This window comes from Spodoptera frugiperda, chromosome 29, assembly GCF_023101765.2.
Source record: "Spodoptera frugiperda isolate SF20-4 chromosome 29, AGI-APGP_CSIRO_Sfru_2.0, whole genome shotgun sequence".
NCBI classification, from domain to species: Eukaryota; Metazoa; Arthropoda; class Insecta; order Lepidoptera; family Noctuidae; genus Spodoptera; species Spodoptera frugiperda.
The window spans coordinates 4,962,469-5,034,215 of NC_064240.1; the positions used below are offsets into that span (position 1 = coordinate 4,962,469).

Sequence of the window (71,747 nt, forward strand, 5' to 3'; positions counted from 1 at the left end):
CATCATCAGCCGAGAGACGTCCACTGCTGAACAAAGGCCTCCCCCTTGGTCCTCCACGTAGAACGACAAGCCGCCACCTGCATCCACTGGCTCCCCGCCACTCTGACGATGTCGTCGGTCCACCTAGTGGGAGGTCTGCCCACGCTGCGTCTTCCGGTCCGCGGTCGCCACTCAGTCACCTTCCTGGCCCAGCGGCCATCAGTCCTCCGAGCGACGTGGCCTGCCCATTGCCACTTCAGCCTGCATATTTTGAGAGCTATGTCTGTAACTCTTGTTCTTTGGCGAATTTCCATATTTCGGATTTTGTCGCGCAAAGATACTCCGAGCATAGCTCTCTCCATCGCGCGCTGGGCGACTCTGAGCCTTTCTAAAAGGCCAGCAGTTAGGGACCATGTCTCGGTACCGTACGTCATCACTGGCAACACACACTGGTTGTACATCCTGGTCTTCAGACACTGCGGGATTTTTGACGAGAAGACTTCATGCAACTTCCCAAATGCTGCCCATCCGAGTTGGATTCTTCGGGCGACCTCTTTCTCGAAGTTGGACCTACCTAGCTGGATGATCTGACCCAGGTATGTGTAGTGGTCTACAACTTCGAGTATATCGTTCCCAACGACAACCGGTATAGGTGCAACATGGACATTTGACATGATTTTCGTCTTGTCCATGTTCATTTTAAGGCCCACCTGTTGGGAAACGGTATTGAGGTCGCTGAGCATGGTATTCAGCTCTTCCAGCGACTCTGCCATTACGAATATGTCATCGGCGAAACGGAGATGAGTGATGTATTCGCCATTAATGTTGATGCCGCGTCCGCTCCAGTCCAAGAGCTTAAAAACGTCCTCCAGTGCGTTCGTGAACAGTTTCGGAGATATAACGTCTCCCTGTCTCACGCCCTTCCGCAACTGGATTGGCCTCGTAGTCTCTTCCTGGAGTCGGATGCGCATGGTGGCGTTGTTATACAAACACTTCAAAACCTCGATGTATCTATAGTCGATGTGGCACCGCTGGAGAGACTGCAGCACCGCCCAGGTTTCGATTGAATCGAAGGCTTTCTCATAGTCCACAAACGCCAAGCATAGTGGCAAGTTATACTCCTCGGTCTTCTGTACAATGTGATAGGGGCGAGACTTCTAACCCGTTAAGGCTGAGTTCTACACCTAATTTTATCGACAAAAGTCGGGGGTCGAAGTGGTCGAATCCCCTCCCCCTAAAAGTTATGGCTACTTTAATATTTTTTTACTTTTTTTGATATCAAAGGTTGTATGCGTCGTAGAAACAAAAAAAAAACGACAAACGGTACCTAATAACCTTGGCTAACTAATTCATTACTTTTTTCATATGTTTGATAATGTTTTGGTGAGAAAAAAAATCATTTGTGAATTATTTTTACCGAAAAAATCACTATTTTTCAATATTTTCAATTAGGGGTTCAACCCCTCATATTATTATTTTTGTCGATAAAATTAGACGTAGTAATCAGCCTTAACAGGTTAGAAGTCCCACGCCTATCACATTGTATAACCTGCCGCAGCGTATGAATGTGGTCTATGGTACTGAAACCTTTTCGGAATCCGGCTTGTTCGGGAGGCTGGAAGTCATCAAGCCTGCGTTCGAGACGGTTCGTGATGACCCTCGAAAACAGCTTATACACATGGCTCAGAAGTGAGATAGGTCTGTAGTTCTTTAGCAGACAGTTGTCGCCTTTTTTAAAGAACAGAACCACCACACTCCGTTGCCATGCTGCCGGCGTGGTTCCCTCGAGTATGACGGAATTGAATAGCTTCTGGAGGACTAAAAGTATCGGTTTTCCACCCGCTCGCAGAAGTTCCGACGTGATTCCGTCATCGCCCGGCGCCTTGTTGTTTTTAAGCTGTTTGAGAGCCATCCTAATCTCGTACAGGCTGATGTCTGGGATATCCTCAGTGTAGTGCCGCGTCAGTTTAGCTCTTGGGTCCCGAGCTGTACCGACGATGGGTTGCCGTGTTGAGGTGTATAACTGTCCGTAAAACCTCTCGAGCTCTCCGAGGATCTCGGACTTCGACGAGATGACGCTGCCATCCTCGGTCTTCAGCCTCGTCATTTGGCTTTGCCCAACAGACGAATTCTTTGCGAAGACTTTTGAGCCCTTGTTTCGCTCAATTAAGTCTCTGACTCTTGCGGCGTTATAGGCCCGCAGGTCACGTCGCATGTATTTCGAGATTCGTCTATTGAGCTTGCCGTATTCAGACATATCGTCTGAAGACTGCAGCCTCATCTCGCTACGATCCTTAAGAAGTTTTAAGGTTCCGTCGGAGAGCTTTTGGGGCCTGTTTCGGCGGGGGTCTTGAAGAAGTCTGACCCCACTGCTCGGACAGTTTCCACCAACCCATTATTTATCTCGTCCACGTTTCCACAATCAGCTAGACACTGGAAGCGATTTTGCAGTTGGAGTTGGAACTGCTCGGGGTTTTGGATCTGGGCACGTCCAGGGCGGAGCGTGGACTTCACCAGGCGTGACCGCTCTAGTTTTACATTGATGTTCAGTGTGCCCCTGATAATACGGTGATCGCTACCGGTTTTCACCTTCGCTATCACAGAGACATCACTGAATATACGTCTTTCGGTCGCCATGATGAAGTCGATCTCATTTTTGGTAGAACCATCAGGGCTTATCCATGTCCACTTCTTGGCCGGTCGCTTCTGGAAGAAGGAGTTCATCAAATAGAGTCTCTCCCTCTCCATAAAGTCGACCAGCCGCTGGCCCCGATGGTTTCGCTGCCCATATCCAAATGGCCCTATTCTCAACTCATCGCTATTCCGTGTGCCCACCTTTGCATTGAAATCCCCCATCACAACGGTGAAGTGTGTTTCGGAGGAGTGTATGGCTTTTGAAATTTCCTCATACAGAGCCTCTACTTCGTCGTCACAATGTGTCGAGGTCGGCGCATATACCTGTATGACCTTCAGCGAATACCGGTTAGATATTCTGAGTATAAGGTACGCTACCCTGTTCGACACACTGTCGACCTCACACACGTTGTTGACGAGAGACTTGCGGACGAGAAATCCGACACCACCCTGGGATTTACGGTCTCCTTCCCGGAAGAAGAGCAAGTTGCCGGAATCTAGGATTATCGTATCCTGACCCTCTCTTCGGATTTCAGATAGTCCCAAGATGTCCCACCGCATTTTGCTCAATTCTTCCTCCAGCTCGACAATCTTCTCATCAGTCCGCAGTGTGCGGATGTTGTGCGTTGCCAGGGCCAAAGTTCGTCGGGGGTGGTAGCGCTTTCTCTGCCGGGGATTCTTAGCACCCCCTGCTCCGCCGTTACCTGATCCGCTACCTAGATCAGGAATAGCGGAGCTGCCGGGGACTGGGGGCCGTATAATTATGTTGTCGCTCATAGTGAAAGGGGGGGGGTTGCCATAATCCCCACGCTTGGCAGGCGGCTTGGGGATCGCAGTTAGGTCACCGATAAATTTTGAGAATGCTGCTGCCCATTCCTCGGTGGCTGGTCGCAGTTTTAGGACGTACCCGGGTCATAAAATAGTTTGTATGAACGACAAAGTTATATTTGCGGTTTTTGAAATTCAAACCAATTTTCATTGAAAGTTTCTATTGAAATCTCCAACATAATATATTTTTTTTAGTTGTCTCACTCTTTTATTTTAAAAATTAGAGGGGGGGGGGACACTCATTTTTTCACTTTGGAAGCGTCTAACTTTCAAACGATTGATTTTGAGGAAAAACCATTTTCTTAATGATGAATAATAGACATCTTAATGTCTTTAAAAAAGACATTAAGGCGAGTCCGACTCGCACTTGGCCGGTTTTTGGTTTTTGAATTAGTAAAATAATTATGTAAGTATGTGGAATATTACCTCTTTTGATAACTCCTTAATATCTCTTATAGTTATATTGTCAATTAGTAAGACACATACAAAACCAATTATATACAACAAAAGTAGGAACAACAGCACTCCGATTATAATTTTCATACAAAGTTTCCAGTTGCAACCTCTACGGCCGCCACTTCTACTGCTGTGGTGGCTGCCGGTACCATCGCTGGCGCTGTCGTTGCCACCGCGTGTTTTAGATTTAAATAATGTTCTTTTACTTTCAGGAACCTTATCACAGTCTGGAAAACGTGTACATGACATCTTGATTCAATCAAGACACCTAATTAATAATATAATAATGGATACAAAGTTTAAATGTTTTGTACTGTTATTGTATTTATATTGAATGTCAAAGGAGAATGCCAAAATACGGCTTGTCACGAAGCTTGTCACCGACAATGAATTCATTATAATACCTATTTATATTTTATTATACAGTAAGTATTATCTTCCTAAATTGAACCTTATTAATAACTATGGAGTAACCTCGGATTTACAATACATTCTTTACTCTGAACTTATTATTATATATATAACTTATTATATTCTTTGTTCTGGCAACACACTTATTTTAAAAGTAAAAAGAAGAACTATTGAATGTAATCGAAAAAGAAATAAATGACAGAACTATCAACCTGACATAAGCGTGTCATCACAAGACGCTGTTTGATAATACTAATTTTTATAATATTATTCAATATTCAAAATGATCCAAAAACGCGTTCGCCCCATAAACTGGGTCGAAGAATAAAAGGTAAGTCTTGTTAATTGTTTAATGTGTGGTATTTATTTATGATTACAGTGGTTGTATTATTTAAATGTCTTTTCTGTTTTAGCAGTTATTTCGTGTCTTTTACAAAGAACATGCGCAAGTTATTGAAAATAAATCGCTAGATACCAACACGAACAGGACAAAAGCATGGGAGCAAGTTCACACAACGTAAGATCTCTTTTTCGTTCATAATGAAAAAGGATTGAATTCTAATCTAGTTTTTGTGCGTCTAGTGAACTATATGTATATCAGAAGCCCACCTGTACAATTACATGATATATAGATTTTGTCTGATCTAATTGTTAATTATTATATTCAGGTGGCCAAACGAAAAATAAATTTAAATAATGTCATGTCGGCGCACCTCGTCGAGCAACTACGACGGCCACCGAAGGGAGTGCTGCGGAGGCCGGGGGGAAGGCCCCGGCTGGCGAGCCCGCGGCCGCCCTCACCGCGCACTTCACTCATCACTTCACTCATCTCATCACTTCACTCATCACCGCGCTTGAATACGGGCACTTACTTGTCTTCTTGTTTTATTCGACCATTTAAATTAATGTAATTCTTAACGGCATTAAAGCCTATGTTTATAAATACAGTCCACAAGTTTTATTTATAAGGTCCCGTTAGGGCTCCTACAGTTTGGTCCTTCGATCGTCCAAATTAACGCCAGTCGTGTCGTTAAAATTCGTCGATTTCGCATCGTCATTTTCAACGGTCAACGGTCATCGCCGATGCCGCGTGGAACTTCACCGTGGCCACCGAAAACCGAACATTGAAGACAAAGGAGTCGTCCCCGTGCAGCGTACTTGTCCTTGGAAGGAGCTGAAGTCATTTTCTGGGAGTATAACTACTTATTTGAGTGAGACGTTCCAATAAGTTACTTTTTCCCAATTTTTCTTAGTGAATAATCGTTTTTTTTTTTCACTTATTTCATTGAGCAAGTACATTTCTCCCTTCACTAGTTATTTCTTGCTAATAGTGCTTTAACGTAGTGTTTTATTTCAACACTTCTTCATTATTCCGTAATTTGTAGTAACATAATTGCGCGCACGCAAATCACCGTTACACAGGTGTTAACGCGACCTTGATCGATCTCTGCATTAGAACCGGTCCCTTTTGTTTGCGCACAGCTGCTTTGCCATTTTTTCAATAAGAAGCTCATTATTACTATCTATCGCCTTACTGCAAAACATGTGTGATTTTTTCTTTGTTAATTGCACTTCAAAATGGCGGACACTTTAAAGACTTTGCTTAGGAAACGTAGTTCGCTAAAATCAAAGCTTACAATTTACAGTAACTATCTAAGTTTAATTAAAAGTAGTGCACAGATATCTGGGTTGCAACGATTGGACCTGCAGGAACGTTTTAATAAGTTCGATTCCTTACATAGCCAATTTGATGAATTGCAGACAGAAATCGAATTGCTTGCCGACGATGCTGAGACTGCTTTCGTGGAACGTGAGGACTTCGACCGCCAGTTCTTCAATGTGGTGGCACTCACGCGCAGCCTGCTCGGTTCTTCGGTCAACGGTGCTGGTTCTGAGGCGGGCTTCAAAGATGCTGACTCAGGTGCACATGTTTCTAATAGCTTTGTTCGTTTGCCAAAGATTGATTTGCCTCATTTTGATGGGAACTACCAATGCTGGCTCGAGTTCCGTGACACGTTTACGTCATTAATTCACGATAACGCTAGTATAAATAACATCAATAAATTTCATTATTTGCGTGCTTCGTTACAGGGCACTGCAGCCTCTTTAATCAAAAATATTGAATTTAGAAGTGATCATTATATGATTGCTTGGGACTTGTTGTGCGAGCGGTACAACAATGAGTACCTGCTTGTGGCTAATCATTTGCAAGCTTTATTTTTCGATGTCAAGTCCATAATTAAGGAATCTAGTGTCTCGATTAGAAGTCTTGTTGATGTTATTAATAAAAATATTCGGGCACTAGCAAATTTAAAAAGGCCCACTCAGCATTGGGATGACATCATAATTTTTGTAATGGTTAAAAAGCTAGATTTAATTACAAGTCGTGAATGGGAGGAATACAGGAATAACAATATAGAAGGTTATCCAACAATTACTCAATTTTGTTCTTTTCTAAACAGGAAAGCAGACTGGTTGGAATCTGTGGAATGTAACGTAATTAATAATATTCAGGATAGTAATATTGTTGCCTTGAATAGTAATATTAAATTAAATAAAAATAATTCTTCTAAGCCTCAAAATTTTAATCAAATTAATAAAAATAGTAAATGTCCACTTTGCTCCCAAGTACATACTTTGTATAAATGTGAATCTTTTAGAAAGTTATCTATAGAAAATCGCATACAAAAGGCAAAAGACTTAACTGTTTGTCTTAACTGCTTACGCATTGGGCATTCTGCTAAGCATTGTAAATTTTCAAATTGCAGATATTGCAAACTTAAGCACAATACGCTTTTGCATTTAGAATCTAGCGAACCCAAACCACTTTGCCTTCTGCACTGCTTTCTGCATCGCCATCCACTTCAGATGTTGCGCTTTCAGCAAATTCTATGCAGCTTGCTACCTCTTCGCATGTTTTCCTGTCCACAGCTTTGGTGAACGTGACCAGTGCGACGGGTAAGAAGTACACTGCGCGCCTACTGCTGGACAACGGCAGTACGGCGAACTTTGTCACGCAGAGTTTAGCGGAGAAACTGGGTTTGTCACAACGCGGTATGAGCACCAAGGTAACGGGTATCAATAATCACGTATCCACCAGTACACAGTCTTGTCACCTCTCAATGGAGTCTTGATGCTGTGCCTTCTCTGTAGATATTGATTGCCACGTTCTACCTGAGATCACAAAGGTCCTGCCGTCTTCATTCGTGAACGTTAAACATTTACCTCTACCTTCAGGCCTTACATTGGCAGACCCGAACTTTAACGTTCCGTCGGCTGTCGATATCCTAGTAGGGGCTGAAGTATTTTGGAATGTCATAGGGTCAAACACGATAGACTTAGGAAAAAATCTACCTAAATTGTGCGAAACTAAATTTGGATGGCTTGTATCTGGTAGTATTTCGCATCAATCTAGTTATCTTTCCTCTGCTTCTACTAATTTTTGCCATCATTCCAGCGTCACTCCCGACTTAACTCAATTTTGGGAGCTTGACCATGTCTCATCTAAACATTCACTCTCTCTTGAAGAGAGAATGTGTGAACAACATTTTGCTGAAACCACCGTCCGTAATAGTGATGGCGCGTTTGTTGTTAAAATGCCTTTGAAAGGAGATCCAAGCTCTCTAGGACATTCTTATGTTAATGCTAGGAATCGTTTTCTATCCCTAGAGCGGCGATTTAAGCGTGATCCTTCCTTCCATAGTAAATATTGTGATTTCTTGCGAGAGTACGAGCGCTTAGGTCATATGACACTAGACTCGGACTGTTCTCCTTCACCTGAAAACTCTATGACAAAATATTTCATTCCACATCATGGAGTCATTAGGGATTCTAGCACCACTACTCAACTACGCGTAATCTTCGACGCATCAGCCCCTACAAGTACGGGAGTGTCGCTCAACGACATTCAGATGGTCGGTCCGGTAGTACAAGACGATCTATTCTCTATTTTGATACGTTTTCGTCAGCACAGGTACGTGGTCTCAGGTGACGTGGAGAAGATGTATAGAGCTATCCAGCTCAGTCCAGATCAACGCTCTCTTCAAAAAATCATTTTTCGTTTTGATCCATCAGAACCTCTTAGATCTTACACGTTAAATACAGTGACCTACGGTACTGCGTCTGCTCCCTATTTAGCCACTAAGTGTTTGGTAAGTTTGGCCGATAACATTGAGGATAGTCGGGTAGAGTCCGCCATACGGCGAGATTTCTACATCGACGATTATTTAAGTGGGGGGAGCACCATAACTGAAACTGTAGAAATAGCAAAAAAGGTAAAATCGGTTCTATCTTCGGCTAAATTTAATTTACGCAAGTGGCGATCAAATAATATAGAAATTTTAAAACAAATTAATACATATATAGTAACAGATAATGATTCTATTAATACACTACAATTTTCTGAGCATGGTCTTAGTCCAGTTCAATCTAAAACTCTAGGACTCAATTGGGTTTGTGACTCTGATTCACTCACACAATAAATATAACGTAATAAAGTCACTAAACGTCATGTCCTCTCTGTTATCAGTCAGATTTTTGAGCCACTGGGCCTCGTAGGTCCATGCGTTGTCGAAGCCAAAATTCTTATGCAGCGTCTTTGGCTGAATAAATACGACTGGGATGACGCAGTATCGCTCGAGGTGAGAGACGCTTGGTTTTTGTTTGAGAACACAATAACGGCTTTAAATTATTTAAAGATTCCTCGTTGGGTTTTGCATGAAGACTCTATTGCACACGAAGTACATGTTTTTACTGACGCGTCCGAAAAGGCATACGGCGCTTGTGTGTATATTCGGTCATGTAATAGTGTTGGAGCCACAGGTGTACAACTTCTAGTTTCTAGAAATCGTGTAGCGCCCATCAAACCTACTACCATCCCGAGGCTTGAACTTTGTGGAGCCTTGTTAGGTGCAAGGCTGTGTACTAAGGTTCAGGAATCTCTCACCATTCCCATTCACAAGTGTAGATTCTGGTGTGACTCCACTATAGTATTGGGTTGGCTCTCTACTCCTTCTAACCAGTTAAAACCCTTTGTTAGAAACAGAGTTAATGAAATACAGGAGAGCACATGTGGTCATACCTGGAGCTACGTACCGTCGAAGGACAACCCGGCTGATCTTGTTTCTCGTGGTCTACGTTGATATAGTATAGTAACATTGTTTTATTCGACCATTTAAATTAATGTAATTCTTAACGGCATTAAAGCCTATGTTTATATATACAGTCCACAAGTTTTATTTATAAGGTCCCGTTAGGGCTCCTACAGACTGACTGGCAGGTTTGTGAAAAAAAAATGTTGACTCATTATAATGGTGCGTTTACATTAGGTCGGTCACTGAAGGCGGCGGCCGCATTCGGTTTCACATACACCGAATTAATACGGCCAAACCGAATACGGCCAAACGAATACCTGTTTATATTAGTTCGTGACCGAATACGGCCTGCAGCCGAATGCGGTCTAACCGACTAATGTAAATGCGCCATAAGTCTGTAATTACCAATTCGTGTTAAGTGTCTGTAGTGATCAATGCTTATTTCTTCTTTTTATGAGAAGAAAGAAAGTAACAGACTGATAAGTAACACTATTCCAGATTTATATAACAATAGTCGTACATATTTATTATTGTGAGTATTGTATATTTTAGCCATCATTATCATTTAATATTTTGTGGCTTCCTACGACCGGAATTTGATTTTATTTCACGTCTTTCCAAGCCTCCCGGTAACAAGCCACTTTCATTCAATTACCATCACCTAAACCGTCATTAGTAACAATTTGGCGGGGAGTATGTCAAAAATGGAATTGCTTTTATATCTTGAACCTTTTTATTTTCATGGAGGGTCTTTTTCCAGCGGAGGAAATCGGACGAGGCATCATTTTCGCTTTAAAAAACACTGAAGTCTCCAGAGATGCCCGTTTTTCACTCGAAATAAACAAACCAAAGTAAAAATATTTAGGCGAGGAAGCACCATTTGATTTAATGTTTATGTTGTGAATTTTGAATGGGCAAAGCTTTATTATAATATCACATTTATTTGAAGTGTAATACAAATTGAAAAAGGTGTTGGGTATCGTGGCTTTTTGAATTCACGTTATTTTCTTTATTAGAAATAGAAAGTAACATAGAAATAATTTTAAGAAAATTTATTAAAAATACAGCTTTGATTACCTAACTAAATAGCATTCAATATCATACTACTAAATGAGAATGCCCACTTTACTATAGATAAATTTACTTTAAAATAGACGCATCCATATGCGTCTTAATGAAATCAACACTAAAGATAGATAATCATGTTTAGATTATGTAGTACAAATATTATTACACAAAAGCGTGGCAGATTGGAGAAATCTGAATTTTATGTAAGTATTTTGTGGTTATGCCTATGGTTTTGATGGCATACATTTTCAATTCTTGATACCGAACTCTTTTGTTTATTTCATTAGCTACTTTCTGTCATCCACTCCACCGTCCACGGTAAGACAAAACAGATCAAAGTAACGGTTAGTTAAAATTGCTTCGACTGTCATACCATGCTCGGGGAATAGGTGTATTAATAAATGATAGATGATATTTATTTCTGTAAATAGGTTATAAAATAACACTTTTACACGTCAATATATCAAATAGCTAGATGAGGCCTAGATGCATATACCTTGTTATTTATAAGGACTGGGTGAATACTAAGGGCGAATCCATAACACTGCTATTAGAAAAGAAACAAGGTCAGTAAATCATAAGAAGCCTTTATTGCATTAAGGTAGCATACAAACACATATAGTAAGTAAGAATTAACCGTTACATTTTCATTTTTCAATACCAAAATATCAACAATTCAGTTCCGTTAATTTGAATTTTAGAATACAATAAAATACAGTAAAATATTTAAAAAAATAATCCAAAAGTCAGGAAATAATGTTTTACAACATTATTTCTGACTACCTGTATACCAGTGTTGCTTGGGCGACGGCGCGTGGTCAAGTGAACGTCCTCAGTAGTGTGTCAAAATGGCCGCCATGGCGCTCCCCACCTAACATCTAATGACGTTCTTTTTTAAGTGCGTCATAACCGGAAGCATCAAAATAAGTGCGACAACAATCGGATGCGATGTCGCAACGCAAAAAAATCATTGGATACGACCCATACACGATACCCACTGAACGCTAGCGTGTCCCCGCGTCGCATACTCTTACGACGCGCCGTCGCATCGGAAATTTCCACGATACGCGGCGTCGTAGATTTTTGCGATGCGTCGCCGCAACACAGTGTTGTAACAAAAAACCGGCAACGCATTTGTAACGCCTCTGGTATTTCAAGTGTCCATGGGCGGCAGCGATTGCTTACCATCAAGTGATACGTCTGCTCGTTTACGCTCGCTCGTGCTTCATAAAAAATAGTAAATAAATAGGAATAAATGATAATTTAGATTTTTATAGAGTCCTTTAACTATATGAAATAAATCATACCAAGAACGATAAATCAATATTTAAAAAAATCGGTTTCTCTCGGAGCGGGTTCCCATCCTTAATGACAATAAAATTTAGATGTCATTTCAATAGTTGACTCGCTGCAATGCCGGTTTTGGAGTCATTTAAATAACTTTTAACTGACATAGTGACATAAGTACTAATAAATGCCATGCTTTTTTTCTGAATATGATTACACACATGAAATTATAATTCACGATAAGATTTTTAATGAATAAATTATTAAGAAGAAACATGGCCGAGTTTTGGTCATTCTCCTTTATAACTACGTATGGGCAAAAATACTTTATTCAAAGGTTTTTACTTTACGTACTTTAATTCAAAGTCAAAGCATTTTTAACCGACTTTCCAAAAAGGAGGAGGTTCTCAATTCGGCCGGTATGTTTTTTTTTTTATGTATGTAAACCGATTACGCCGCAGTTTATGGACCAATTTGCATGATTCTTTTTTTGGTTCGACGCAAAGTTTCTCAACTTAGGTCCCATTTCAAATTTGATTCAGATTGGTCCAGTAGTTTTATTTTATTAGCATTATAAGTACTTGACGTCATTTTCACGATAGTTCGTAGATTTGAACATCGATTACTTAAACAGTTCTGTTTCGATTTACGTGATTCTTTTTTTGTTTGGTAGAGTATACTTTTAAGTTTGTATTGTGGCCATCTGGTGAGCATCTGATGATAAGATGCCAGGGAAATCGGGGGCACCTCTCAAATTATTAGCTCTATGTATGTTGTGACAATTTCATAAAATTATTCAACCACTAGCTTTTGCCCGCGACTTCGTCCGCGTGGTTGTGTTAGTGGTTGGTGGTCAAAATTAAAACGCCTTCTACCCTTTTTATTTGCTATATAAAAAGTAGCCTATGTTATTTCGTTCCCCATTAAGTGTCTAAATACAAAGTTTTGCTGTTACGTCTTTAAAACTGACGAATTTCCATATGACCATTCATCCCCTATTTTTACCCACTCTCCCCTTTGTTACAGCTTTAAAAATGACGAATTTCCATAAGACCATTCATCCCTTATTTTTACCCATTCTCCCCTATTTTTTTGCAATAAAAAGTAGTCTATGTTGTTCTTCAGGGTCTATTCTATCTCTGTACCAAATTTCATCAAAATGTTCGGTTTACTGGTTTAGGCGTAACGGCATAAGCGTAACAGACAGACAGACAGAGTTACTTTCGCATTTATAATATGAAATATGAGCCGCGCGGGTACCTTACTCATAGATCTAAACACCCCTCTCCCGCACGCGCACCCCTGGCCTTGGCGACCGCAACGGGCCGTGCAGCAGAAATCGTAATATTTTAATTTCACCACAACTTCAAAACGAAATGTCCAATTTTAATCATTCAAAGACCAAATATTATCAACATAAACTGTACTTATTGATGAAATAATTTATCTTGATAAGGATTAATAGCATGAGTAAAATAAATGCGTTTAAATGTAGTCCAAAAAAAATTCAAGATTTTTAAATAAAAATGTGGTTGTTGTGCCTCACTCGACATAGATATACATAGTGTGTCGCGGACTTTTTTGTAGATATTTATAAGATCTACAATTAATTATAACATTTTATGGTTCTATCTTTTGTAGTTTAGGCAGCGTACGCAAAATAAGTAACTTCTTTGGTTGATTTTTTTAGTTTGTGTCCGAAAAATCAAAATATCTTACGGAACCCTATTTTTTTCCAAAATAAAATATAGCCTATGTTACTCGTGGATAATGTAGCTTTCGAATGGTGAAAGAATTTTTAAAATCGGTCCAGTAGTTTTTGAGCCTATTCATTACAACCAAACAAACAAACAAAGTTTTCCTCTTTATAATATTAGTGTAGACAAACAAACAAAGTTTTCCTCTTTATAATATTAGTGTAGATTTATGTCCGATGGTCATTATTTTAACTCAAAGAGCTGATGATGGAAGGCGAAACTCTTCAATGGTTAAGAGTTCAAAGAAATTTCTTTCAAAAATATGCTTACATATTGATCCAGAATAGTATTATTTGAGGCTATTAGGTAGATTTGCTTATAGAAAATAAATCTCATTAAGTTTAACACGTTATCTGCCACGTAGGTCACCGGTGACCTACGTTAGTGGAGGATTTGCCTTCAACAGTTTTCTAATGGCAGTTAAAGGCTTAAATTGAGGTTTAAATATATAGATGTACTAGCTAATTTTCATTCCTTACGACTTAAACCTTCAGTATTTACATATACCTTGTGGCGACACCTGACAAGTTACAGATGAAGCCGCACATAGACTATCGACATACAAATAAACCTGCATCCCACATGTGAAGTTTACATGCGAATAAACATGCATAGAAAATCCCAACGAACAACAGTTGAGCAGGAAGCCCGCCAGGCATGATCACCTCGCCTGGTCGGAGAATCCTCCTTTTCTTATGGAATTTTACTCTCTGTTCCCTAAAACCTATTCTAAACTAAAAAACAAAAAATAAAATTAAAACTACGTTTAAAAAAAACGACTTCCAAAAACTAAAAACCACAAGGTGCCACAAGTACTAAACAAAATTATATTTAAACCTAAGCAGATACATATTATTATACAATATAGGTTTAGGTAGTATCGGTAAGTTATATTTTGTTATGAGGTTGTGGCACCGACTAGTACTTCTAAACTACCAGTGGGTAGACACAGGAAGTATAATGATAGTAATTTTTTGGATTTTAGTTTAAGGTTTCTAGTTTAGGGTTTTTAGTTTTTGGAAGTCGGTTTTTTTTAAACGTAGTTTTAATTTTTATAATCATATTTGCTACTAGATGTTACCCGCGACTTCGTCCGCTTAGAATAATGACTCGGGGTAGCTATTACTAGCTGGTGGTTTCTTGGTGCGTGCAGAAAACCTCCCCGTCGCTGGTGGCTGCTATTCCCTTACGGATAGGTTTAGGAATTTTAAAAATCCCCTTGACGAGATATCGCTAAAAATGCTCAATAAAAGCTGTAAGAAACTTGCAGCTACCTGTTACGCTAATTATGTTGACAGAATTGAATACAGCATTAAGAAAGCTCCCAAGTGTTTTTATAGTTACTTAAAGGATAAGCGTTGTAACACAGTTGAGATTCCGCAAACCATGGTATTAAAAGACATAAGTGTTTCCAATGGAACAGACATATGCAACTTGTTTGCAACGTATTTCTCTTCTACTTATATTAAACCATCAGACTATAAAACAACACCTACTACTACTCCATTAAACACTAATAGTATTGGCAAAATATTCATCAGTCATGAAAATATCCTAAAATATTTAAAGGGACTCGACATTCACAAAGGTGCCGGACCCGACGCAATACCACCATACTTTGTATCAAAATGCGCCATGTCTTTAAGTCTTCCTTTGTTTATCATAATTAATAGATCCATGACAACGGGTATATTCCCGACTGCTTGGAAAATTGCTAAAGTGGTGCCCATTTACAAGAGTGGTAACAATGAAATAATTTCTAATTATAGGCCTATATCAATACTGTCAGTTTTCGCTAAGTCTTTTGAAGCTCTTATCTATCCTTATTTGAGAAGCCACTCCAATCAATTGTTTATTGACGAGCAGCACGGATTTGTTAGTTCTCGTTCTACATGCACTAATCTTGTAACATATCACAATGAGTTGGTGAATGCAGTTGATGCGGGCGCACAGGTTACTGCTGTGTATATGGATTTTTCAATAGACGAAGATAAAGTTTGCCATAGACGTTTAATAATGAAATTAGAATCATATGGTATATTTGGCTCATTATTAGAATGGTTTGAATCTTATTTATCTGATAGAACACAATATGTAGTTGTAAAGGGCTTTGAATCCATAACATACTCAGTTACATCAGGTGTGCCTCAAGGTTCTCACTTAGGCCCATGGCTATTTAATATATTCATAAATGACATTGTATCATACGTAAAGCACAGTAGTGCCTTTCTCTTTGCCGATGACCTAAAAATATGTAAAACCATCAAAGACTCTTCAGACTGCGACTTGCTTCAGAGCAATCTTGATGCTTTAACGGAATGGTGCGCTAGTAACAAAATGGTATTTAACACTGATAAGTGTTTTATATAACGTTTACTAGAAATCACAGCCTTATTGAAACTCCATATCACATAAATAACATAGTCCTCCAAAAGAAAACCGAAATAAGAGATTTAGGCGTAATACTTGACTCCAAATTAACTTTCTTACCCCATATAGATAATATTATAAATAAATCATCTAAGATGTTGGGTTTCATCATTCGGAACACCAAATCATTTCGGAAACCCGCTACAAAGATAGCTCTTTACAATAGTTATGTTCGTAGTAACCTAGAATATTGCAGTGTTGTATGGTCGCCACAATATAATGTTCACCAACTTCGAATTGAACGGATTCAGAGGAGATTCTTAAGACACCTCACCTTCTCATTCGGCTTGCAAAAACAATTAAAGTCATAGCGACTGATTACGCTAATTATGTTTGACAGAATTGAATACATTGCATTCAAGAAAGCTCCCAAGTGTTTTTATAGTTCTCTGGTGATGTGGATAAAACAAGGATAAGCGTTGTAACACAGTTGAGATTCCGCAAACCATGGTATTAAAAGACATAAGTGTTTCCAATGGAACAGACATATGCAACTTGTTTGCAACGTATTTCTCTTCTACTTATATTAAACCATCAGACTATAAAACAACACCTACTACTACTCCATTAAACACTAATAGTATTGGCAAAATATTCATCAGTCATGAAAATATCCTAAAATATTTAAAGGGACTCGACATTCACAAAGGTGCCGGACCCGACGCAATACCACCATACTTTGTATCAAAATGCGCCATGTCTTTAAGTCTTCCTTTGTTTATCATAATTAATAGATCCATGACAACGGGTATATTCCCGACTGCTTGGAAAATTGCTAAAGTGGTGCCCATTTACAAGAGTGGTAACAATGAAATAATTTCTAATTATAGGCCTATATCAATACTGTCAGTTTTCGCTAAGTCTTTTGAAGCTCTTATCTATCCTTATTTGAGAAGCCACTCCAATCAATTGTTTATTGACGAGCAGCACGGATTTGTTAGTTCTCGTTCTACATGCACTAATCTTGTAACATATCACAATGAGTTGGTGAATGCAGTTGATGCGGGCGCACAGGTTACTGCTGTGTATATGGATTTTTCAATAGACGAAGATAAAGTTTGCCATAGACGTTTAATAATGAAATTAGAATCATATGGTATATTTGGCTCATTATTAGAATGGTTTGAATCTTATTTATCTGATAGAACACAATATGTAGTTGTAAAGGGCTTTGAATCCATAACATACTCAGTTACATCAGGTGTGCCTCAAGGTTCTCACTTAGGCCCATGGCTATTTAATATATTCATAAATGACATTGTATCATACGTAAAGCACAGTAGTGCCTTTCTCTTTGCCGATGACCTAAAAATATGTAAAACCATCAAAGACTCTTCAGACTGCGACTTGCTTCAGAGCAATCTTGATGCTTTAACGGAATGGTGCGCTAGTAACAAAATGGTATTTAACACTGATAAGTGTTTTATATAACGTTTACTAGAAATCACAGCCTTATTGAAACTCCATATCACATAAATAACATAGTCCTCCAAAAGAAAACCGAAATAAGAGATTTAGGCGTAATACTTGACTCCAAATTAACTTTCTTACCCCATATAGATAATATTATAAATAAATCATCTAAGATGTTGGGTTTCATCATTCGGAACACCAAATCATTTCGGAAACCCGCTACAAAGATAGCTCTTTACAATAGTTATGTTCGTAGTAACCTAGAATATTGCAGTGTTGTATGGTCGCCACAATATAATGTTCACCAACTTCGAATTGAACGGATTCAGAGGAGATTCTTAAGACACCTCACCTTCTCATTCGGCTTGCAAAAACAATTAAAGTCATACAGCGACAGATTAAGGCATTTCAAGATGAATAGTTTGACAACTCGGAGACGGCTTCTTGATTTGACATTTCTGTACAAGGTTTTAAGATACGGGTTTCATTGTCCACCACTTCTGGGGATATTCAGTTTGCGTGTGCCAGCTCGTGTTCCTAGAAAGGTGACTCTCAAGGCCGGGTTATTGCATCGACCACCTGCCAGGACCAACTTGAAGGATTTTTCTGCCTTGTCTCGATTGTCAAGGTCCTATAATGAAATCTCTGGTGATGTGGATATTTTCGCTGATACACTACCGAAATTTAAAAAGACTGTTGTGAGATTATTAAGTGATCATACTGATCACATTGCCGATGTATAGTTTTATTTTTATCTATATTTTTTGTGTTAAGAATTTGATTTTTATTTTTTGATACATTTTTATGTTTAATTATTATTAGTTCTTTAAATTTGATTAAATTGTTTAAATTTTCTTTAAGTTTGTTAACCTAACTTGTTTTGATTGTCATAAATATTATATATAATTTTATAAGTTTGTATGTATGTTATTTTGTTTTGACTTTGTATGTGTCCTATTTTATTTTGTGTTTTTATTTTATTTTTTCTTACTGATTGATACAGTGTCATTGTTATGTTATGTTACAGTGCATGTTGTGACACCTTAAAATGTTGTGCATTTAAATTAATTATAACATAAGTATTTAGATGTAAGTTGCAATGTAACAGCTACTGGTTGTCCAAATAAATAAATAAATAGATACGTCCGGGGGGAAGGGCAGTGCTGGCTGGTGCACCCTGGGTACGGGAAGGAGTCTCTCCTATCGCATGTCAAACTGGGATAGGAGAGACTGCTCTCTGGAGCTAATTTCTGCTGGGGCGAAGGGTCGTCCCCGAGGGTTCCTCCATATGTACTCTGCGACCGCAGAGTGCAATATGGAAGAGCGAGGAGGAGTAGGTTGCGAGTTGCTTCACACCTCGCAATCTAGAGATTTGCCACATTGTGGCTAAGAGAACGGTATGCTTTACATCTTACAATAAAAAAAGAACATTAATATATATTTATATATACTTTAATATACCAGGACCTCACCTCTAAAAAGGCAAAGCTGTGATCAGCAAAAACAATAATGAAGGCGTCTTGTAAAAATGTATTACCCCAGGAGGGTACCGGCTGCTCAGCAGTCGGAGAATCGACGTCAGTCATACGTCAGTCGACGTAGAGAGCCAAAATGGCTCGTCACAATATATAAAATTGCAGGCTCAGATTGCTGCGGAAACGCATTCTATGCCTACTGGAAGAGTTACGCGGTCGCGTTTCAAGCGTCCAAGTACAAAAGTAAGCGATAGCGGTGAATCAGACTGCTCTCAGATGTCTCTCGTCTCTCAACAGTCTGCTGTTTTGGCACGTACACGAAAACGAACAAAAACACAAGTAGGGAGCGATCAAAGTAAAGAAACAACAATAGAGAAGATTAATCCAATTACTGTCGATGGTACCATAGTGGAAAAGCTTGTGAGCGATAATGCAGACCTTCGTACACAAATAGCTAATTTATCTGCAAGTGTAGAAAAGCTTCTCAACCAATACAATAGTGGTAGTCGCCAAGGTAATGGCAATGGAAGTATTTCACCAACATTTGTCGAGGATCTGACACGATCAATTATGATGCAGGTAGGTAATATGGTTAACGCACGATTAGTCGTTATATTTTGTTATGGGGGTTGCAGAGAGGGACCGAGAAAGGATGGACCCAACTCGGAGACAAAGGCGGCGTGGTACGAATCGCCGTAGAATTTAACACCGAAAGATCCATGGTAACATAAAAGGAGTGTCACTGGCAAGTTCGTTCACTCGAGTACTCAGTGACCCTCTTGTTTTCAGGGAAGGAGTGTGTGGTTTTAGTCGGTAAGAGTCCGACATAACCTGCTGTCTGACATAACCTGCAATTTGTACACATCGTAAGACAAAAGGTATCCATGAGGATTTCCACACGTTAAAAAAAAAAAGGTATTTCTTGGTATATCCGCATCAAAATGAACGTGGAAACAGCACAGCTGTCAGTAAAATATAAAATACTAATTTAATCACGCTCAAATAATTAAAAAAGAGGTGTAGGAAAATAATCACTTTTATAATAAAATTTCTGCTTCGTTGGTCGAGTGGTCGCAAGTGCGACTACCCGACAAGGGGTCTCGGGTTCGATCCCGGGTCGGGCAAAGTATTACTGAGCTTTTTTAGTTTTCCGTAAATTTCTCAGTAGTAGCACGGAGTCTGGAATTGTGCCCAGTGTAAGGCAATAGGCTCACTACCTATGGGACCACACCCCACATGGGACCCACATGGGACTTATAACACAAATGGTGAAAATGGGTGTACATTGTATAGCAGCATTACGTTGCCGTAATGTGCACCTCTGCCTACCCCTTCGGGGATACGTTGTCGTTATCATCGTTGGTAATTTTGTCGTAATTATTTTCCAGGAGCCGCTACATGGGTGATGGGATCTGTGGGTACTTTTGGCACTTTATTCAAAGTCAAAGTATTTATTTCAAATAGACTAGGAAGGCAATTTTGAACGTCAAAGCTAATATAATAATATTAATAACGTCTATCTGTCGGTCAGTCCTCTAGTGAAGCTATTTGCTCGTTCCAAACTCCATAGGTTACTCTTTTACAATCAGATTCACAATACAATTCTTGGTTACATTGTTTCGATTGCTTCAATTATGTGAGAACAATGTAAAACTAATATTCAGTCAAAGTGAATGAAAAAGAAAATAACCTTGAGGACAACAAAATCAATGCAGTCTGGAGCTGACCAGTCCCAGTTGACAGCGCCCGTTCACGAACATGACACGTACACCAGCACCGCCCAACTCAACCATATTGCAGGGAATCGAGCGATCCAATGCCCGTGCCACCGCCAATGAGACCTTTGAGTGAGCATGACAACTCCAAGCTGACACAAGTGCATTCTACTAGTCTAATTCAGTTTTAGGTAATTACAGGGCTCTCACATTTACAATGATCCCATACAAGAATCCCATGAACGACTTACTTATTTTTGCCAATCTAAAGAATGGCTGGCTCAATCTATCCTTATGTCTAGTTTCATAATTGTGTCTGTCAGACACTTTGTCAAATAAGTTTAAATTTTTCCTAACATACATAATATTTTCCACAGAATAGAGAAGAAGAGATAGAAATAGTATACCGCTTGTGTTAGTATCAGAACCAGCGTGGCAATTTTTCTGAAGCCACGCCCAAATTAACACATCTCCAGGATAATCATAATATGTCACACTAGCAAAATCTTTCTGTGACTGGTCCGTGTTAAATAGCCTTTAAATCAGCCGTCACCACTTTGAAAAAACACATTAATTACATATTAATAGAGTTGACTTTTGTCTACTAATTTTAAAATAAAGAATCTTCTTTTTCAATGCAACATAATTTCAAAAACAAGTTCTGCTACTCGACGCTAGATGTCACTATCATAAATGCATTCAATTACGCTGTATTGCTATCATGTTAAGGTTGACATTTGTTTAACTAGCTACTTTATCGCTTGTATTTTCTCTAGTAATGTTCTGATATCGAAAGCTTACTTATCGATATAATTAAAATGTTCAACACATTTTAATACTCGTATACATTATAATATTTTATCTTTCTATAGAAATAAACATCTTTCCTTGTAAAACTGTAAATATATATGTTTTTCTTTTCTAAACTATAATTTTAAAGAGATAATAGTTGAAGGATTTAGATTTATTAGTATACAGAATAATAAAATAAGTATATATGTATTTGAAGTAAGCAGCGTCCTCTGATAAACTAATGTAGACTTTTCTACATTAGTTTATCACTGTACTAGTTTCAAGTCACATCGGGCGCAGCAAACTGAAACTGGACTGAAAAAGTAGTAGTATCTATCTATCTATCATCATCATCAATAGCCTAAACGTGGCCACTGCTGACCAAAGGCCTCTTCACGCACGGAGAAAGTTTGAGCATTGATCACCATGCTTGCCAAATGTGGGTTGTCGATTTCAAACTTATAATAGGTAATTAGAAAATAATAAGCCCAGGTTTCCTCACGATGTTTTCCTTCACCATTTGTCAGTGGTGTCTTAATGGTCTTAGTTAAGTACATATAACTCGGAAAGAGTCACATGCCGTTCGTAGTATTCTAACAAAATTTGTATTGCAAAAATAAAAAATCACACTTTATATATAAATTATTTTTTTATTACAGTCGTAAGTAACAAAAAATAGAAAATAAAACTGAACATTAAACAAAGTTACTTCCCTTCAGTTGGTGGCCAATATTATATAACGTGATTAGGTATTTCTGCCTGCGCAATCTGGAAATTTTATTGATTATTTATAGTAAAAAATTGCGCATTTTTTTCAGTTATACTCATAATATAATATCTTGTTGTACAACATGGTCCAAACAAATTGTACTAGTTAGTGGCAGGAAACCAATTTTGTCTTCCAGTCATCTCGATCCATTTTCCTTTTATTTCTGGATCCTTCGGAAATCTAAAACAACATAATTAATGTTTAATAGTTACTTATTATCCATTATTTTTGTATTTATCTATATTCGTAATAAAAAGTTTTAATTATATCGACAACTTGTTATCGATAATGTCAATCCCTAAACGGGTAGCAAAATTTTAGATGTCACGAATGAAATCTTCTAGAACAGCAGGTTTGCGTTTGAAAGAAAGTAGACCCTATCATCTTAGACATAAACTTATATTTAGTTTGTAGATTTAAAAAAATATATGTCACTAGTTTTAAGCCAAATATAAATTAAAATAAAATAAAATAGCACTTACCGATGATACGATATACCACTACTAGGCACATTTTTGTCATGGCTTTCATCTTTTGACTATAAAATAGCACATTTCGTCATTTTTATGTTTTTTTCGATTTTTGACGCTATTTTCCAAGTCTAGTTGACGTTATTACAGTCCAACGAAGACTGATATGCGTACAAACGTCTAAATGACGAACATAAGCATATCTGTACTTATCAGGGGCTACGCGTGCCCCGCCTACACACTACTTCTACTTATTTTTCTCTGTTCTGTGATATTTTCATAGATAAATTGACATGGTACGGTCATAATATTGATCTCCTTAAACTTTTCCCTGAGAGATTCGCGACGACCAAGATTGTATATTATAGCTCTGACGGCGCGCTTTGGTAAAGTAAAAATAGACTCAATGTCAGCAGCCTGTCCCCACAGCAAAATGCCATACGACATGATGCTATGGAAGTAACTGAAGTACACTAGTCTTGCCGTGTCTATGTCGGTAAACTGTCGGATTTTCCAGACAGCATAAGCTGCAGAGCTTAATCTTCCCGCTAGAGATGTAATGTGAGGACCCCATTCCAATTTGTCGTCTACAGTGATTCTCAGGAAAGTAGTCTCTTTTACAAATTCTAATTTCTCACTATTCAATAATATATCACATTTATTACTTTTAACGTTTGGCAATGTTCTGTTATTCCTTATGTTAAATAAAAATTATACTAAACGTGTGTGTTGTCGTAATACCTTATAACTAAAATGAATCCAAAGATATTGCCTAGTGCTAATATAAAATATATTTTCGTTTCGTTCGAAAAAAATTACATCTTTAATTAATTTAAATAACATACCTTGTATAAGAATATTTTTGTGGCAAGAAAACCGAAACTTACAAAATAGCTATTTCTCAGCAGTATCAATCTTGACAGAGTGGTTAAGGGCCGGCGCCCACTGCCGGCACGGCACGGCATGGCACGGCCAAGGATTTTAATACAAATTTAGTTATTTTGAACCTTATTTCAATGAATTTAGAATTTATGTTACTTTATTTTGATAACACGATACCGCGGTATGCCACGGCATCGGTGGTATCAAAATAAAGTACCATAAAGGATTTTAATACAAATTAAGTTCTTTTGAACCTTATTTCATTGAATTTAGAATTTGCAACAGGCAACAGGGTCTGAAGGTTTTTTACTTTATTCGGGAGGAGAAAACATGTGTTTGGTTTTATTACGCATCTGAAAAGAAAGAAAGAAAGTTGGAAAGGAAAATAATAATAAAAGTTATTTCTTGCTTTTTAGGGTTCCGTAGCCAAATAGCAAAAACCGTCCAAGTGCGAGTCGGACTCGTCTACGAAGGGTTCCGTAGCAGCAAGTAGATGACATAATATAAAAGTTATAAAATAACTTGATTTTACATAGTGTTTGTATGAACGACAAAGTTATATTTGCGGTTTTTGAAATTCAAACCAATTTTCATTGAAAGTTTCCATTGAAATCTCCAACATATATTTTTTTTAGTTTTCTCACTCTTTTATTTTAAAAGTTAGAAGCCCCCCCCCCGTCTAACTTTTAACTTTGGAAGCGTCTAACTTTCAAACGATTGATTTTGAGGAAAAACCATTTTCTTAATGATGAATAATAGACATCTTAATGTCTTTAAAAAAGACATTAAGGCGAGTCCGACTCGCACTTGGCCGGTTTTTTGTTTTTGAATTAGTAAAATAATTATGTAAGTATGTAGAATATTACGTCTTTTGCAAATGATCGTGCTGTTATCTTGAGGTCCATTCTCATATGAGGGTCAGTTAATATGTATATTATGCAACATACAATAACAATTATCAAAACCAAACATAGGAACAACGGCACTCCGATTAAAATTTTCCTACAAAGTTTCCAGCTGCAACCTATACGGCCGCCACTTCTACTGCTGTGGTGGCTGCCGGTACCAACGCTGGCGCTGTCGTTGCCACCGCGTGTTTCACATTTTAAAAATGCTCTTTTACTTTCAGGAACCTTATCACAGTCTGGAGAATGTGTACATGGCATCTTGATGCAACCAAGACACCTAATTAATAATATAATAATGGATACAAAGTTTAAATGTTTTGTACTGTTATTGTATTTATATTGAATGTCAAAGGAGAATGCCAAAATACGGCTTGTCACGAAGCTTGTCACCGACAATGAATTCATTATAATACCTATTTATATTTTGTTATACAGTAAGTATTATCTCGGGGACATTCCTAAATTGAACCTTATTAATAACTATGGAGTAACCTCGGATTTACAATACATTCTTTACTCTGAACTTATTATTATATATATAACTTATTATATTCTTTGTTCTGGCAACACACTTATTTTAAAAGTAAAAAGAAGAACTATTGAATGTAATCGAAAAAGAAATAAATGACAGAACTATCAACCTGACATAAGCGTGTCATCACAAGACGCTGTTTGATAATACTAATTTTTATAATATTATTTAATATTCAAAATGATCCAAAAACGCGTTCGCCCCATAAACTGGGTCGAAGAAGAAAAGGTAAGTCTTGTTAATTGTTTAATGTGTGGTATTTATTTATGATTACAGTGGTTGTATTATTTAAATGTCTTTTCTGTTTTAGCAATTATTTCGTGTCTTTTACAAAGAACATGCGCAAGTTATTGAAAATAAATCGCTAGATACCAACACGAACAGGACAAAAGCATGGGAGCAAGTTCACACAACGTAAGATCTCTTTTTCGTTCATAATGAAAAAGGATTGAATTCTAATCTAGTTTTTGTGCGTCTAGTGAACTATATGTATATCAGAAACCCACCTGTACAATTACATGATATATAGATTTTGCTTGATCTAATTGTTAATTATTATATTCAGGTGGCCAAACGAAAAATAAATTTAAATAATGTCATGAATAGCGATTAAACTCTAGAAAGGTAATATATATTTTATATCTACTGTTGCTCATTTTCAACCTTAAAATAAATAAGAATATAACTATTTGTTTATTACAGGTCGTCCGCGTAGAACGCGAGTTTGGCGTCGTCGTCCGTTCTACCGTGCAAGAAGGTGGCCACGATCCTGACTAGTCGACGAGGAGTAGTAGATGTAGCCAGCTTGCTGAGCAGGCCGGCGTGCCAGACGCGGTCGAACGCCTTCTCCATATCGAGGAATACTACCGCGGCCCGTTACGCGCGGCGACCAGGTCGTGCAGTACCCTCGCAACCTGCTGGGTCGTGGAGTATTCGGCCCTGAACCCGAACTGTTCGACACGTGGATTTTCTATCCATGTTTATTCGCATGTAAACTTCACAAATGCAAATTAGGATATTTATGACGTCATCCGTTGATTTGTTCGCCGATAGGCTGTGCGCCACTATTGTCACCTGTTAGGTACTTGTCAGGTGTCGCCACAAGGTATATGTAAATACTGAAGGTTTAACTCGAAATAAATAAAAATTAGCTACATCTTTGTATATACTTAAACCTCAATCTAAACTTAATGAGACTTACCTTCTATAAGCAGATCTACCTAATAGCCTCAAAGAATACTATTCTGGATCCATATGTAAGTATATTTTTGAAAGAAATTTCTTTGAACTCTTAAGCATTGAGGAGTTTCACCTTCCATCATCAGCTCTTTGACATGAAATCATCATCAGACATAAATGGCGCCTCTCCAGCCACTTCTCAAAGAGAGGACTTACCGCTGCAATGACAGCGAGCCCAGCCCTCGCTTGTGAAAACGTACACCCTACCGAATAAAAAAAGAATCACGCAAATCGGACCAGGGCTGTTTAAGTAATCGATGTTCAAATCTACGAACTATCGTAAACAATGACAAGTACTTATTATAATCAGAATCACTTTACGTTTTGACGGATAGACGGACAATATAATTTGTATAACTTAAAAAGTCAAGACATCACTGTGTAGGAGTCATGAACTGGGTGACGACTGCTCTGTTCGCCCTACGTTATGTAACTGCGGGTTGTGCTGCTGCCCGCCGCCGATTTCAGCTGCACTTGTGCACACGCTGGACCGCTAAAACTGCGATCAACGTTGCGTATCGCCGATTGACTCTTTCAAGATCTATATTGCAGTCGGATTTTCCTATAGGGCTTTTTATAAGTATAAAAACTATTTGTCCTTTTTTGTCTGCACGGCAGAAAACCGGCATAAAATGGATAACAACATATGTGATACTGTCTGTCACATATCAAAAGACCACATAACGACTATAGGTACTAATTATAAGTTTATTATACATAACTATAAATAATTTCATATCGAAAACCAAATTCTAAGAAACTCAAGATTCTATCCGGCGTGACAAATAAAATGACCAGTTATTTACGAAAAAAATTAATCATTCTTCACTCTGAATTCAGTTCGCATTGTTTCCTTGATTTGTCCAAGAACCAGTTTGAATTGAGTGGAAACCCTATAGTTGGCTTGGTACTTCTCACATAGATCAATAAACAATGTGTGCATATACTTCAGCACACTGTGGTCTAGGGTTGGGAACATGTGATGTAAGCAGTGGTCTCCGAATAGGGTCATCACAGCAAAAACGTTGCCGTTTACATCCTTGCGGTCGAGAAGTGCTTCTACTTGGTGCATTCCCCAATCCGGAGTTTCGTTTCTGTAAAATTATACATATAAGTTTTTATTACTTGAAAATTGTTTTCTTATCAAAAGTTGATATACATACGCTGGTTGATCTCCATCCTTAATAGCATCGGGGTGATGATGAGCAGCATTTACAGCAATAGAGAAGAAAATTAGGCTGCCAGTACAATTTATCCACAGCCACATGGAAATCACGTCAAGTAAGGGGGCATCACTAGCGATTGCCATCCACAATGGAAGTAGTAACCCAATGGCATCGTGCCAACGATAATGGCTTTTGAAAAACCCTTGATAAAGGAATATCGAGAGGAACCTGAAATAAGCAAACATCACTTTTATTGATGTATTCATTATCAGGTCGATTGATTATGTGGTAGCCATATTTAAAATATTGCCGTGTGGTGACCAAATAACATTGTCTCTACCCCTACTATTACACCATCCCGGAGTCGTAGGTGTGGTATATGTATATTTAACAGATTATCAGCACTCTCTGATAAACCTGATCTTTTCAAACTGGCGATCTCAAACACGCCAGTTAAGGATAGAAATAATTTAGAATAAAAAGCAACTCCTATTTTGTAGAGACTCTCATGGGCTGCTGATGTACGTGAAATCCCAGGAAACTCAGGGACATCAGCATGACCTAACTGACAAACACGGGACGAGTTTCTGATATTACTGTAATATAATAAATAATGTACGTATTTTCTACATCATATTCTATCCATCCATATTCTATCAATCTTATTTGTGTAAAGTCACATGAGTAGGTTCTCAATACTATAATTAAAGTACTAGCTGTGCCGGCGACTTCGTACGCGTAGTAACGTTTTCCCGCGAAAATGTCGATCCTGGAATTTTGGGATAAAAACATACTATGTGCTCTCTATTATGTTACTTATGCCAAACTTAAATGAAAAAAAAATCAATAAAAGAGGAAATTAAAATACCTACATATACAAAATTAAACTAAAACTATAAACTATGTACTAAAACTATTTATGACGAAAACTAATCATAATATATTATATAACTTGTACTTTAATTAAATGAGTTCACTCGTTCCCTAGTTTTTCTAGGGTACCGTCATCAGATCCTGACCATTTTTGGAAATTTGATGGGTCGACTTTGGCCATCATCTCGCCTGGTGGTAAGCGATGATACGGCCTACGATGAAGCATATCTGCCTATACCAGAAACGGTTATACCAGAAACATAGACTCCGGTAATGGATTCCACTCCCTAGCAGTTCGCACAAGGGAACTGCTTTTTGTATTGTTTCTAAAGCAAAAAACACCATGCCGGAGCCGACCCGGAGTTGATTCGGAGCCGCGCCGTTAAGAGCGGGCACAAGGGCAGTGCGGCACCGTAACGTTATTATGTCGCAGCGGCACCGTAGCAGCGTCGGACAGTCTGTTAATGAAAGTTTCTTTGTGACGCAAAACCTCCGACATCGTAACGCACTCACCCCTCCCCGCCTCGACTTGGTGGTTGTAAGTCCGGTGCGGTATGATAATATATGCCACAGATATTTCTATGTAAGACGACGCAGCGACACCACACCGGTGCCGCACCACCGCGGCAACGCATCGTGTGCCCTCGCTCTAACGTGTGAGCTTAACCGCTTTAGCCTAAGTTCAGATGGCAAGCGCTAAGTGTGCGTTTACAACTTTAGACGGCTATAACAGTACAAACAATTACACGCGTTTAGTGTATGCGTTAGCATGTGTATAGCCTGTGTAAAATGCAGGAGCGCTTTTACAATGATAGTACTGTTTACTACAAATTAATAAGGATTATATTATTTACTCACCTTTTCATAAAACTTAATAAGAAAATGAAAGGAAAAAAGAATATCTGAGTAATGAAACCCAGTTTCGCATGTAGTGGTTTCTCTTTCCTAGGAATGTAAAATAGCATTGGTTCTAAAGAACTTAGTTCCAAATCCATCAACGTGTTTGTGTAAAGGTGATGGGACAGCACGTGGGATACTCGGAAGTCCCTGTGAATAAAAATAGTCAGTCTGAAGTGAAGTAATGTTGATTCATTGGTTGAGTCACGAATTCCAATGTATGCTGTCTCGATTTTAACATTGAAAAAGTCACAATTGAACAGAACTGAATTAATTAAATTTTACCTAAAAATTGCTATACGCAAGCCGGTAGATTGTTGGGTTCAAAACAATAAGCCAAACTTTCGTTACCGCGATGGCTCAGCAACAATGCAACGAAATATTTCCAAAACGGAATATTTACTACAAAATTAAATGTTTATTGTTTTTAACAATTTAACAAAAACCGCCCAAGTGCGAGTCGGATTCGCCTATGAAGGGTTCCGTAGCAGCAAGTATATGACATAATATAAAAGTTATAAAATAACTTGGTTTTACACAATGTTTGTATGAACGACAAACTTATATTTGCGTTTTTTGAAAACGTAATATTTCTTAAAAACTTATAATGTTATCTGGTTCAAACCAATTTTCGTTGAAAGTTTCCATTGAAATCTACAGCATACCTATATTTTTTTTTTGTTTTCTCACTCTCTTATTTTAAAAGTTAGAGGTGGGGGGTCGTCTCGCTTTCAAACGTTTCAGATAGGTATTGACGAAAAATGGTTTTAGAAACCTTAATGTTTTTTTTAAAGTCCTATCTATAGACACTCATCACGGTTAGGTTAGCTGAAAAACAATTTTTATTTAATCAGTTCCCTTTAATTTATATAATTATTAAATAATGTATATTTTAAAGGAGATGTTATGTCTTCGGCCATGAGCTGTACCTACATATTATATCGAAAAAGAGGAAAAAATACTTTTGAATTGAAGAAAAATATTCTCTAGTGAATTTAGGCCGTATATGTTGAGTGCAAAAAATATTAGATTTTCAATTATTGCCACGCTTTATTCAACATGGCGTCTCATTTGCTTGCATACTTTATTCGTTCATCAAATCAATATTATAAAGAAAATAAATGTAAAAAGTATATTTTATAGTGTTAAAAATATATTAATATTATTCTCTTGTACAAGTTTTTGAATAAACCCCCTCAAGTAAACATAAATAAGTGTGACGATTTGATCGTTACAAAAATCTTTAATCTATTTTTAAGTGTATTTTCTGAACGAATTCAAAATGACCGCTTGTTGAAACGCATCTGTCTAAACTATATTCGAAACTCATCTGTCATGGCTGTCATTACTCGTACGACAAAATAATGTCAAACATTTTTAATTTTTATTTTGTACTTAAAAACATTTGATATTATGAAAATAATGTTGCATTATTCAATTCAGGGGTACGTTTCCCACCTTCGCTAAAAGGTACATCTTATGGCCGGAGTCCCATATAAAAATGAAACGTCTCCTTTATTAATTTTTATGCAAAATTCGAATAGCGGTTACCAGAATACATCAACCTACAAAGTTTCAACTATGTAGGCCTAATAGTTTCGGAAATAAATGACTGTGACATACGGACGGACAGACAGACAGACATGACGAATGGGTTCCGTTTTTTGCCATTTGGCTACGGAACCAACTACTACATAAAATAACATAATCAATCAATAAATCCAACTCACCTGTAAGACCACATGCTCATATTAAACAAATACATACGCCAATTCGTTTTCCTGTGTATGTAATTGTGACAAGCGACAGTCAAAACTGCCAAGTTGAGTGACGCGTAGGTATACCAAAATTTCATAGCATAATTATTCGTGACCCAGCAGGCCATAGCTGAACTAACAAGCAACGATACAAACAGACAATCTGTTATGTTATTTGCAGACCTAGATGCATCTTTAGGGATTTTCTTCAGCTCCTCAAAAGCCGCTCTCTTTAGCGTTTTATAAAAGCCATCTTCTTTGAACGTAAACGGCGAATTACGTGGAGTCTTCGCATCTCTTATATAATATTGTGTAAGAATTTTCTCTGTGGATGGGTTTAAGTGATGAGATTCAAAAGCTTCAGTTATGTCAGTTCCCTGGAAAAATAAAACTTGATTTAAAGTGGTGAGGGATTTTAATTCTTGTTGTTGGGATTAATCTGGCTTAAACTTATTTGGTTGTTAGTTTTTCAATGCTAAGGTACCTACATAAAGGTTCCCACATTTTTTTTTTCAGTATAGTATCAGCTTAAAGTAAGATGAAAATTTTACCTAAAGTACTTGGTTCGTCTAAAAATGACATCCTTTTCCAAACTAAAGCAGTTGGCTCAGAATGTATCATTCCATATTACTGAAGCACTATTCACGATAATGTAAGCAAAAATGTAGACGCAACGGATAACACATAAGTCACTGTAATTAAATATTTTTATATTTTTCTGATAACAGTTCGAACCTATTATATATGGGACACTCTGTATACCGTATGGAGAAATCCCATATGACCTAAATTAAAACACAGAAAAATGAGCGATAAAAATTTAAGTTAAGTCTCTACTCTCTCTACTAAACTCTGATTCTCTGAGACTCCGATTTTTAGTAACCTTTTCACCTGGTACTTACGCAGGTGTTAAGGGGCAAGCTCCAGAAACATTCAGATGTTAAAAAGTACACAAGAAACTACTAAGAACCGACAGTAATATTCTTTAGAAATTTGGTTGTACCTTACGGCTGTGGGATCTTTGACATTATATATTATTTATGTAATGGGTTTACAATTAAAACCAAACCGATTTTTTATTTAATTACATATTTTGTTGTTAATTACTCAAAATTAAAATTAAATCTTCGCCTACATTGTATTAATGCTTAACGTCTTGAATCGTAAGTCTCTTGTCTAATTTATTTTACCAAAATGAGGATGGATATTTCAAAAATATTATACAAAAAAAAAAACACTTTTCTTACTTGGGTGAGTTCCAGCCACTCTTCACCTCCCGGGTGTCGCTTTATAAACCTCGTTAAGTCATATAGTTTGTCATGAATGCGCCATAATCCTTCAGCACCGTCATCCATTGCCTTCCCAGCCAGCCATTGTACCGGGTCTCTTAGACCGTCATCTCGCAGCGAAGGATATTTTAACTGCGGAAAACTCACATGTGTATTTTTATCTACGGCTCTTTGCTGAGCTACCTCTTCCCAATCCGCATTAGGTGGCATTTTCAACTTTAATTATAAAATAATAAAAAACTATAATTACACAAGCGAATGCTCACAGATGTTTATTACACATAACTCGACCAAATCAGTACTAGATCTATGATTTTAACGGCAAGTTCACTAGTACAAATAATAATATAGTTGATAAGTTTCTTTGATGATGTATATAGTGGCATTAAATTACCAGTACATTAGGTGATTTGATTTTACTCCGCGGAAAACGTTTATTAATAGGAGTTTAATTTTATGCAAGATTTCAGGCTTTTTCGTTTACTTTGAAAATTGCTTTGAGGTCTTATTTATTATAGGCTGCGTCTTAGCAAGTTATATTTAGAAGCAAGGAACAAAGTTTAAAAGGGTATGTTGTTGGCTACTTTCGTTGTTCTGATATATTTTGCAATAGGAGTGTGGGACGGTGTGGGAGCGCCACGTTTCGGCACGAATGGGCCGGCTTGATCCGAGTGAGACCACGGCCACACAGAAAACGGACGTGAAACAATGCTTGCGATGTGTTTTGTTGTGTGAGTGAAGTTACCGGAGGCCCAATTACCGGGAATTAGGAAGATCAGAAAGGGGTGCCAATCTTCCCAATCCTCGATTCCCCAACAACCCTTAAATTTCTAATCCCCAAAGGACCGGCAACGCACTTGTAACGCCTCTGGTGTTTCTCGTGTCCATGGGCGGCAGCGATTGCTTAACACCTGGTGATCCGAACGCTCGTTTACGAGCTTATACCATAAAAAATTACCTCGTGTTACTAATATTGCTTGATAAAAAAAAAGAAAAAGGAGCTAATGTATCGGTCCGGTTTAAATTGAAATGAATAAAGAAGTAACCTTAAAACAATTGTACGGTAAGTGTGTAAATACTATAAGATCACTGGGATTACATCATGATAACCTTAGTATATTTACAAATTATATTTATCTTACATGCGTAGATGTTAGGTATATTAGAAGTAAGTTCAATTTGAACCAAATATGTAGGGAAGTCTAGAAAATTACTACTATGAACCCTCCTCGAAACTTAGAAGTCGCAGTGTACAAGTGCGACTATCGAAAAGACCAATAAACTGGTGAAAATTGGTGTTACATTTAATATATTATGCTTTTGCCTGTGCAAAGCCTACCTTTTTTAAGAATACAAGGCAAATACCAATGCAAGTAACTTGATTTGTTGATCATGTTGAACAGCTCTTAAATTCTTACAGTAAGTTCGTTTGCCTTTGCAAACGAACTCAGTCTTCATAGATTTTTGTAAACAAAATGATCTTATCTTTTGTCAATTATTTAGACTTTGATTGACTACTTTCTGTTGTCGAATAAAACAGAACATTGAGAGTGTCAATCATTAAGACAGTGTCCTAATTCCGGGTCGAGCGGTTGACAACGGAGTGAAGTGATAACATTATATTGTTACTTATAATGTGTTAAATATCAATTTCAAATATGGCTCCAAAAGACACAAATTATATTGAGTGGGCCCACCAAACGGCGGCTGAGAAAAAAACTCATGTCAGTTTCCCGCAGTTGAAATACCCATCATTAAGAGATGGAGGGCTGAAGGATCCCGTACAATGGTTAGAAGGCAAAGCCATGGACGATGGAGCCGAAGGTTTGTGGAGAATTCGTGATGGGCTTTACGATTTCGAAGAATTCCAAGATAAACATCCCGGCGGTGCTGAATGGTTGGAGCTTTCTAAGGTAACCTAATTACCGCTGAAATATATTTTAATTGAGTTAAGTACACTTTAGGTACGTAGTTATAAAATATGGACATCAATTTGTCCAACGAAAGCAATATTTGTGATTTCTTTTTCTATTTACCGAAACGTTAGGAATGATTTATGATTGTGTATGAATCAATATTTTGTGTCTATTAGTTATGATAAACGAATTTGCAGGGGACAGACATTACGGAGGCCTTCGAATGCCATCACTTGAATCCTGTTGTGGAAAAGATGATAGAAAAGTATTATAAACGAGACGCTAAGACGCAAAGGAATTCTCCGTTTACATTCGAAGAAGATGGTTTTTACAAAACGTTGAAACGAGCTGTGAGAGAGGAGATAAAGAAAATTCCTCCTAGCAAACAAAAGCGGCCAGATTATATTATTGATAGTCTTTTTGCAACCGTTTTGTTGTCGTCAGCTATATCTTGCTGGTCTACCGACTATTGGATTGTAATGGGAGCATACCTGACAGCGTCACTGGCTCTAGCATGGACCACAGTCGCATCACACAGCTATGTTCACATGAAAACCAACTGGAGAATGTATTTATTCAATCTAACTTTGATGTCTTACAGGTAGTAATAATTATAATGCAAAACGTATATCAATACATAACTTTTGCATAATAAGTAAATTATGTAACTATAATAAAATAGCATATTTTTACCTATTCCTTCTTGATCTTGTTATAATGTTAACAGATATGAATGTATGTTGTTTGTTACAGAGACTTCAGAATATCTCATGCTCTTTCTCACCATTTATACCCGAATACTCTAATGGATTTCGAAGTTAGTGCGTTTGAGCCAATAGTCTTCTGGAATCCGAGAAAGAAATCTAGTCGGGTATACTTCACACTCTTCATTGAACTTATTTTTTATCCTTTCATATCTCTCATCAATTTCTCTAGGAGGTAAGAAAATATTTTGATTTTACACAACATCTAAACAATTTTGTGGGTCCAATATAACCAAGCAATGTTTCCAAGAAATTCCAATAAAAATTTCTTAATTTTATGCCTTATCATGCCGAAACAGCATTAATATTATACAATATTATTTTCAGATTCGCAAGCATTTTCATTCGTAAAGATTTCTTGACCCGTCACTACAAATGGCATGACGGTATCGGCTTCCTTCTTCCAATTTGGATGTGCTTTGCTAGTGGTTCTTCATTATTCCACGCAGTGATTATGTGGATGTGGATAATTTGTACTACCAGTTTAATTATTTTTGCTATCGGCACAAACGCTGCCCACCATCATCCGGATATCTTCAAAGATGGTGATCAAGTCAGGTATGCTGACGTAATATTTTTTATCTCTGTTTAAAATTGAGCGATATTTCTGTAAAAAATCTTATTTAGTTTTATTCTAAAACTGGCTTCTGATTCATCATCATTATCATCAGCAGGAAGAAGTCCTAGTGGACGTCTAAGCAAAGGCCTTCTCCCCAGTCCTTCACGTTGAATGAAAGCCCTTCATTACTTCTAATAAAAAGCTTGAATATGTTTTAAGTAAATTCATAAAAAATAAGCGGCTAAATGTATACTACATGTAATATTAATATTGTTCTAAAGTTAGGAATGCGAAGGTGATTTTTGTAACACACTACATTTAAAGATGTTTTGACAAAACATTACAACAAAATGTAAGTGTGGGAGAGCCATACTTCGGCACAAATGCGCTGGATTACCGAAATGATAATACACACGGTCTCACAGAAGACCGACGTGAAACAATGCTTGCGTTGTGTTTTGTTGTGTAAGTGAGGTTACGGGAGGCCCAATGAACCCCCTTCCCAATCTCCCCAATCTCAACAATCCTCAAATTCCTAACCCTCAATTGACCGGCAACGCACCTGTAACACCTCTGGTGTTCCGATACACCGTGATTATATCTACTCATGTGTTACAAAATAAAAATCTTATATAACACGTTTAAATTTTTTTCTTCTTAACACATTAAACGCCATGGGGGGCAGAAGTGACCGGCGCAAGCGGAGGATTTGCCTTCAACAGATTTTTGTTGGCAGTCAATGTATTCTTTAAAAGCGTTATTTTTATAATTACTAAATTTAACTATTTGACTTTGTTTGTTTCGTCATCGAATTAACAAAATTGCCGTTTACAGAGGCGAAACAGTTGACTGGGGCATGCATGAGCTGGAAGCAGTAATGGACCGTACTGACATCAACAACAGCCTCTTCAAATCCATGACGTTCTTCGGAGATCACGCTCTCCATCATCTCTTTCCAACGTTGGACCATGTAATATTGAAACAGTTGTACCCAGTATTTCTGGAACATTGCGAAAAGTTCAAAGCTAATTTCCGATTGACATCGTCTTTGGACCTTTTTATAGGTCAGTTAAAAATGGCTGTCAAAGAAAATCCAAATGTTTTGGATGATTCGCGTTAAGTTCGTAATTTTGTAAAACAAAATGTAGCAGCAACGTCACGCCTTTTATCCCCGAAGGGGTAGGCAGAGGTGCTCATTACGACACGTAATGCCGCTATACAATGTACACCCACTTTTCACCATTTTACACAAAATGTGTGTTTGTATAAAATAAAACTACATTATGATTACCAGTATGTGCTTTATTTATTTCGTAAACATGTTTGTAGTAATTTCATAACCTGTAAACCTAAAACTAAAAACCTGTATATTGAAAAGGTACGGTATCTTTAAAGGAACTAGTTTCCAGCCATGCTAGAGGCTCATACTCATGAGCAGCATTCCGCGACACATGACGCCGCGATTGTCGCGCTGCTACAGTAGCAGTCGCGACAATCGCCGATCGAAACTAGTCGAGTTCCTCGTCAAAGAATAACGTGAGTAAGCCGATAACATAATAATTAATTTAGTATGTCTCACGAAAATTGTAATAAAAATATACGATCACGTGCAAGCGTTATCGTACAACACGTGGGCGCGGTTTAGGCTTCGGTTCCACTGACGCGGAGCGGGGCGGAGAGGAGCTTAGCGGTGCACGAATTGACCAATCATGCTGTTTCCATTGAAGCGGAGCGGAGATTTTGAGCATAGTGATTGGTCAATTCGTACACCGCTAAGCTCCTCTCCGCCCCGCTCCGCGTCAGTGGAAACGCGGCCTTAAACCGCGCCCACGTCCTCTCCGCCCCGATCTGATATGATCACAAAGATATGTGCTATGGATGCGTTTTATGCATATGTGCGGCAGCATATCTTCATAGCACTGCTTACTCTCACAGCTACATAGCGCTTAATATCGGTGGAAACGGTCACATAGTTTCACAGCTTAACCATTACATTTTCAAAACCGAGAAAATTTCAGAAATTTTAAAGTTTTGAACTTATCGCCCACACCTGCGAGTTCAACATGGACAAGCATATAGTCTTTATGCTACGCGGTCGAAATCGCGGATAGAAGCTGGTTTTCGTATATATAAATCTTCTAAACAACAAAATATTTGCTATAATATAATATCGTGATTATCTTATCATCAAACTTAATTAAGAAAGACAAAGCAAATATTTTGGTAGCAGTAATGAATTTAAGTAAACGGATAGACGGAATTAATCTGTTTTAATTATCGTTTGAAGCGTAAAGGTCACTGTCATTATACATTCAATATTTTTAATTTATGTTTACCTATAAACAATGACTCGTATCGGCCAATGGGTTGATCCCTTAAAGCCTCTACATCCATCTAGGGAGGTTGGCTTTGGGCGGATGGATCAAGGGCCTGATGCAGAAGGCACTACTCCTCGAAACGGCACGTATTGTGAGGAGGTTTCTGTCTTTGGGGCCCTTATCACCGATAGCTTGGACCATGCTCCCGCTACTGGTTTGGCTCCTATTTTTATATTTTAAAATGTTATTTTTTTGTATTTTATAAGTAATATTTAAAAATATAATTTTAGAGAACTTTAAATAAATATTTGAATAAGAATATTATACGTGCTTTTCCTTCAAAATTATGATGATTAAACGTACTATAGTTTTATAAGCAAGCATCGAGCAATGTTAAAATGACCATGGGACAACGACAAGGAGTTGCTACCACTTCTAATCTTCCTGCGGGTATCGTCAGAATCAACTATAGGACTGTACATTTAAGAAAGACTGGACAGCAGGACTCTGATAAACCTGAACCTTTCACATTTGAAGAGGTCCCGGCAATTCCTGGTGTGAAGTGAATGGTCATATAGTGCCATGATTATGATAAAAAATAATCAAAATCATCAATGATCAAAATTATCGCTTGATGAAACTTGAAACTTTCGTGTGCATTATGTTCACTTGTGCAACCAATACATAAGGTATTGACATAAATGCTTATTTATTATTCGTTGGCTATATACTCACTAGTGTTTTATCATACAAATATAGTTGTATGATGATAACCGCGACCTTTGCTTGCGCCGTGACTTCGCTTATCAAAAGTCAGTGATTAAATTATCGCAATGAACTTTTCCTCACAATAACACTGTTTGTTGAAGATATGTACTAAAATCTGGTTTGGTTAGGTTTGATCAAAGATTACTTTTTTCGAAAAAGTCACTTGTATCTATTTAAGTAATTCCCTTCTGCTAAGAGGAACCGGTATCTTATTATAAATACATACGTTTTGTTTTTTTTTTTGTTTAACAAGAACGTTGCCCCACATTAGGATTTTCTCCTGTGTCGTGGGTGCGTTTACAAACAAGTTCACATACACATGACACCCAGACCCGAAACAACAATTTGTGAATCACACAAAGAGTTGCTCCGTGCGGGAATCGAACCCGCTACCCGTTGCGCGGCAGCCAGTTGCCCAGTCACCGCACCAACCGTGCAGTCATGGAAAGTATACCACACTAAAACTGCTAGTTCATAACTAGCAGTTTTAGTGTGGTATACTTTCCATACCGCCTAATCTTTTTCTCCAAAAGCTATGTATCCATAAACTCTCTGATTTAAACATTAATTTACCAATAAGCAACGAGCGAGTTTTCCACAGCTTGATATTTAAAGGCAAAGGTAACTGAATACCATCAAATAAATGTGTGGAGGAGCCATACTTCGCCACGAATGGGCCTGCTCGACAGGAGAGATACCAAGGCCTCACAGAAAACCGACGTGAAATAACGCTTGCGTTGTGTTTCGTTGTGTGACTGAGGTTACCGGAGGCCCAATTCCCCTTTTCAATCTTTCCATACCCAGATTCCCCAAGAACCCTTGAATTCCTAACCCCCAAAAGTGCGCCAACGCAATTGTAACGTTTCTGGTGGTTCGGGTGTCCACGGGCGGCGGCGATTGCTTACCATCAGGTGATCCGTCTGCTCGTGTTGATACCATAAAAAAGATGTATGTTTTGAGGCAGGCCTTAAGTAAGCTCATCTTTCCGAATATTCCCTATTAGATTTTAATCACCCTGAAAACTAATGTATCTAGTCATTTGCAATGAACCAATATCTTCAATATTTCGAAAGGTTCCTCAAATATGGAATATCAATATTACATTTCTGGTACTAAAATTTAATATTCATCTCATATTACGATCTCTAAACTAGCTAGTTAGAAGGCGACGGCCCATTAAGCCTGGTGTAACAACTTCATCACTTGCCAGGCGGACTCCCATAATTAACGTCGCAATATTGCAGCTTTAAATGAAGTAAATCTAACTCTGTTACCGTAGTTATTTAAATGTTCCGTGATTTCAATTTACTTTTTGTTTAATAGGATTGTTTGTAATTACAATATGAGTAGAAGGCTCTATCATTCGCAGGTGTCTTATAAATTTGCTTAAAGGTTAGGAAAAAGGACACTTTTGTGCTTAATTTGCTTTCATTAAATTAATTATTGCCTCGAAATGTTTTGCTTTCTTTTACACACTAAAATAAGCATTGTTATTTTAGTTTTATTGGGGTCGATAAGCGAATCTATAATATTTATGTTTTGTAAGGAAAATATTCCAGCGATTACAAAAGCAAATTGATATAAGACGAGGCGAGTATACAATCTCTGGTTTAAATTAGCATTACAGTTAGGACAGTGTACACAAAAATACCAGTGATTCCCAAAACATACGTTGAATAAAATAGTTTAAAATGGCACCTAAAGATTCGAGTTATATTGAGTGGGCTCATAAAACTGCAGCGGAGAAGAAAACACACGTTAGTTTCCCCCAATTAAAGTATCCCTCGCTTAGAGATGGAGGGTTGAGGGACCCCATACAATGGCTGGAAGGAAAAGCTATGGATGATGGTGCAGAAGGCTTATGGAGAATACGGAATTCTCTTTATGATTTCTCCGAATTCTTAGACAAACATCCTGGCGGTGCTGAGTGGTTAGAACTTGCTAAAGTAAGTGATTTACTTGTCATTTGTCTATTTATTAACGTCTTTTAGACCTTAATTCAAGGCCATAATGGTGTTACATAATGACTTTGATGAATAATTACAATACAAATTGTAATGAAGATAAAGCGAATAATCATACATCAGGATTTATCCACGTCTATGGCAATAATTAACAACATACATTAATTTGCAGGGAACTGATATTACAGAAGCATTTGAATGCCATCATTTAAATCCTGTAGTGGAAAAAGTTAAGGATAAATACTATGTTAGAGATGCTAAAACTCCAAGAAATTCCCCATTCACATTTGAAGAGGATGGTTTTTATAAAACTTTGAAACGATCTGTAGCTGAAGAGCTAAAGAAAATTCCCGCATCAGAGAGGAAGCGAACCACTTTAATAATTGATGGTCTTGTTGCAACGTTACTAATATCATCGGCTTTGTCGTGTTGGGCCACAAATTACTGGGTTGTGATGGTCTCATATTTAGTAGCATCTCTCACTTTAGCGTGGACTACCGTCGCGGCCCATAATTACATTCATATGAAAACTAACTGGAGGATGTATCTTTTTAATTTAAGCTTATGGTCTTACAGGTAAATATGAAAGTATCTAAAAGTTTTCTCAAATTGTGTTTTCGCTGTTCCAATCTGTAAATGATGGTTGTTGATAATAAATCAAATCAGTACAGTAACAGTAAAAAAAATATCACGATATTAATTAAATATCTAGTCTTATTTTTGTTTATTGATTATTAATTTTGTTTATTAAAACAAAACTTTATCTCGTACGACCTTTTGATTAAATATTTATACTTGGTTTTAATACTTACATAATTACAGATATTAAGTGAGCGACGCAATGATGGTTATTAATATAACGACGAAAAGTTTTTAGAAGTACAACTTGATTAAAATTAATTCATTTAGTTCCCTTTAAACTGATTCATTGAACTGATTGTTTTGTCCATCTAATGTTTTTTTTTTTTTTTTATTGTTAAATGGGACGACGTTTGGCCGCTATCTCACCTGATGGTAAGTGATGATGTGGCCTACGATGGAGCACGTCTGCCCATTAGCAACCTATTCACTCGGGCTTTGAAGACACCCAGGTTATACCCATCAGGAAACACAGACTCCGGCAAGGAGTTCCACTCCCTAGCAGTTCGCACAAGGAAGCTTGAAGCGAAGCGCTTCGTGCGTGTGGGTGGGATATCCACCATGAATCGGTGACGCCTCGCCGATTGTCTTGTGGTTCGATGATGGAAAGGACTAGGAGGAATCAAGTTGTGCAATTCCCCGCACACTCTCCGAAATGTATCCGGTAAAAAACGGAAAGGCTTGCGACCTTGCGCCTGTGTTCAAGGCTTTGAAGCCGGGCCTCCACAAGCGCATCATCGTTGATGAGCGTCTTGGCACGCCTTTCAATGTGTTCGAGCGCATCCAGCTGGCATTTAGCCGAGCCGTCCCAAAGGTGAGAACAGTACTCCATACATGACCGAACCTGCGCTTGGTACAGGCTCAGCAGTTGTTCTGGTGTGAAGTACCGTCTCACCTTCGAGAGGATACCCAATTTCCTACCAGCCAGATGCGCCTTCGACTCTATATATGAGCCGAAGTTTAGCGTTGGCGATAGAGTTACGCCAAGAAGCTCTAGATGATCCGATACTGGAACAGATACATTTCGGAAAGTAGGAGCCAGCGGAAATTGACTCCGTTTGGCGGAGAATAGACACGCCTGGGTTTTGGTAGCGTTGAACTTGACCAAGTTGGCGTCTCCCCAATCGGAGACCGCCTTCAAGGACGAGTTCAACCGTTCGACCATGGATTCTCTTAGAGACTGGATCTTTGTTCCGCTAGTCCGCGCATCGGACACATACCTTTCAACAACTGTGCTGTCATCTGCATACCCAAAGATACCGGGCTTAAGCAGGTCGTTGATGTGCAGCAAAAAGAGCGTTGCTGAAAGTACTGACCCCTGAGGAACTCCGGCGTTGATGCCAAATTGGTCAGACGAGCAGCCATCGATGACTACTCGAATTGACCGATCCCTCAGGAAGTCTGCAATCCATTTGCACAGATCAGCGGGAAGTCCATATGCAGGAAGCTTGCCGATAAGGCTGTCGTGCCACACCCTATCAAAGGCCTTTGATATATCGAGCGAGACCGCTAATGCCTCCCCGTGCTTCTCGATGGCCTCGCTCCAGATGTGAGTGGCATACGCAAGAAGGTCCCCAGTAGATCGGTTGCGGCGAAACCCATATTGCCGATCGCTGAGGAGGTCGTTACCTTCAAGGTATGCCAGGAGCCTGTTGTTAAGTACACGTTCCATACTCTTGCAGAGTATGGACGTGACCGAGATAGGTCGGTAATTATTAGGGTCGGCACGACTACCTTTTTGGGCACAGGCTGCACGTTGGCCAGCTTCCATGCAACCGGCACTTGACCCGTCTCCAAGGAAAGGCGAAACAGACGTGTCAGGACTGGAGACAACTCAGGCGCACAGGTTTTTAAAACTACGGCTGGGATTCCGTCGGGTCCACTGGCCTTGTTCACGTCGAGATTACGCAACGTCTTATACACCTCCTTCTGTCGGATGCGAATTTTGGACATTTTCGTCTCGCATACGTTATGTAGAGAAGGAGGTATAGCGCCACCAGTATCAAGACGTGAAGACTCCGCAAATAGAGAAGCAAACAAGTTCGCTTTCTCTACTGCGGTGTGAGCCAGCGTCCCGCCAGACCCCAGGAGAGGCGGTAGTGAGGGGCGGCAGAAGTTCGATTCAACCGCCTTGGCCAGGGACCAGAACGCTTTACTGCCCGCTGGGTAGGAAGCCAGTTTGTTCCCTATTCGGCCAATGTGGTTGAACCGAGCCATCCGCAATGCCTTTTTGCACGACTTGGCAGCCCGGTTGAAGGCTCTCTTCTTCTGAGGAGTGTCGCCAGCCTTACGGCGCCTGGCATCCGCCCATGCCAAGTATGCCGCATGCTTTCGCGCCTCAGCACGTCCGCAGTCGGCATCAAACCATGGACGAGTGCCACCGATAGATGGTGCGTCCGAGAATGGGATGTAGTATTCCATGCCCTGACGCACCACCCCGGCTACGGCATCTGCACAAGCTGACGGGTCACTGGATGAGAAGCAAACAGGCCGCCAAGGATAGGATGCAAAGAAAGATCGCATCCCATCCCAATCTGCTGACTTGTACCGCCACATCCGCCGAGATCCTCTGGGACTGGAATCCTGCGGGGAGTGTGTGGATACAGATTTCACCAGACAGTGGTCAGAACTACCCAGGGGTGATGATAGTTTCATCAGACCCCAGTGTTAGTTACACTGAGTAGCTGTCTGGATCAGTTGTCAGCAGAAGGTCTAAGCAGTTGGCAGTTTGCGTATCGACATCAGGCACCCTTGTGGCCTCATGGACCAGCTGGGTCAGGCCAAGCGTCAGCGCAAGCTTACGCATCTCCCTCCCAGCATGGTCAGTGCACTGGTATGGGAACAGCCACTCCTGGTGATGGGCGTTAAAGTCCCCCAGTAACACCAACTGGGCCGAAGGGTACCTCTGCCGAGCCGTATCCGCCGCCTCCTCAAGGTATTGCGCTAATCTGGTCGTCTCCAAATCTCCGCTGTGCGACCGATAGACACAGGCATAGAGAATTTTCTCCATGCCTGTGTCCACCAGTATCCACAATGTAGAGTAACTGGGGTCTTCAAAGTCTCGGAGACGCCGGTAACAGACGCCGTCCTGGACGTACAGGCATACGCCTGCACGGGCAACAAAATTGTGCTCCAGGGTAAAACCTGGGTAGTTTAGGTACGAAGCGTCGGACGGACATCTGATCTGGGTCTCCGAGAGAAACAAGAGCGTGGGGTTCTCGGTCTCAAGATGGTGATGGACCGCATTGAGATTGGAGTGCAAGCCTCGGATATTAGAGAGGTGCACTTTGAGGGAGAGGGAATGCAGCTGCTGTTTAACCCTTTTCTTAGCTCTAGTTTTCATAAAGGAGTGTGAGGTTGCTGAGAGGATGGCAGTGAAATGTTCCTCCACACAGGCGACCCCAGACGCGCAATGCAGTTAGCTACATCAATGGAAGGCCAGCCTGGAGACTGCGGGGACGCCCGAGCCCCCCATGAATATCCATCGGGCCCTCTCGTCCGGTCGCCAACCGGCACGATGGCGTATCCATGGGATTTTTCGCTAGATGGCGGGGCAGCTTTTCACGTGTGGCTAGCACGCTAATTGGGCCCCCAACTATCTGCGGTCGGCCAGCGGTGCACCGTGCCTCGGATCCCGCTACCCTCCTCGACTGGCCACCCGATGCAGCCACACCAGCGCGCGCCAGACCGGTCTACCCATAGTGGAACAAACATTTCGACCCATCCTCTCATACGGCGGCACCGAGCATCGTGGCGGAACACGGCTAGGCCGCTTGGCGACACGGTTTTGCTCGGTGGGTGGTCATAATGCCGTCGGCCGAAGCCTACCACCAAAGTGTCACCTGGTTAGCACCACCCAGAGGCCACGTGTAGGGATTCATTTTTATGGGTGCTCTCCTACGGACGAGGGAACTGTCCGTAGGAGAGCACCCATAAACCCTGAATGTGTTAAGACAAATGAGATCCCAGATCTTACATGTACCTACTATTTAAGATTTGACTTCAAAAGTGTACTACGTCACGTCGACAGATGAAGACCTTACTAACGAACACTGTTACAGGGACTTCAGAGTTTCACACGCACTCTCTCATCATGTTTACCCAAACACCCTGATTGATTTGGAGATCAGTGGCTTCGAGCCCATTGTGACCTGGATTCCTAGGAAAAAGCCTGCGTTTGCAAAGTTCACTCTACTAATAGAAACTATTGTGTTTCCATTTTTGTTTATTCTAAACTTTTTAAAGAGGTGAGTGCAATAACGTATTATTATAATTATAACACATATCTACTCGTACTTATCATTTGAATTTTATGATGACATTTGAATTTTGTGATAAGTCCCATAAAGGGATGAATACATTTACCAAATATAGTTTTAGATTCTATGTTGCTTAAGAGAATTTCGGAATTGAAACGGTCAAGCCCTCGTTCTTAGTATAGTTACATACGACTGGCGTGGCTCGCGATCCCAGAAGGTTTCCCCGTGGTGCGCCTTAGGTATAGGAGACAGTTAGTGACACAGTACCTTGTAGCTAACTTCTGGACGGAGTGGAAAGAGAACCGACGAGGGTTGTGGGATTGGCAGCAGGGATTTTACACAAACCCTGTTAAAGGAAAGGTTTTCTGCAAGCAGATGCCCATGCAAGCATACTTTTGGATAAAATCCTATATTAGGTGGTAGTAGGTCATCCGCTCGTTTCTCTGTTGCAGCCGAGATCATACCGAATAAAAAAATATATAATATTTTTTTCCAAGTTTTACTAATAACATATTTCTATTTTTAGGTTCATCAGCAATTTCATCCGTAAGGGTTTCTTCACCCGTCACTACAGGTGGCATGACGTCATCGGTCTCCTTCTTCCAGTCTGGATGTACCTTGCTAGTGGCTGCACTTTCTACCATGCCTTCATCACCTGGTTATGGATTAACTGCACTGGAAGTTTCATCTTCTTTACCATTGGGTCCAACGCTGCTCACCATCATCCAAACATTTTTAAAGATGGCGATCAGTTGAAGTAAGTTTTACTATAATTTTATTCACAACCAAGCATCTTAGAATGGGGAATGTGTTATGGTGGCCACACACCATATGTTCTATCGTGCAATTAGTATGACTTTGCAGATTTGATCCAATCTATCGTTCGTCGATATGCACCACACACGATCAGTTTAATATTTCCAATTGGCAGCGACGCTTAATTTGGCACTACTGAACTCACGACCGCCACACACGGTCCAATCGGCATGATCCAATTGGCATGATCAAGCCAAAAGAATCAAATTTCGATTATGCCATCAAGTTTAACTGTCATGCCAATCTACGCCCACAGACGATTAGTTCTAACTGATCCAATCAGTTGCGTCATGCTAATTGGACGATAGAAAGTATGGTGTGTGGACACCATTAGAAACTAAAGAATTTGTGAGGTCTTGTTGACAAAACAAAAGATATTGATTAAAAATATTTTTCACTTCCAGAGAAAAGACTGTAGACTGGGGCATGCACGAGCTGGAAGCTGTTATGGACCGCAACGACATTAACGATAATTTCTTCAAAGTGATGACGTTCTTCGGAGACCATGCTCTGCATCACCTATTTCCCACATTAGATCATGCTGTCTTAAGGCACTTGTATCCTGTATTCTTAAAACATTGCGAAGAATTTAGGGCTAACTACAGATTAACGTCACAATACGATTTCTTCATTGCTCAGCTTAAAATGGCGGTGAAGGAAGATCCGACCGTTTTGGACGAATCGTCATAAAATTATTGTTTTTTAAGTTTCCATAAAGTGTAAAATTATGCAATCGTGCCTTTTTATTCCCAAAAAAAGATAAGTAGAGTAGTAATTATATTTAGTACCTACGTACCTACGTATATGAAGTACACTATCTATTTAACAATTACGGGTCCGATCTTATTACCAATTTCATGCACAAATTCATTTACCACAATATACTTAACATAACCCAGTTTACTCGTCTGTTCTATTTCCCGTAAACTTTAGTAATTTTTTTTATCCATATTATGAGAAATTCTTATGCGTGAACCCTCGCCGGTTTGAAACCTGGAAAACCGATGTTTTCAAGTAAAGTTATCTCCCGATGGAGATAACTTTACTTGGACTTGTGAATGTATGAAGAAGTCCAGGTTTCATTCACCGTATGTTACTTGTGTCTAAAAGCTGAGCCCATGTCTAAATGCATGAGAGGTGGACGACTTAGATTTCAAACTTAAAATAGCAAACCCCTCTTCCGTGTAAGACCTTCCTAGGCAGTAGGTACTTATAGGCTGTTGATGTGTGATGTGAAGTGCAGACGCTGTGAAAATCTGTGTCCCACTACCTCGTATCAGACAAGACACCAAAGTGGGTTTTCTTCAGTAAAGTCCTGATAGTACCTTTCATATTGTTCAAAAAATAAAGTACTGAAATACGCTGCGTCCATGTTTCACCTGATATTTGCCTAAAATATTAACTTTTGAGAAATTAAATGAGAACATAATTTTACATCGACAAAGTTATCCAATAATAATTTCAATCTACCTCATTACGAATTAATTAAGAATAATATTATTATTTATTTATCCGGCTTTCATTGAATAGAAAACTTGTTATATAAATTAGCAAGTTTTGAAAATGTTGGAGATTAATTATTTTATTGATGGAGAGAAAGGGAAACTCATTGAATGTATTTCTGGACTCTGGAGTTTCTGGAGTGTCGATATTTATATAAGGTGACTGGTAATTAGTGAAGGATATTTAAACACGTGATTGTACTCATGATTACAAAAATCATTCCCAAAGATTCTTTTTTTGTATACTCATTAGTTTTTAATTTATTTTTTGTCATAATAACAAAACACCAAAATTTCATTAGCACGCGCGTAAAGTTCCAAAATACCTACTAGTTTTCCGAAAACGCGGGCGCGGACGCTTCGCTGCTAACAGCGAAAGTAACAATCACGTGTTAGAATATCCTTCACTAATTACCAGTCATGTTTCCATGTTTGCTGGATATATACCACAATAACATGTCTGCTGGATATATTAAATTTAGCTTACTCACGTTCTTCTAGTTAACAACAAGAATGGATGAAATCTGAAGCGACGAAAGAAATTAATATTTCAGTAAGTATCTACTCAAAATCTAGGTCTATTTAGTTAATAAGATGTATATTTTGATTGACAAAAACAGACAAGCGTTTAGAAATAAACATAACAATTTGTTCAAGAATATTGAAAGGAAAAAAATAAAACAGTATGGAAGACCAAAAAGTATTAGGTATTGATCGAAAAGCAATCAGGTTTAAAGCAATATTTTTTATAGAACTTTAATACTTCAATACAACAATTTCGTGATAGAAAATGCCTTTCATAAAACCAATGACTGAAAATATATTTTTTTTATAAATATGTTTTCCAGCCGTAAAGGTATTGTTAAACTTTGTTTTCTTTATAAACTTAATCCTCCAAAGAATTAGGTTTTACTTCGAATAATTACATGGAACTTTCCGATTTAATGTTTTATTTAGAAGTAATAAATTACCTATATGTGATCGTAAAAATTATGGAAAAAATGTAATTACTTACTATTATGTTCTGACGAATATAAACTATATTAATGTGTAATTAAGCAGCGTGTTTAAGTTATATTAAAGTTGTGACTGCTTCGTTGGTCGAGTGGTCGCAAGTGCTACTGAAGGGCAAGGGATCTCGGGTTCCATTCTCGGGTCGGTATTACTGGGCAGTAAGTATTACTGGGCTTTTTTCGGTTTATCGAAAATTTCTCAGTGGTTGCTCGGAGTCTGGAATTGCGCCCAGTATATGGCAATAGGCTCACCCCCTATTACATGGAACTTATATACAACACAAATGGTAAAAAGTAACCTGCCCTAAAAGGCGTGACGTTGCAACGTAAATTAATGACTTTCCACGTAGTTACTCGACCAATTTTAAGTAACATCAGGGGCCCAAAATGATATTCATAAGCAACAACCGACAAGCGTCGCATTCAGGTACTGTTTTATTATTAAGTGCTGTGAAGTTGCATTCATTCACAAGTCGTGTATTACGAATAAAAGTATGCTTGGCTCGAAAGCATGGAATTAAGTGGTGTACTGGTGAACGAGGGCGGAATTCTCGCGTGTTGAGGCTACAGGCGCTTGCTTAGTGTGAACCGAGCTTTCTCGTGGGTTGTTTGTAGTGGCACGTGCCGCCGACTCAGAGCTATAACTCCTACTGAACAATCTGAGCATACTATTCTGTACGTGTCGGATCGTCAGTATGGGCTGAAACAAATCCTGTAGTCATGTTTTGCTTGTTCTAACGTCGTGCTTCGGATTCTCATTCGATAGATATTTTACTGAAAACTCTATGGACTATCTTACTTAAAGGCTAGTTTTTTTATGGTCTAAGCCGGTAAACTAGCTGAAGGATCATCTAATAGTAAGCAATCGTCGCTAATGGGCACCCAATGTTTAAGGTTAGTATTTCATTAGATAATTAAATATGTACATGTATCTTGTTGTCAATTTAGCGATATTGTTAGTACTTCTCAAGAAAATAATTTTCTATTTATTGATTTAACCAATCTGAGGAACCTATATAAAAACGATTAATTTCCACCACTCGTTTATCGGATCCCTGCATGGTGGGCGCAATGGCTGGGCAACTGGCTGCAGTGCAAAGTGTGGCAGCTTCGATTCCCGCACGGAGCCCATAAATTGTTGTTTTGGGTCTGGGTATCATGTGCATTTCGACACAGGCGAAAATTTTAGTGTGGGGAAATATTTTTTAAGGAAGAGCAAAATGCTATTCCATAAAAAAAAGGAATATGAAAGGATCACTCGAACAAACTCAACATAAGTAATCTAAAATAAATAAGTAGGTACTTGTAAAGAAAATTACAGAAAGAAGTAATTTCCGTTGGGATCCGAATCACATTTAAATCGTAGCGCTTCCCTGTCAGTTAACCGTTCAGTCTACCTTCGCTTACATTTCCAATACTCACCGTATTGGAAATGTTTTTACACATCAACTTTGTAATAATTCTTTACTATATAGAAAGTGGCTTCAAATTTTTAACTAACTTTTGGTCATCAATTTCAATGAATTAAAAGATAGAGAGATTTTAATGTCGAGTTCCTATTTCAGTAGGATTTTCGAAATGATAACTATCCTTTGTCGTTTACCGGGCCTCAAAAATTACGTTACGTCTTTTTTTTGGTTACTATAATATATGTATTTAATGGTTACTTTTTTTTGAGGGGGGAATTCATCCAATAACTTCTCTTGCCTTAGGTGAGGCGAAAGGGAGTGTCAAACTCTTACTGACTAAAAACCACCCCGTTTCTACTCCTGCTTTTTGAACCGGAACCCCAGTAAACCCGCTAGGTCTCCTTAGCAATTGTTTTCGTAGCAAAATCTTTACTAAATTTAAGTAATCATTAAATGTCTCTGAGTACGACAGTTAATGGTATAGTAAGATTGAGTTCATCTGTTATTGCTGTCTTAAATATTCGAAACCTGATTTATTTATAAAGTTGATCCATTATAAATAACAAAACGCATTACCTTAATGAAAGAGTCATTAAAGCTGAATTTAAAGATTAAATACATTAATGTCGTGCACTCGGGGCCACTTAATACAAATTCTGACGGCTATGAAGGTATTTAAGGGCTATTTATGGCATAATGAAGTCTGTGGCTATTACAGAATAAGGTTATAAATCCTTTGGAAGCGCACACGTGGGAGATATCCTTCAGTTCTTGGAGGAAGCCGTGATTGCGTCTACGCCTGATTTATTCGTGCACTCAATTTATTTCTCTGCGCAGTTTCTTAGTTCAGGCATTGTCTGCACTCTACAATATGTGTTCACTATAAGTTTTTTTTCGCCACTAAAAGATGCGACGAGTTGTTTGATTTTTACGTAACTCCGTTTTTCAAATTTACATTTTACTACTATTTATTTTCAGGCTCCTAGGCTATACTTGAAAACTAAGAAAAAGGTACATTTTGAATACCTGGTAACCTTGAAGAGAAAATTCAACAGCCCGGCTAAACTATCATTGATATAAATGATAATAATATATCGACAAACCGACTTTAGTAAAAATATGTGGCGAAGTAGCGTACTCAGCTTTAAGATTTAACATAATGTTTTTGGTGGGATACGCTTTCTTGTTATCGTTTATTTGTTGTTATTGTGATGTTGTATTGAATGTTTATTGATTAAATAAACTTTAACTTGCGTAGTGCGCAGAGGCGTAACTACGAGGTAGCAAGTCGGCAGAATACCACAAGCCGGGGCCCAAAGCCGATGTCAGCCATGGGGCCCTTTTCAGATAGAGATCTGGAAAAAGGCCATATTCCCATCTGGAAAGGTTCTCATCTGAACTTCTCTCTTTTTCTTATTGAGAAGGGAAGGCCAGGTAATTTGCAACGAATTTATCCACGAAGGGGTAAGCAGAGGTGCACATTACGGCGGTATCGGTATTGAAAGGTGTAGTTACATCACTGTAAATAGGTACGATTTTTTTAGCTTTAGTAATAATTAAAGTAATCCGCACGTCAACTGCAAAACTAAAAGCAAAACACGAATTAAACAGTAATCTCATAATGTGTAATGGATTTCAATAACACTATCATCTCACACTAGCAGTTTACAAGTATTTATTGAAAACTCCTTCGCTATGTATGTAAATACTTCTATATAAACTCTCGATATTGAAATTCTACGCCTGCTCTCTGAATTTATTGATGCAAACCTTCCCAAGTGTTAGTTCATTTATTATTCTGCAAGACTTGTCAACTTGTCTCTTTACTTATAATTTCCTTCAGATATGTACTTTCTTTTAGTGTATTAATTTGATGAAAAATTAATTTTAATTGAAATAAAATCGATATGAGATATCGTAGAGTTATTCGCACAAAACGAAGATCTTTCTATAATAAAAGCATATTGGTATATACGCAATACCATCACAAAAAATGTACCCGTATAAAAGCGATCAGACAACCTTTGGATGAAGCTATAACATAATCCAAAAGAAGAATTAAAAACAATATCTAAAGTATTTTACGATTTCATAATAAAACTTCAAACATCAAATCATATCAACACATCAACATCATCAGCAGCAGTATAAGTGCTGACCAAAGGCCTCTTCTGGCACGGAGAAGATCTGAGCATTAATCACCACGCTTGCTCAATGCGGGTTAGCGATTTAAAACTTATAATTAGAAATTTTAGTTCATTTTAGTAGTGTCTAAATAATTTTAGAAAGTATTTATAAATCGGAAAAAGTCACATTGGTATTTGTCGTTGCTTGGTAGGTTTCGAACCCGCATTCTCATGCATGAGAAGCGGGAGTCTTAAGCTTAAAACAAGCATTAAATATCTTAGTCGGTAGCTCAGCTCCCTGACTTCGATAGGGTAACAAATTCACTCCAATACCGAACCGTCGTCGGACACTTAGGGTTACTTTCAAGTGAGTGATTTACGATCCACTTGATACACACGTTTTACTTAAAGTATCCACTGAATTTTGTACGACAGACGAACGTCAACAAGACTTTTTTCAAGTATTTGTAAGAGACGAGTGTTAAATGCAGGTAACCGTCGAGTCATTTATGGTTACTTAACCCAGTCCTTAGCAATTGTTTTCGACACAAAATCGCAACTAAGGAATAGCTTAAGTAATCATTAAATGACTCTGAGTACGGTGCTAAAACTAGTTACAACAATACAGCAAAGGATATTGTCATCATTTCCCACAATCCTTGTCTGAGCGTTTTCTCGACGACAAAAAAGAATTCCACCGAGAAAACTTCTTTATACAGCTGAATTCAAAGAACTGACTCCAATTGGATGGTACTCTGGCGTTATGATTTCCTGGAAAGCTTGCTAGTGAGCACTAAATAAGTCTTTGGTTTTTAGAAATGTAATTTCTAGCTTATTACATACTAACTGAGCATGGATAGACTCCAAAGTTAAAATAGTTAATTAACCAGTAATAATATGAAAATTTTCAAATGCAGCCACAGCGAGAAGAATTTTAATACATTGATATTATGTAAACAGTCGTGAAAAGTCGTAAAATGTCGATGCCTTTAAAGTAACATGCTCCTGTGCGCCGCATAAACATTTGAAGCTACCGGTAGACAAATAAATATGTATTTCAGTGTTGAGTGGGGCAAAGTGTTAGTCATCCATCGCCTGAGAGTGTCATTTAAATATGATTCATGAAAATGTACTCGCTTCTTACGTATTCATGCGTAGAAATGTCACACATGTACATAACTTACTGTTGAAACTACTAATTATACATACATAAGTACGTTAATATCATTATGCCTACGATAGATAGAACTGATCTGTACCCGTAGTATGAGTGTGCTTTACTTTTAAAGCAATCGAAACGAGAGTGCGTTCGGCGCTTTCATTGGCTGGCTCAAATAAACCAACCAATCAGAGCACCGCACTTTTTTCTATTACGTTACACGTAAATCAAACTCATATTAAGGGTATATACAATGTGATAGGGGTGGGACTTCTAACCCGTTAAGGCTGAGTACTACATCTAATTTTATGGACAAAAAAAATAATATGGGGGGTTGAACCCCTAATTGAAAAATAGTGATTTTTTCGGTAAAAATAATTCACAAATGATTTTCACCAAAACATTATCAAACATATGAAAAAAGTAATGAATTAGTTAGCCAAGGTTATTAGTTACCGTTTTTTTTTTGTTTCTACGACGCATACAACCTTTGATATCAAAAAAAGTAAAAAAATATTAAAATAGCCATAACTTTTAGGGGAGAGGATTCGACCACTTCGACCCCCGACTTTCGATAAAATTAGGTGTAGAACTCAGCTTTAACGGGTTAGAAGTCTCGCCCCTATCACATTGTATAGGCTGTATACAATGCCCTCCTACGAGTTTTAAATATATGTATTTAATAATAGTTAAGTACCTAGTTAGTTTTAGAGTTTTGAATAAAATTAATACCATATTTTTACTCACTTAAAAATCATAAGTCATAAGACACATTTTTGAGCAAATACAGCGTGACTGGTCTGATTTTAGAAATTTATCTTCTTTTTAATATTTAATGGTATATCTTGACGGCCGAGATGTCTCGTATAAGTTACAAAAACCCATTCAAGTCACAAAATTTCAAGCTTAAAAATTTAGCTCATCAAAAAGAAAGATCGTAAATTCTATTACTCAAGTAATCCCTAAAGTTTAAGTTGTCTTAAAGTCGAATGTTCCATATTTTTTGTTCTAGTAAAATCTGTTACAATGACACTGGTTATTTTAAAATACTAGGGGCACGCCCCAGCTTCGTATGGGTGCAATGGTGATATATTTTGCGTGTGTTATTCATAAAAAGCTTTCTCCTGAATCACTCTATTTATTTAAAAACCGCATCAAAATCTGTTGCGTAGTTTTAAAGATTTAAGCATACAAAGGGATATAGGGACAGAGAAAGCGACTTTGTATATTAATATATTTTCATTACCTAACTGTGGGAATAAATAGGTTTTAATTTTCGAACCTCGTCATCATCCCAATTATAATAATTTAGTAGGATAGTACAATGAAAACAGAACACGAAATAATATTTACTTAAAGTTGTTGGCTTGTCCGCCAGCCGCCAGTATGTAAGAGCCCTAACTCTGCAAAATATGTATACGAAGCTGCAGTTCCCTAAAAGCTTTTGTCCAACACGCACGGTTATTTTCTTGAGATACTCACATTCGCTTACAATGCATATTTTATTTCGGCAAACATGTCTGCGGGTACTTGGAAATTTACTGTTCACAATAACACTATAGTTTACTTAAAAGCAACGTATTTTCGTATCGGGAAAGGAGAAAATACTGTTTTGAATGGGTTCGGAGATTTTTTTTTTTTAATAAAACGTTGCCACACTAGGACTTTCTCCTGTGTCGTGGGTGCGTTTACAAACATACAAGTTCACTTACACATTACACCCAGACCCGAAACAACAAATCGAACGGATCGTGCGGAAATCGAACCAGCTACACGTTGCGCGGCAGCCGGTTACGCAGCCACCGCGCCAACCGTACAGTCAAATTAGGTCTCTTAATATACACACTCTACCGGTAATATCTAATTTTGGGACGGCAGGCATACGACCTCTCCGTAGAATGACTGATGAGTATCACTCTCTTGTCACAACAATACCCGATCTTGATGTTTCACGATGAGTGGCGTGTATTTAAAAACAAAGTAATTAATGTACTATAGTATTAATTAATTAATATTGTAATTAATATCATCTGTTGTTTTGTAGCTTGAAATCTCTTTTATTATATTTTAAATTGGACATGACAAGTATAAAATAATTTTCTTTCCTTTTTATATTTGGACATAAATATCATTATATTAAAAAATATTGCAGTTGAATTTGAAGGAGCTAAACTTGTAAAATTCTCAATTTTCTAGGTATGTATTGTCAAGGGTAGCTCGTTGCCCGACCAGAACCAGACCCATCAGACCACTACAGATGGGGCTCAGTAGGGCTGATGCCAGATCCGGAGCTGCGGACTACCTAGCGGATTTACCGGGGCTCCAGCTCGAAAAGCAGAACTAGGAACGTGGTGGTTTTTAGTCAGTAAGAGTCTGACCCTTCCTCTCGCCTCGCCCAAGGCGGGAGAAGTCATTGGATGATATTCTCCCCTTAAAAAAAGGATGTTATGTCATTATCATATTACTTATAACTACAGTTGTTATCAATACTCAGGAACAATAGCCATTCTCCACATATAAAATCCTTTTGCTCTTAGCAAACACGAATATATACAGGATGTGTGAATTCCGGTGCACAGAATGGTTTATAACACGTCACACGTAGCGTTCTTTATTTGTCATACCTACATACATAGAGGACTAGATAAAAGGGTGAATGGGCGACGTCAGGTGTAACCATTTGTATGCAACGTTTGCGTACAGAAATATTCTTTTGTGTAACTTAAATCGTGTGCTACGTGTTCATGTAGATTATTTATACTCTCAAGATGATTTCTTTAAAACGTGTCTTATGGCGTGAATGTATATATGAATACAAACATTATAGGTAATAGGTACTAATGACAGATTAGCTTGCACTGTTGTATCTTCTATGCAGTCGATTAGAGATAGAAAAAATAAAAATACCTAGTTATGTAATCCGTAATATTGAAAGTTTAATGGAGCTGTACTACATTATATTAAAGGATAGGGGTTAAATTTGGCCTAGATACCGTAAGTAACGAATAGAAATGAAATATTTGACCAATAATGTCAAGTATTACCTATTTGTTTTTTGACTGCCTGTTTGGCCGAATGGTTGTAAGTGCGACTGCCGGGCAAGGGGTCTCGGGTTCGATTCCTGGGTCGGGCGAAGTATTACAGGGCCTTTTTCGGTTTTTCGAAAATTTCTCAGTGGTAGCACGGAGTCTGGAAATGTGCCCGGTATATGGCAATAGGCTCACCACCTATTACATGGGAAATGCCGAAACAAACTTGGAGGTTTCAGTCAAAGTGACTGTGTCAAACTGTGTCACTCAGTCAAATTGCAAACTTGGTTAACAAAGAACATCAAAGATACTTCACTGTTACAATTTCAAACTCAATATAAATTTTACAACACTGATTCCAATGATTGCAATCACTGAAGACTAATCAACCAACTCTATATTTCTAGTATTTCTAGTAAGTAGTTGCTCGGAGTCTAAGACCAGAAATTCTGCTGTAGTGCAATGTTGAATCGTCAACCGCAATCTCTCTTCCTCGTCGATGGGCGTGACGTCACAATTAATTATTGAAGCGCGCTATCTTTATTCCTTTATTGTCATACATTCGTTTTGGAGTAAACTGAAGTCCCGTATTAATCACCCTACCAACAAATGCGAAAGTTTGTATGTTTGTCTGCTTCTTACTCCTTCACGTCAAAACAACTGAACAGATCGAGATGAAATTTGGAACAGGGGAAGATTATGGTCTAGAATTACACATAGCCCGTGGCTTTTTATCGCGGAATTTTGGAATGCGCGTTGCAGAAAATTTAAAAAAAAACACAAACACTAAGTACTACGAGTAGTAGTACTACTAATACACATACATTTTTTCTTTTTTTTCCTTTGTTTAAAAAAACGTTGCCCCACATTAGGATTTTCTCCTGTGTCGTAGGTGCGTTTACAAACATACAAGTTCACATACACATGACACCCAGACCCGAAACAACAACTTGTGGATCACACAAAGAGTTGCTCCGTGCGGGAATCGAACCCGCTACCCGTTGCACGGCAGCCAGTTGCCCAGCCACCGCGCCAACCGTGCAGTCAAATTGCAATCAAACATACATTATTAGGAAAGCTTACCGATTCATCTGTCTTTTGGTCCAAGAAACCTTATCTTATTCTTGCCTTTGCATTGAAATACGGGTGAATTTAATAAGATACACCGACTTCCTCGTATTGCAAGAGAATTCAGTGATCACGCCTTCCTAAGCTAACCGAGTTTCACAGGTGCGATGTGGTATTCAGTTCTGTTGATTTAATTTCTATCTCATCGCTTCTTCGTCCCATGGGAATTTGTGACGATAAAATTTGTCGTAATGCCGCACGTAAGGGAATTCATAGCCATACATCATTTTCTATGAAATATTTATGATAATTTTACGATATACCTATATTGAAGTTTGGAATTACTGTAATATTACCTATAGTGTTAAATAGACCAGTTTTGAAAATTTACGTAGAATTAAGAAGAAAATTAAATTGCCGCAGTGTTTCTAAAAATGTTAGGTATAGAATGCGAATTTCAAAACTTGTGCGTATGTGCGAATTTTAATATTTCTTATATCTCCAGTAGGTACTAATATAATTAAAATGAAACAATACATTTCATGGAATCGAATAAAAACTCACAATTATTTCTATCCCGAAATTTATAATCCGCATATTATGATGAAAGGAATTATCACATACTGCCAATTCGGTAATCACACACGAACATTAAAATTTGGTTATGGCTCGTTTAATTGGAGGCGTTAATAGAATAGACAAAGAGAAATGTTTGGCACGAATTACGTCTGTTCAAAACCATGTTTGATATTCCCACATTCCTGCGATTCTGGCGCCTGATAAATTTAAACAAGCAAATATTATTTTAACGAAAAATTGTATTGCTCGTATTTTTTGGGAGGGAAAATAACCTATTGTAAATTGTTTTGTTATGAGTAAGGTCTTCATTGTCGATCGTGTATTGTTTATGTTTAAACTTTGAACGAACCGTTGTAACATTGATTCATAATGATGTGTGTCCGGTGTACGGGTCGGTAATAAATTGTGACTCTTTGTAATTATTAAAATGTTATTTGGTTGACTTCTAACCGGAACAGTGGTCATTTTGCAACGCCGCCAATTGTCTTTGTTTTCAAGGTAAATATTTAATTATTTCAATACTCTCTTAAAAATAGACTAGATTATCTGTATCTACCTATTATTTTACAAGTCGGTCTCCGTAGTATATAATACCTACAAATCTTTATGTTCCCAAAATGCTCCATCTGCGGTTCATTCGATCTCGTTATATTTTAATGAGACTTTTTGCGTTCCACGATAATTAAGATACCTAAGTTGGAAATAATTGAATAATTGTGTTGCCATTAGACGATTTGGGGAGCCACGCTTTCGTTCATTAGTGTCATCCGCTAATTATTGAAGAGTATTCAGCGCACGTAATAATTATTCGAGCCCACACTGAATGCGAGAGTAATGAATAGGTTCTTAAAGTTAGAAGGAGAAAGTTCGCGGGACAGGCGACCGGCTCGTCACGATTTTTTATTATAATACTTACCTACCTACCTATTTTTTCTTGAGACGACCTAATTTCAAATTCATAAAGCCATCATGAGCTTGAATTATCGCTTCGGAGGAACAATGGTGAGCGTGATTATCGTTTTGTGTGCTACCCCGAATTATTTCCTGTTATTCCAAAGTAGTCCTTATAATCGCTAGTTTTTTTTAAATAGATTTTTAAACCGCTTTAAAGTGGCTCTAGTAGTTATTTTTCCATACAAATTTCGGGGTGGATTTCTTTCACTTTTTAACGTTGTACAGCCAAAATTAAACAATTGTATTCTTTTGTCTAATCATTGACTAGGTTTGTTTTAGATTTGTTAAATAATAAAGCACTTAAAACGTATAATTCTTGGTAACTTTAGCGCTACTTTGGGTGCGAATAAATAACAAAACAACTGTAAAATCTTTAAACCAAGAACCGTACCGACAAAGTTTAATTACTCATTCATTATAGATTTAAGTACAAGTGTTATTAACTTCATTAGTAGTTGATTGTAGTAGTAGTTTTTTCGTAAAGTGGGTGTACATTGTATACGCATGTATTGCATTACGTGCCACAATGTGCACCTCTTTTTTTTTGAGGGGGGAAAATCATCCAATTTCTTCTCTAGCCTTGGGCGAGGCGAGAGGATGTGTCAGACTCTTACTGACTAAAACCCACCCCGTTCCTTCTCCTGCTTTTTGAGCCTCTTAATGTGCACCTCTGCCTTCCCCTTCTGAGATAAAAGGCGTGACGTTGCAATTTACCTTATTCGGATACCTTAGTGGTTACTGCACTTGTTTCCTCGCTCGTTTGGACCACTCATGAATAGTTGGTCCAATTATATAAGTTTTGTTATAGACTTTAATTGTACACAACCAATCACTCATTTTAAAAATCGACCGCAATAAAACCGAGGGCATTTACTATTATTTTGGTAAATGATATTTATTTTGCAAATAGGTTACAATGTAACTCTTTTACACGTCAATCTCTTAAAAACTAGATGAGGCCGGCATTTCCTATCGGACTACTCTGAGAAGAAATGCCGAAACAAACCCAGAGGTCATAGTCTCTTTTGGTGATATATAAGCTTTGCTGCGTCTATACGTATATTATGTTGGTGCTACAATGCGATCTAGAATTCCAGACCGTTACATTGATTCCCCAGGGCGTCGTAAGAACTGACTGTGAACTAATAATACAGTGGTATTACCAATTTACTCGAATTGCAATGATCTTAGGGTTGTTCGTGTAATATTTTTATTAGATTTATAAGTGCTTATTGTGTTGTTATATTTTGTTAGCACCCAGAGGTCTAGAAGTCTAGATAAAGGTGTACCTATACACTTTTTGTCATTTAAGATAATAACTAGCTTGATTGAAGTGGACTGTAATGAGGGACCGCCATACCAAAGGCCTACCCATCTTCCAAGGGAATAACGACATACAGTAAGGTCTCTTGCCATCGTCGCGTACCAAGCCATTAGGCTCTAGGGGAGCTGGCACGCCGACCGAGACAAGAGGCCGACGAATAATGTCATTACTGCTAGCATGTCGAGCAAAAGGGCCCGTAGTATGGTTATTTATTTTTTAGTTTATATACCTTCAGTACTATATCAGTTCAATAATTTTGTTATATTTACTAATAGATATTATGCAATCTTTAAATTCTAAAAACAATTCGTATTGTTGCGACTGCCTCGTTGGTCGAGTGGTTGCAAGTGCGTCTGCCGGATAAGGGGTCTCAATTCCAACGACTGAGAAGAACAATGAAATCATAACCTCAAATCAAAGTCCGTTATTTTTGTATGACTGCGGTACATTACCCCACCGCTCAACGATCGACGTTATGATATCGGGACGTCGAGAAGTAGACAGACCCTATACTATTGAGGTGATTGTCTGATGCATTTGACACTTAATTTACGCCAGTTTGGAAAAACCTAGACATCTAATTCTAGCTCATTTAGGGTCCGTTTACACAGACCGGTTCGGAGAACATCGATGCGCATTTGTCTTTTCGCACAGACCGGAACGCATAAACTTGGAGTGGATGCACTTAGAGCCAATAGGCTGCGGGAGCAAGAAAAAGCACGCGATCGGAGCTGGTGAGCTCCGTTTATTATTTCACACCGCCGTCGCCGTCGTCAAGCATTTTTAATGACAAAAACAGTGCACATTTTTTTTCAAAGTCAAAGCATTTATTTCAATTAATCCTAAATTAGGCACTTTTGAAACGTCAAATTGAATTGTCCGTCAGTCTGTCTGTCAGTGAAGCTAGGCGCTCGATCCAAAGTGTAGCTTCGAATGGAGAAGAACGAGCAAGAAACTCCATATTCATTTAAAAATAAACCTTAGTACAAATACGAAATCTCTGTTTCAACGTGATAAAAATTTGCTCTCCTCTCCGAACCAGTCTATGTGAACGAACCCTTAAAAACCTGAACAAGTGAAACTGGAACTGTAGTAGATGTTGAATAATTAAACCGTCATGTAATCAGTCATCAACCCTGGCCTACAGTCTTGGTTAACACCTGAATAATACCACCTGACCTTTGCTGCCCTTAGGGAAATCTGCAGCATCTTACCGTATGATGTTCTCCGTGTATCATGCTGAATTTACATTATTAGTATGCTGTCGTCAAATCATTCGTAGCAGAACCTTTCAATGTATTATTGAGTAAATAACTCTTTATCCTTTCTCCTGATTCTTGTAACATAAGATGCACAACATAGTACGACTATGCCTATGTGACTTTTGAAATCAACTAATGTACCGTAATCAAGTGGAACAGTTAACTAACACAAATTGTTCCATACCATTTTTTGGATGTTTACTAGGATGTTTTCCTGTGTCGTGGGTGCGTTTACAAACATACAAGTTCACATACACATCACACCCACACACATCATTGAATTGTACAAAGAAAGAAATATTTATCTAACATTATTCTAAAGGAAATGAAATAAAAGACACGCAGGAAAACACGTAAAGTTTAAATATTCCACACATTATTCTGAGATCGAAGTAAAAATAGCACGTCATGTTTGCACAATCGAAAACCGATTCACAGAAAATAAAAGAGAAGTTTACTTTAAGATTTTCCAGTCTGAATCTATGTTTAAATTCCAGATAGTTGACTATTTCTGGGTAAGTCTACACAGTAGGGGTGTCCCCGATTTACTGGAAACATCGATTGTCATCTCGCTCCAGTTTGTCCATTGTGTAAACATATTTCTGACGCGCGAAGGCCCCGATATCACGTATGGATTCGTTCTATTTCGCTGTCTGTCTCTATTTCTAGCTGACAATTTTTATAATGAAAGCTGATTTCATAGTGTATATTTGATTGAATTGATACCACTTCTTTATCGATAGAGACCTAAAATAACATTCCACTTACCTAAGTTAGAAATGGAGAGCCACCTTGATATTGGAAGAACATTTTAGTATGCCTGGCCTTGAAATAAGCTTTAGACTTTTTATAGCTATAGGCCTTGTAACATTAAAATTAACATAATCCTACCAGTCCTGCAAATATTATACCTAGAAATGTGAAAGTTTGTTAGGAATGCTTGATACTCTTTCACGAATAACCGTCGATTAGGGTGAAAATTAGTATAGAGATAGATTATTGCCTGGAGTAATATCTGGTATTTATTTTACCCAGGGAACGCGGGCGAAGCCGCTGGCAGAAGATTGTTAAATGTAATACCTAAATTGTAAGATAAACTTACCAAAATAATATTTTCAAAAAAAAAAACTTGCGGACAACGATTTTATTACGAAGAAACGAAAAAAATAAAACGTAATTTCTCGTAACTTATTATCAGCTTCAAGTTGTCAGTGACGCACACAGAGACAGCTAACGTGATATCATGAATTCTAAGAAGCCGAGTGGACATTAATTTTATTTCCAGATATTACTTTAGCAAACTAAAATTGAATGTAATACTTAATCTCAGTTAGTGGATTTATTATGTCCTTCAATTAATTTACGAGTGGGTATAATGACACCGAAATTTCATTGGAAATACTTTCGGTTCGGACGTTAGAAAGCTTTAGGTACCTACGAATAGGTATACTTCATGCTACATAATAAATATTATTTAGAATAATGATTTTTTTTACCAGACCTAGACAAAAAATTATAAAGCGCTATTTTACACCTTGTCGGAATGGATCCTTTAACATGCCGGTGCGACAGATGCGGTGACTGTCTAGACGCAGCGACTGTCCAGACGCAGCGACTGTTCAGACGCAGCGACTGTCCAGACGCAGCGACTGTCCAGACGCAGCGGCTGTCCAGACGCAGCGACTGTCCAAACGCAGCGAATGTTCAGACGGGGTGACTGCTTAGACGCAGCGACTGTCCAGGCGCAGCAACTGCACAGGCGCAGCAACTGTCCAGACGCAGCGACTGTTCAGACGCAGCGACTGTTCAGACGCAGCGACTGTCCAAACGCAGCGAATGTTCAGACGGGGTGACTGCTTAGACGCAGCAACTGTCCAGACGCAGCGACTGCACAGGCGCAGCGACTGTCCAGACGCAGCGACTGTACAGGCGCAGCAACTGTCCAGACGCAGCGACTGTTCAGACGCAGCGACTGTTCAGACGCAGCGACTGTCCAGACGCAGCGACTGTCCAGACGCAGCGACTGTCCAGACGCAGCGACTGTACAGGCGCAGCAACTGTCCAGACGCAGCGACTGTTCAGACGCAGCGACTGTTCAGACGCAGCGACTGTACAGACGCAGCGACTGTACGGACGCAGCGACTGTACAGACGCAGCGACTGTACAGACGCAGCGACTGTACGGACGCAGCGACTGTACAGACGCAGCGACTGTCCAGATGCAGCGACTGTCCAGAGGGAGCGACTGTCCAGACGCGCGACTGGAAAGGAATACGTCGAATTACAAATCACCCTGTATATTACGTTAGTTACCCTGAAGAGGTAGCTACAATATAATGTTTAAAATTAATATACCAGTTGGATATTAAAATAAAATTTTGTAAACGACCCAATTATGAACAAAGTAAACCTTACTTACATATAGACCAATGATGACAATAAAATAACGACATTTAAATTCATTTGTTCTAAAGCTATGATTTTAATAACAAGTGCAATAATAAAGTAAATTGGACGCGAAGATTCCCTTTTGTCTATGCATTGTTGAATTTGATTGGTCTCTCCCTAATTGCAGCTACACTGTTGAATTTGCATTTCGTCTGCACTGCGCAAATTGTATTCGATTTTAGTCTGCATCGAAGAAAAAAATCCAATGAACTAGTAATCAAAACATTAAAATACAGAAAGTTTCCTGTAATTTTGTATGACATCATGGTTCCAGGCACGATCAGATTTTATTTATATTTAGGAACTAGGTAGTTTTTAGTCAGTAAGAGTCTGACACTGCCTTTCGCCTCGCTCAAGGCGGGAGAAGTGATTTTCCCCTCTTAAAAAAATAGAAAAAAAGGCATGATCTGATAGTATTAGCACCAAGGTTTAGTTTTCGAATTCTAACACTATCATGGTCAAAGAACACTATCATGGTGATCATAACATGTGATCACACAACAAAATAATTTAATTAATAAACTCTTCCTAGCCTAGCCGCTATGGATAAAAAATTAAAAACCTTCGTTTTATGGTACATGAAGACGTTAAATTGTTTGTGCTTCGTCATTCTTAATAGTACCTATTTGAGGTTAAATCTTTATTAATTTTTGGGATTCCCTTGCTTTGCATGCTTTGCAATTAGCTATGGTCTAATAGGTACTATTATAATCTTACTACGAGTATTATCGAGGTATTATTTTTTGTACATCAACATCTAGAGGCCCGATACTGTCCATTATTGGGCTATAGGTCTCCTCTACATAAAGGCTTCTGAAACGTTAAAAAATCAATGAAACTGTTCAACATAACCAATTTCTTTTTTGTAATTATAAACTACAAATCGGGTACGAATCCAAAATAAAATTTAGAGATATTAAAAAAAAAACATAATAGAACAAACCGATGATGCACTTATTTTCTAATTGCAATACAGTCACATGATTTTAACGGGAAATAGGCAGACTTTCGCTTAAATAAAACTCACTGCCGCAATCAGAGACATTTAATGATTAAGTACTTAAACTATTCCTTAGTAACGATTTTGTATTGAAAACAATTTCTAAGGACTGGGTTAATTAATCATTAAATTACTCTGAGTACGGCCGTCAGGCGTATTTGGATTCGTCACTGGAATTACCACATTTCGCTTAAGACGTCTGTTGATTTTATGACGTCCACACGCACACAAAATTCTAAGAAAGTCTTGACCTAACCTAACCTAAAGCAATAAGTCACTGTTTTATGCTTGTCCTTCAGACGTCTCTGTCATAAAATAATATCTCGTATCTCATTCTTAAAAGGGCAGATGTGTATTGTGTGCGGATACTTATATTATAACTCCGTTTTCACCAGTTTAAAAATCGGAGAATTAATTGGATCTTCTTTATCGCGGTTATGATTTTTCAACGGAAAGAAAAATAATTCACTCAGTACAAAGACATACCTACACTTTAATGTAGAATGTGCTCTATGCAACGCTTACCTGGTGTGATTGATTTGGAGCTGCAGACTACCTAGCGGGTTTAGCGGGGGGCTCCGACTTGAAAAGCAGAAGTAGAAACTGGCCTTGCCTAAGGCGGGAGAAGTCATTAGAGTACAAGGAAATCTACGTGTGAGTTTGTTATGAAAGAGCTATCTCTTTCACTGTCTCTGTCGCTTCATCAATGAAAACAATTGATCAATGTTTATTTAACTTCTTAATATTCTCAAATTGATTTTACTGGTACGAAATTTCTCCACTACTGTAATCTTCACATACAACACTACCTCCCATTAAAGCCATGGCATATACTTTTAAAACTCCTTATATATTTATTATTCCCCGTAACTTACTTTTACTTAATGTGACAATGGCAATGTAAGCGATTGAGAGAAAAATACTCCCCAGAGAAATCGAAATAAAATGTTCTTTTCCTTTTCTTTTCTTTCGTAAAGTGTCTTATAGTTAAGTTGTTGCTTAAGTTGGTTTTTACGACCTATTTTAGCGAGACATAAAAAGTTTTGACTAATTCGGCTAATTTCCAATTTTTTATCATCGTTAAGTTCATCTTTGAGTGCAACTGCTGGGCGCTGGATTTGTTTTAGGAGTATCTATTCCTTTTTAAGCAATTTACTCCAGTTCCATATTTAAAAGGTAACTTTTACTTAATCTTTCGTTCCAAAAAAAAAATAATCTTATAGCATGACCATCATTGACGAATGAAAGCTTTAAAAAATATTATATTTAAATACATATTTCGTTACCAACAGTTGCATTTGAGACGAAATATAATAATGACTAACAAACTTAACATAGTATGTTACAAATACCTATCATATCGAAAACTGATTGTATCTTGAACAAGGAATGATTTGTAGACGATATGTTATGTCGACCACAGTAGTGGGAACGATGTAGCCATAACTTGTCAAACGGGTGATGGATGAGACAATACCAGTCCCGGTATTTGTCTGTGAAGAAACGTCTGAGAGATTGGTGTTCAAGAACAATCAATCTTGTTCAACATATTTGATCGGAACATTTTTACACTAAATTACTTGGGAAATCAAAATCAAATGTTGTATTGACATTTCTTGACGTGATCAAAACATTTTATGTTTATCTTTTTGTGCTTTTGATGTCATATTTGTCTCTCTGCGCTCACTCATTTGATTGCGACGCAATTGGAATTGGCTTAGAAAATAATAAATCGAATGATCTTCAATTTTGAAGATTCTGACTACACGGTTTGCGCGGTGGTTGGGTAACCGGCTGCCGCGCAACGTGTAGACGTGTAGGTTCGATTCCCGCATGGAGCAACTCTTTGTGTGATCCACAAATTGTTGTTTTGGGTCTGGGTGTCATGTGTATGTGAACTTGTATATTCGTAAACGCACTCACGACACAGGAGGAAATCCTAGTGTGGGGTCGTCCAACGTTTTTTAAAAAAGGAAAAAAGGAAGGAAAGGATTTTCGGGACTGTTTTTTTGTTAAAAAACATAGAAGGCGATCAAAATAATATTAAACATCTTTCAATAAAGGTAAATTCTCTACAATATACATGATATCTTCAGCAGAATTCAGATTCGAAGCACAGCGGTCGTCACGAGGGTCCCGGTGGACCATGCTGGGTGAAATATGGTGCAATAAATTACTGTATTATCGCGCGCAGTCGATTTTGTGCCCCTAGTTCGAGGTACTTCGTTATGAACGGACAGTGGCCACTGAGTTAGACTGTATGATCTGAAATTGCTTCTTGTGTCTTTTTAGTTTTGTTCGTGTTATTGCAATTTTTACTATTTTTATTTCTTTATTAGATTATGCTTGTTTTACCTCGAAATGAGCTATTTAGCTTTAATGATAGCATAATGATATGAGCTAAATAGCTCATATCGAGGTAAAACAAGCATAATCAGCATAATCAATCGCTAATATTTTCTTGTTTACTGTTAATGTGGTGTAAGGAGGAGTTTCTTGCTCGTTCTTCTCCATAGGAATCTACACTTTGGAACGAGCAAATAGCTTCACTAGAGGACTGACCGACAGACGGACGTTATTATTATTATTATATTTGCTTTGACGTTCAAAAGTGCCTTCCTGGTCTATTTGAAATAAATAATGTTGACTTTTTTTTATTTGATCACCGCCACCATGTTTGCACAAAGCAGATTGTTCATACAATATTTTACCTATCAAATACAAACAGACTTTAAATCCCAGAAAACAGTTTTAAACTGTAAAACGGACAACCTTCATCTTAATTATTGTAATGATAGCTATTAATTTATCTTGAGTTAAATTATATTGAATACCTTTTACGTCGGTATTTATGTCGAACAGGCGAGTCATCCGATAACTTGTTGTAACCTCTATAATAACTGAACAACAATAACAATATACTTAGGTATATGACCGATACATAAATGAAAGCACTAGTATGGTTTCAAACTTACTAGCATCAAGGTGTTTGTAAAATTTACATTTTTTTATTTATTTTGTGCAGGAAAAAAATACTATAAATAATGGTACGTATTTGTTTTTCTGTTGAATTGTTTTTTTTTATATTGTAAATTATATCGGTGTAGACTGTATTCGCTTGCAGATAATAATTTTGATGGCCATTTAAAAATACAAATATACTACTCAAAGATCACTTTTAACATGCTCTTCGTTACATAATTTTTTCTTTGACTAATTTATTTTGAAGGATAAAATGGGGATGAATTTGTGTTCTTGTGTATACTTACACACATGTCATGTTGGTTATTTGTGTGTGTGTGTAAATATGTTTGTTACTCAATCATGTTGAAACGACTGGAGGGTTCGGGATGAAATTTGGAACAGGGGTAAATTGTGGTCTGGAATAACACATAAGCTAATTTGTATACTACAGAAACGCGAGTGAAGGCGTTAGCAGATACTAGTTGTTTATATTGGGTGATAATACTTACCTACTTCATATTAATTCAGGTCGACGAACTGTGTGTACTCTTGAAGTCATGACTGTCTCTATTATCCTTTCAATCAGTGTTACTAATTATCTTATTTGTGTCATAAATAGTTCATTTAAGAGCAAAAACATATCGGTAGTTTGTTTTTATTGTGCTTATAACCTTTTCTTCTTGTACTTAAGTTTTTTTATGGTATAAGCCGGTAAACGAGCAGACGTCCATGGACAACCGAAACACTAGAGGCGTTACAAGTGTGTTACCGGCCTTTTGGGGGTTAGAAATTTAAAGGTTGTTAGGAAATCGTGGATTGGGAAGATTGTATACAAAACTAGCAATCCCGGCGAAGTCCGTTTCGCCACCAAAGAATGTCCCTGAGTTCCTGCTTTTCTCTTGAATTTTTCCTGAATTTTCTTTGCTATAAACCTCATGGAGCCCGAGACCTTTCCAACGAATGCAAACCTGTGGAAATCGGTTCATGCGTTCTGGAGTTATAGCGTCAGGCAGGAAAACCCGACTTATTTTTATATTATAGAAAATAACCTTACTCACACAACGAAACACTACGCAAGCGTTGTTTTACGTCGGTTTTCTGCGAGGCCGTGGTATCACTCCGGTTGAGCCGACCTATTCGTGCCGAAGCATGGCTCTCCTACACTTATGATTTCTTAGCACCCTTATTTGTTACCGTTTCAATAACAACTTTAAGGAAAATATGATTAGGTATTGCTGTCAAGAAATTATTACTTTTTTAAAGTTAATAAATAATTAACAATAAATACCTATGTAGATCTCTTACTGCCGTATTCAGAGTCATTAATAATATTATGTCCCAGTCCTTAGCAATTGTTTTCGGAACAAAATCTTTAGTAACTGCCACATTCTAAAACATTTAATTTTAATGATTAGGTACTAAACTATTCCTTATTCCCCATTAAATGTAGAGACATTTGCTACTACAACTACCGTACTTATTACCAAAATCAGAGTCATTTAATGGTTACTAAACCCAGTCCTTAGAATCATTTTCTATACAAAATCGTTACTAAGGAATAGTTTAAGTAATCATTAAATGCCTCTGAGTGTCAGTTTTAGAGGAGTAAGTTAGTTAATTTTGTTAACGTAAACTTAAGGAAAAAGTATGAGAGTTACTTAAAACCGGTCGATGAAACAGACGATATGTTATTCCCCGCATTAAAAAACCCTCGATGATTTAATTTGCACACTTATATGCAATCTACATAATTATGACTATCTAGTCATACTAGCTTCTACCCGCGGCTTCGCTCACGTTCCCATAGGATAAAAAAAGTCTATTTGTTATTCCAGATCACAATCTATCCCTGTTCCAAATTTAATCCTGATCCTTTCACCCATTTTGACGTAACGAGTAACAAACATACATATAAACTCACAAACTTTCACATTTATAAATAGTGAGACTAGTTGTCGCCTGCAGTTTTACTCGCGTGGAAATGATTACTTTTTGTCAATAACCGAAAAACAAAATTAGGTTTATTTTGCATTCTAACTTAAAAAAAAAATCATAAAGGACTCACTTAATAATTTAATACGAAAAGTTATAAAAAACGAGAACAAAACATTGATTAATTTTATTAAACTTCCGATTTTAAAGTATATAATAATATGTAAGCAACGTACATTGATAACAATGATAAAGTCTTATTGTTATGACACCACAATCAATGTATAAGCCTTGGTAATCTAAATATCAAAATTGTTATGTAAATTCGTTGTGATAATCATAATATACGAAATTTCAATGACTGTTTTATAAATTCGATAATCGTAATTCTAAAAGGTAGTAGTGTATTATCTTAATCTCAGTGCGAGTCGTCGTATGTCTATAAAAATACTATTAATAATTAGTCTGTTGCCAATATTGTCTTCCTTCGACTGTGGTCATCATTATTTACTGTATACGTGTATCCTGTAATAGGGATGATGACAGGGTATGAAAATTAAAAATCTATTTAGTTCGTCAGTTGTCTTTATTTTTTACCTGAGTATTGTTATCTATATTTTTTTATCTATTTTTTTTTTTAATAAAAAGGAATCTAAGTTTAGAAGTGGGCGCAATTACGTCATTTCTACGTATGAAATTTAATGTACCTAGAAGTGACATGACGCGATATTTCAAATCGATATGTATATCCTCGAAATTATATGTAAATAAAAAAATACGGGTCTAATGTTTTAAATTAATATACCAGACGGACATTAAAAGAAAAATGAGTCATCTACCCTATTAGTAAGTTAGACCCAGTTTTGTGACGTTTATACACCGAAACCCACGAATTCACATATTAGACAAATAATAACATGCATTTTTCCTTCTTTACAGATGATCCTGTTATGTATGGCGATATTATTCACCTTTACTGAAGCAGGTGTAATAGATAAAGTAATAAACTGCATTGTTATTGGCAATGTCAATTACGAAAGAGAAATTTTGTTAAACAATGTCGAAAGTCCATATCAGTTGGTAATCGACCATGACACCAACACTCTCTTCTTTAGCTACACCGCACGAAGTGATGAAGTGTTCAAATCAGCTTTCATCAATTTAAAAACGAATGAATTCAGCGTCATCCCCGGCATCCATGGAGGTTTTGCGAATGCTGTCAATTATCATGCTCACGTTGTTTATCTAGGCGGACAAGATGGTATCTACCAATTCGATTATAATGCGAAAAATGCTACTAAACTAAAAATTACGCAAGATAACATCTGGCAAATGTTTTACAAGAACGGACTATATTTTACGACTTATCCTGAAGAGAAAGCGTATGTGTATAAAGGTGATGAATTAGAAGAAGTGGCAGAAGTAAAAGATCACAGAGTAATGGTCATTGGAGTTGATAATGATGGCAACCTCGTGTACACAAATTCTTCTGGAATTTTCTTTACTGATAAAGAAACAAAACAAACTACTGCTCTTAGCTTTCACGTGGCTAACGCTATTACAAACGATTTGGTTGGTAATTTGTATATTTCAACCGCAAATGGAATTTATTCCGTAAATGCTACAAGTAAAAGTCTTCATGAGCTAGTTAAAATAGATAATATCTATGGAGTTGCTATGGAAAACAATGAAAACATTATATACTCGTCTGAAAATAGTATAATTAGACTGAAACCTTCGAATAAAATGTGTATCGACGAAAAACTTTATGGTAAAAATGTAGTCGACATGAAATAGATTGCATGCATGGGAGTAGATATAATATTTCTTTATTGTTCCATATTAAAATACATTAT

The 71,747-nt window shown here is 37.9% G+C and overlaps 5 protein-coding genes and 2 long non-coding RNA genes across 15 annotated transcripts in view; 5 read left to right on the plus strand and 2 right to left on the minus strand.

Moving 5' to 3' along the window:
- Positions 1–3,870: 3,870 nt before the first annotated feature.
- On the plus strand, positions 3,871–9,529 carry LOC118268106 (uncharacterized). Of its 4 annotated transcripts, XR_007707381.1 has the most exons (4): positions 3,871–4,639; positions 4,722–4,825; positions 4,977–7,376; positions 9,347–9,529. XR_007707381.1 is itself a non-coding variant. In XM_050706240.1 (3 exons), the coding sequence occupies exon 3, from the start codon at positions 5,887–5,889 to the stop codon at positions 7,246–7,248; it is 1,362 nt and encodes a 453-aa protein (XP_050562197.1). In that variant the 5' UTR covers positions 3,871–4,639; positions 4,722–4,825; positions 4,977–5,886; the 3' UTR covers positions 7,249–9,529. The 4 variants fall into 3 exon arrangements, 3 of the variants coding, with proteins under 3 accessions (XP_050562197.1, XP_050562199.1, XP_050562198.1); XM_050706240.1 differs by having other exon boundaries at positions 4,977–9,529; XM_050706241.1 differs by having other exon boundaries at positions 4,725–4,825; positions 4,977–9,529.
- Positions 9,530–20,919: 11,390 nt separating this feature from the next.
- On the minus strand, positions 20,920–24,799 carry LOC118268393 (uncharacterized). The gene is made up of 3 exons (XR_004783022.2): positions 24,326–24,799; positions 22,590–23,812; positions 20,920–22,287 (listed from the first exon to the last, which is right to left on the minus strand). It is a non-coding gene; the product is annotated as an uncharacterized LOC118268393 (long non-coding RNA).
- Positions 24,800–24,849: 50 nt separating this feature from the next.
- On the plus strand, positions 24,850–26,053 carry LOC118268108 (uncharacterized). Its single transcript, XR_007707383.1, has 4 exons — positions 24,850–25,127; positions 25,210–25,313; positions 25,465–25,523; positions 25,602–26,053. It is a non-coding gene; the product is annotated as an uncharacterized LOC118268108 (long non-coding RNA).
- Positions 26,054–26,832: 779 nt separating this feature from the next.
- On the minus strand, positions 26,833–32,456 carry LOC118268107 (cytochrome b5-related protein). Of its 4 annotated transcripts, none has more exons than XM_035582381.2 (6): positions 32,371–32,456; positions 32,079–32,252; positions 30,805–31,208; positions 29,036–29,224; positions 27,302–27,532; positions 26,833–27,232 (listed from the first exon to the last, which is right to left on the minus strand). In XM_035582381.2, exons 2-6 carry the CDS (start codon positions 32,184–32,186, stop codon positions 26,953–26,955), a joined length of 1,212 nt encoding a protein of 403 aa, XP_035438274.2. In that variant the 5' UTR covers positions 32,187–32,252; positions 32,371–32,456; the 3' UTR covers positions 26,833–26,952. The 4 variants fall into 4 exon arrangements, with proteins under 4 accessions (XP_035438274.2, XP_035438275.2, XP_035438273.2 ...); XM_035582382.2 differs by having other exon boundaries at positions 32,387–32,449; XM_035582380.2 differs by having other exon boundaries at positions 32,079–32,445.
- A 1,183-nt stretch (positions 32,457–33,639) lies between these two features.
- LOC118268105 (cytochrome b5-related protein) lies at positions 33,640–36,655 on the plus strand. Of its 2 annotated transcripts, XM_035582375.2 has the most exons (5): positions 33,655–34,033; positions 34,234–34,637; positions 34,790–34,975; positions 35,128–35,358; positions 36,194–36,655. In XM_035582375.2, exons 1-5 carry the CDS (start codon positions 33,779–33,781, stop codon positions 36,477–36,479), a joined length of 1,362 nt encoding a protein of 453 aa, XP_035438268.2. In that variant the 5' UTR covers positions 33,655–33,778; the 3' UTR covers positions 36,480–36,655. The 2 variants fall into 2 exon arrangements, with proteins under 2 accessions (XP_050562196.1, XP_035438268.2); XM_050706239.1 differs by lacking the exon at positions 35,128–35,358 and having other exon boundaries at positions 33,640–34,033.
- A 3,402-nt stretch (positions 36,656–40,057) lies between these two features.
- On the plus strand, positions 40,058–46,856 carry LOC118268104 (cytochrome b5-related protein). Its single transcript, XM_035582374.2, has 5 exons — positions 40,058–40,391; positions 40,582–40,985; positions 45,110–45,295; positions 45,834–46,064; positions 46,528–46,856. Exons 1-5 carry the CDS (start codon positions 40,137–40,139, stop codon positions 46,811–46,813), a joined length of 1,362 nt encoding a protein of 453 aa, XP_035438267.1. The 5' UTR covers positions 40,058–40,136; the 3' UTR covers positions 46,814–46,856.
- Positions 46,857–58,391: 11,535 nt separating this feature from the next.
- Positions 58,392–71,747, plus strand: part of LOC118268428 (ommochrome-binding protein) — a 13,433-nt gene continuing 77 nt past the window's right edge. The window contains exons 1-2 of one of the 2 annotated variants that reach the window (XM_035582914.2): positions 58,392–58,506; positions 70,831–71,747. The exon at positions 70,831–71,747 is cut by the window's right edge and continues 77 nt beyond it. In XM_035582914.2, the coding sequence (XP_035438807.1) occupies positions 70,831–71,688 (858 nt within the window). In that variant the 5' untranslated portion in view covers positions 58,392–58,506 and the 3' untranslated portion in view covers positions 71,689–71,747. Of the gene's footprint in view, positions 58,507–67,895; positions 68,043–70,830 lie in introns of those variants that run through there. The other variant, XM_035582913.2, reaches the window with a different exon arrangement.

What these genes read in the sequence shown, in the direction of transcription:
- LOC118268106 (XM_050706240.1), top strand. Translation starts at nt 5,887, where the DNA reads ATGGCGGACACTTTAAAGACTTTGCTTAGGAAACGTAGTTCGCTAAAA.
- LOC118268107 (XM_035582380.2), bottom strand. Translation starts at nt 32,330, where the DNA reads ATGCCACCTAATGCGGATTGGGAAGAGGTAGCTCAGCAAAGAGCCGTA. An exon ending in AGTGGCTGGAACTCACCCAA is followed by an intron (nt 31,209 to 32,078) that starts GTAAGAAAAGTG and finishes TTATTTTTCCAG; the next exon opens with GGAACTGACATAACTGAAGC. An exon ending in AAGGATGGAGATCAACCAGC is followed by an intron (nt 27,233 to 27,301) that starts GTATGTATATCA and finishes ATAATTTTACAG; the next exon opens with AAACGAAACTCCGGATTGGG.
- LOC118268105 (XM_035582375.2), top strand. Translation starts at nt 33,779, where the DNA reads ATGGCTCCAAAAGACACAAATTATATTGAGTGGGCCCACCAAACGGCG. An exon ending in CTAACTTTGATGTCTTACAG is followed by an intron (nt 34,638 to 34,789) that starts GTAGTAATAATT and finishes TGTTTGTTACAG; the next exon opens with AGACTTCAGAATATCTCATG. An exon ending in CTCATCAATTTCTCTAGGAG is followed by an intron (nt 34,976 to 35,127) that starts GTAAGAAAATAT and finishes TATTATTTTCAG; the next exon opens with ATTCGCAAGCATTTTCATTC.
- LOC118268104 (XM_035582374.2), top strand. Translation starts at nt 40,137, where the DNA reads ATGGCACCTAAAGATTCGAGTTATATTGAGTGGGCTCATAAAACTGCA. An exon ending in ATTCTAAACTTTTTAAAGAG is followed by an intron (nt 45,296 to 45,833) that starts GTGAGTGCAATA and finishes TTCTATTTTTAG; the next exon opens with GTTCATCAGCAATTTCATCC. An exon ending in AAAGATGGCGATCAGTTGAA is followed by an intron (nt 46,065 to 46,527) that starts GTAAGTTTTACT and finishes TTTCACTTCCAG; the next exon opens with AGAAAAGACTGTAGACTGGG.